The sequence below is a fragment of the Ammospiza nelsoni genome, chromosome 4 (assembly GCF_027579445.1).
Source record: "Ammospiza nelsoni isolate bAmmNel1 chromosome 4, bAmmNel1.pri, whole genome shotgun sequence".
NCBI classification, from domain to species: domain Eukaryota; kingdom Metazoa; phylum Chordata; class Aves; order Passeriformes; family Passerellidae; genus Ammospiza; species Ammospiza nelsoni.
In genome coordinates, this window is record NC_080636.1 from 25353936 (window position 1) to 25426024 (window position 72089).

Consider the following 72089-nt stretch of genomic DNA (forward strand, 5'->3'; position numbering starts at 1 on the left):
TGGTGAATCAAAGTTTAAAGAAAAAAAAAAAACTGTATAAAATATTTTGCTTCCAAACATCCTGTTTCCCAAGTACCCGATGAGTTTGGTGAATAACTGGATAGCCTTCTGTACTGTTGGTTGTTGACCTTTGAGTACATTCTCCCACTTCTAGGACCACATAGATTTTAAAAATAATTGTCTCTGCATCTTGAATGTGTGCAAGTTGAGGGTAGGCAAAGCTCACAAGGCCCAGGTTTATCAATGTCTCTGTTTTTTTATAGTGGTTACACACAAAATCTTTCAATCAGTGATAATTCCTGTGTTTGTAGATGTAATTGATCTCTGCAAATGAGTCTGCTTGGGTAAGCTATGGAGTAGTTCACCTCCAGTCAGTACAGAACGCGAGCAGCTGTTATATTCTGATCTTGCACTAAATGGCTTATCCACGTTGGTTGCACATTTCTCTCTCTTGGCTTCCCAAAGGAAAATAAAAGCCATGCACCTCTGAGAAGAAGGTTGGGTACGACATTGCCCTTGTTCCTATATTCTGTTCTTGCCCATGCCTCTTGGGATGAGAAATACTGAAAATGTTCACATGTAAACAGCAATGGGAACATCTAAAAAGCACCATGTGGTTATTGAAACAGCTAAACAGCACTTTAATGAAATTGCACTTTTTTGTGCAGCAGGAATGGTGCAGCTTTTTTCATGAGATCAAATATTTGTGGTTTTGTACTGATGAAGTCCTCTTGGTCTTCAAACACCATCTCTTCATCTTTGAAATTTTATGTCTGACATCAGAGGAATCAATCAGACTGGGGTCTGATGTTTTCTTGGCTTTGGCTTCTTATTCCACTGTTATAGTATTGTATTCGGGTAGTTTGGATGCTGCTTCTTCTGAGAGTGTGGGACCAGAAAAAGCACTTGCTCAGGCAAGATTTGCTACTGCCTTGTTTAAAGTAAACTGCCTGGACAACATTCTGTGCCGTGTGTCTAGGATGACTGTGCTTAAGCAGGAAGACTGGACCACATGACCTGCTGTGGTCCCTTCCACATGATTCTCAGGTTCTGTGAAAGAGTTTCCTTAGTGTGTTTCACTTGATGTTCTCATAATTGAAATCTAATTTGTAACCTTTTCCTGAACATCTCAACAGAATGTCAGAAAAGTAGCTAATAATATTGATAGTGTAGATACCTTGGAATTTACACAAGCTGAAAGAAAAAGATCTTCATCTTGCCTTTGCAGGAAGGCAGAAAAATTAAAAGCATACTCCTATCCATCCATGGTTCTGTTGGAATCTTGATGAGACCAAAACCTCTGGAAAGATAAGAAAAAGCTCTAGTATAGCTTAACAGGATAAAAATATTCCTCAAGACCCCAACACATGATGAAATAAGGAAGGGTGCTGGTATCCTGTATATGGTAGCTCTTCATTATATTCCACTGCTCTTTTTGTTCCTTTTTGCCAAGAATATATTAAGAGATAAATTAAGATGGTTGAGATTTGATGTGACCAAGACCTTAACAGCATGTGATTTTTGTTCTTTTTATTTCAACTAACATTATGCCAAAGAACTAAGGAGTTCTTAGGTGGTGATCTCGCTTTTATGTGACACGGGATCAATCCACCATACATGTCCTGGGGAGCTGTAGTGATGAAATATCATGGGAACTTTGCAAGTAAGGAGGTATTGATGCCTAAGTTGCAGAAGTGGAAAATGTTTTCAAATATTGGATGGGAAAGACAGGTACATAAGGGCACCTTTGTCTCTTTCATCTCAGATGGGCAGGAGAGGAAGGAAGAGGAAAGAGACAGTGGCATTGTTAATTTACCAACAAAATTATGGTTTTCATAATTTAACTATTTTTTCATATAGCAGCTTGATCTTTGGTGGGTGACACCTTTAACAAGATAAATAAATCCAATATCACTGAAAAGGTTTTCAGAGGCATAGGATCTCAAGAGATCTGAGATCAGTTCTCTGTTTCATGAAGTGCTTTATTTGACAAGAAAACATCAGGGGAAGACTTTAAGAGGAATAGCACTACATCATCTTTTACATCATTTGGAGAATGATGTCAGAAGCATACATGGTAATGGAGGGAGAGAGTGAGTCATCTACAAGGATTTGACAAAACCTATAAATGGCTTTGGATTTTTTTGGATTTATTGTTTTGCTCTCCTAATCCCACTCTTCGTCAATGCATGACTTTTTCATAGGATAACAAGGAAAAGAGATATGGGAAGGAGACAAAACATGAGGAGTATAAGGTTGACTCATTAATTTTTAATTTATAGTTTGACCTTCTTGGCAACGGGTATTTTTTTATTACAAAACAGGCAATTACTGCTAAAGCTTAGCTGGGCTTTGTGTCTGTTTATTCTCAGATCCTTTGAGAAACATATTTAACACAGAAGAACATACAGTCTTTGATTGCTTTTCTGGATGTTGCCCAGTGAATGTATTTTTCAGTAGAACAGTTCTGACCACTGCTGCTTCACAAAGTGCTCTGTTACTTCTATAGAGATTTCCCTTTTCAGGGACCAAAGGAAACCTCATATATCCAGAAGACAGCAAAATAGATGGTATTTGATTCAGTTGAAATAAATGTATTTTTTTGTCCTATGCACAGTTAGGACCAGAAAGTCTATTCTTTTACTGCATTGTTTAGTCAAACATTTTGTTTGACCTTTCTTCATTTTTATTCTTTCTCCTACTGTTTGTTTTATTTTTAGCTTCAGAAATTCCCCAAAGGACTCTGTTCTCTGTTAGCTATAACATTATGTCATCGGTGAGACTGAAAAGATTATTTCTTATACAACATGATATATTGTTGGCTTTCAAATACTTTTCTCACCACCACTTTTCAATGAACCCTTCATAAATCCAGCTGAGGGCAGGCAAGATCCATGCAGCTCTGAGAGAAGGGATAAACATAATTTACTGAAGATTCATGAGCTGTTTTCTCACACTCTCCCAGCTATTATACGCAAGTATAGTATACCTGATAGAATTACACTGAAAGTGAAATTATGTTTCTGTGGCAAATGAGTTTAAGAAAGATCACCACTAGTCTCAAAAGGAATAGAATCTCTTTCTCTTAATTTACCATAAAATATAAATTCATTTTAGCATATGAGTTTAAAATTAACTGTAATGACAATTTAATTTCTTCAAAGACAACATTGCACTTCTGCCCTGCACAATTTGTATGAGTTTACATACATTGTAAAACATTCTCTGCATACTAAAAACATGGAGTGAATGCAAAGCAGATAAGATTTGAATAAAGCTGGAACAACACATATTGTTCCACTGATTTTAGTAATTTAAATCTGCAAGTTTTTGCATTTGTATATCCATGAGTTTCTTTCTTTTTTTCCCTTTCTCGATTGAATACCTTGGCTTTTAGGCCACAGCAGAACAGCTCTGCAGGGACGGCAGCAGCAGTACTCACTTCCAGTAAGCATCCAGCTCTTGTTGTTCTCCACATCCCTGCGAGGCAAACATGCCCATGCCGTGCTCTTGTGAGTGGTAACCAGGTGCTTGAGAAAGGAGCGTGGCTGTGCCCTTCCTCATTTGCACCTATCCTGCCTGACACTCTGCATCAAGAGATGTATATAACAGACCATCCAGCCAGGAAAGCTGCACATCCCTGGAACTCAGGCAGCCTGGAGCAATTTTCTTTTTTTTTCTGTGTTACAGAGAATAAAGACAGGAGACAATTTTCCAAAGCGTGCTATTCCCATGTTTTGCCATTAAGCTGGCTGTGTTGCTCTAGTGCTGAGGACAAAGAAATTTCCCACACTTGTTTGCTTGAAAATCCATGGTAAACTATATTTAAAATGGAGAAGCAAAAATGTTTTTGTTGTAGTATATTTGTTAGTTAAACTACCAAAATCATTAAAAACCTTTCCATATGCAATTCAGAATTGCTGTATCATATATAATCTTAAAATGAATATTCTGAAAATCAAGAATGTTAATGCAGTTTATGCTCAGGGCAAGTCTTTGCCTTGTCTATCCCATGCCTCTGCAGGAAAGCTCAAACATACCATATTTTCTAAAGATGAGAAAGAATTTAACTATCAGAAGCCCATTTTCCCATCTTTATTTGCATTGGCCAAGCTACTCAGAGAGAAAAAAGCACACATATCCCATCACATCTTCTCACTGAGCCATGAATTCTTCAATGCAAGGGGCTACTCCACGCCTAAGTGATTTTTAACAGTAGAAATACTTTGTGGACAATAAATACCTTGAACATTGTATTAGAAAATTGATCTCAAAGCTACTTATAAGGTAAAAACGAATAAATCATCCTCTTCTTACCTTTGAGTGTGTCACCAAATACATGACTCTGTCCACTTTTTCTTACCATTTTGTATGGTAAGAAATGTGCATTTCAAATGAATCAGAGTTCAAGAAAGTAGAAATTGAGGAATTATATTGAAACAAATCAATCTGGATGACGAGAGGGTAAATCTTGATGAGAGCATATTTACGGATTTAAAACTATATTATTTATGTGAAGGTTGGGCCAGGAACAGTGTTCTATGAAATTGTGATCTCAGCGTAACATAAAGCAAACAAGCCTTTTCAAGTGGATTAAGAGTACTCAAGTGGTCTGAGCAGAGAGCTATAACAAATATTGACTACCAAACCAAAGAGAGGAATGTAGCGAGCTGCAGTAGACAGGTTCATCCCTGTCTATATTTATTTTATGTATCCCTGGCAATTGAAAATAATGAAAGAAATGTGGCTTTATAAATAGGGAGACAAGAATATTAGCCTTGCTAAATGGCTGCTGAAGAGCTCTGCTGTAACTTTATATCCTGGAGTGGAAAAGATTTCTTTCCTTCTCTTCTGTCCCCCGAGGAAGCCTCTGCCCTGCTTTCCTATTCCAGTGCTCAGCCCTGTGACTCAGGCTGTGCTGCAAGATAACTCCTTGACCCCACAAGGCTAGATAATACTCCTTATATATGCTGCACTGTTTCAGTCCTCCTGACATGAAATGATAGCTCCTAAGGGGATAAAAGGGTGTTGTTATCAAGTTAAGTTTCTTTAACAAGCCAATGGTCCAATCCAATATAAAAATCAATTTTTCAGAGCTTCACAATGAAGAAGCATAATGCATTTTTATTGGATCTAGCCCTGAGCTATCTTGTCAAAAGTTAGCAAAATATTGTTCAAAACCTTTTATCAAATCAGTGGGTTCTAAGCTTAGCTTGTTTCCCCAAACATAGAGAAACCTCAAGCATCATAAATTTGTAAAGGAATGAAAAAAGTGAGTTGTGGTAGGTGACAGAAATTGGTTATGCTTTATCTAAGTTGTCAGCTTTCTGGAAAGGATAACTTAATAAGTTTGAGGTTGGTTATTTTTGTTTTAAAGTTCGTTGAAAACTCAGGTTCAGTGACACAGATGGACACAAACATACTGGAAACTAATAATACAAAAATGACTCTGTGATTTTCAAAAATGAGGACAGTTTCCCCAGACAAGAGAGTTCTAGGTCACTAATTACTATAGAATGGCACTATTTCCCTTCTTTCTTTTCAGAATACTGCACAAAAGAAACATCTGAATTTTAGTAAATATTTATGCTGAAGGGAAGAGGTAAAATATTTTTTGATAATTTAGCTTGGAGATAGTTTAATCATATTTATTATAATAATACTTATCAGTCATTGTATAATTTTAACATCATCCTAATCAGGAAGGGAAAACAAGCTAAAGCCACACTACCAAACCTCTTTCATTCATTATTATTATATTGTAAATTAGTTATTTGATCATGATCTACATTTTAGACATTCATCTCTCTTTTGTTATTTAGATAAAGTAACGCTTAATTGCCATTCAAAGCATAGAATTTTTCCCAGTGTATTCTGCCAATTATTCTTATACTAATCCTTTTGCAAGAATATGCATAAATGACCACCACTGAAATGTAGATTAAGAGCAGTGCTGGACCTGTAGGACTCTTAAATGTCCTGAGTTTCCTGTGTTTGTCTTTCTAACAGTAACAATCTCATCCCCATTTTGATTTTTTCTTGTCATCAGATAATTGGTCATTGAAATGTGACATAACTTAAAATTTGGGAGTTTAATGGAGCAACACATGATGATTTTCCCTGAAGAACAAAGAGATACACTGGGCTGAATTAGATACATCCAAAGAGATTCAACCAGAGAATGGGGCAAAACCCAGGTGCAAATTTATTTCAAACAATTTTGTTTTTCCTCAAGCCAGAGAGGCTTAAATCATTACTCTGATCTTCTGTTGAACTCAAAGAGAAGGAGCTGAAATTCCTTAAGCAGTGTCTAATCCTGAGAACTACCATAAGAAATTACTGATTTGAATGCTACAGACATCCAGAAGAGACACTGAAGTGAAATCACTCACAGATTTTTCTTCCATAGTAGGATTTTTAGAATTAGCTTAGCTTAGTTCACATTAGGCTTTTACATGAACAGTTTTTGTCTTATTCAGCCGGGAAAAAAAGAATATATTATTTGGTGGATATTTTCTGCCAAGTTTGACTTAATAATTCAAAAATTACTTCTCCCTGAGGTATTTTCTATATTCCTTATTCATTAGAACATATTATCCTAAGGTTTTCTTCCATTAATAATTTTCAGCAATTAGGCATAGCTGTAGCTATGAGGCACTCCACTGTCACTGCAACCATTTCAGAAAACCTGACATGCCATCCCATATACATAACTGGGTAATCAGAGCTGGAGAACCAAATCTGCATCGTTTTAGTTGCAAATCTATTATGAATTTTACAATGGCGCTGATTTTGGCTGAATAATTGCTTTCAAAGTTTCATATAAATATATCTTGTCTTTATTTCCATTTTAGAGCAGCAAACATTACATTTTATCTCAGTCCTCATTCTTTTTTTCTCAGATGTATCTCAGGTTTCAGAAATTGCGCCTTTCTCCCTTTTTTTTCTTTAAAAAAACCCCCAGTTTTGGGGTGAGGTCGCTCAATCTGTCATTCAAACATGAAATCTGATTACCTTCAGTGAGATTCCATATGTGAGCTGAAAATCCTGGGCAAGTTTTGACCAAATGTTTGAGGTATATTTCCCCATAGAGATGTCTGTTTGTGGAGATATAGAAAACACAAATCTTTAAGTGAAGGCTTTTCAGTCCTTCCTCGTTAGCAAATGTATATCTTTGTTTTCATTGACTACAAATAACTAATTTTTTTAAAGTCATTAATTTCACCTAAATCCTTCAAGAGAATATTAGGTATTTGAAATTATAATTTTTTAAAAGATGTTTCTGCACTGGCAGAAAGGTCAGTAATCTGGATTCTTCATCTGGACTTCCTGAAAGAGTTTTAGATTTCCATATGTTTCTGCTTTTAAAAACCAAGATTACTTGCTCAGCCTGTGAGGACCATTAGCTTTTCATGGTTATGTATTCTCCCATTTATGTGCAGTGTTTTTCTCACATTCTGCAGTTTACTGATAAACGAACTTTTGTGCTGTCATAGCAAACTTATTAAAATAACTAGGAGTTCTTGTAAGCAATGCCAGAGTAAGATGCAAGTCACATACGTGCATGAAAAACATTAAAAAATAACTTCTGCTTTTTTTTTTTTTTTTTTGCTTTTTTTTTTTTTTTTGTGGGAGAGGGGCAGGTTTGTGCAATCAGATATATTTTAAATTACTAACTGGTTCAAATGAGAAAAGATGGTTTCAGGAAAAGATGACAATATCCTGCCTGGATTTTAGATACTCCTTACCTCAATGAGCTGACAGTCATAAATGCATATTAATTTGGCTCATACTGGCCCATACCCAAATGTCGTTCTTCACCAGAGAAGAGGCATGAAGAAATGTCATATTTTTTAGTTTCTCATATTGAGCATATGTTTGAATGTTTTTGGATTAACACCAGTGCCTGATTAAGCACCAAAGAGAGAAATTATGGTATGTGCATCAAACATTCTCAGTGATTTCCCAGTTTCTCCAGAGCAGAGAGCCTAGCATTTCTGATATTATTTACCTTCTCCAAAATACAGACTATCCAGGAAAACAGAAAGTTTTCTCACATGCATGATCATCCAGTAGAGGAACATAAAATCCTATTTTTAATTGGACAAACACTTGTCCCCTTAATATCACTCAGTAGTAAAAATTGAGTTTGAATTACACAAAGCAAGTTTCAATGATCTATTGCTAGGCAATGGTCAAGAGTTTGAAAATAATGATCATTGGGGACTGGAACTAGATCATGTCTACGGTCTCTTCCAACCCAAATCACTCTATGTTTTTCCGGGCATTAAGAAATCTGTAACTTTTCTCATTAGTACTGCCTCTCAACAGAATATAGGAGCTGTTACTCAACCATAAACCTCTTTCTCTACATATTATTCCAGCTTAAATATTTTATTTTCTAGAACTTGTACAGTTTGATTCATTTTGAATGCTGTTTTTATATGATGAAGCTCAGAGCAAAGAGAAGATGTGCTGTCCTTTTTCCAGACTAGGATATATAGGGTGGTTATTTCCTGAAGAGGTAAAAATTTGCAGCCCTAAAACAACATTGTGATTTTCACAGGCACACTGCTGCCTTTGGATGCAATCACTCACCATCAGAAAATTTCTGTCTAGGGTCAGCAATGCTTTATTCAGTGAAGAGTTGTTGACTGGGAAAAATATGGAAGATATCTAGGCTAAGAATGAGTTAGAGAGGAAAAAACCCTGGAGAGAAAGTATATGGAGAGAAAAAAAAATCAGTAATTTTACTTTTACCTCCTTTTAGATTTATTTGTTGACACTCTGCCAGCAGATTCCAGTAATTAAGAAATATAATTTCTTTTCACTTTGTGAAGCTAGATCTTTTAACTGTTAAAATAGGATCCAAATATTTTTAATAACCTACCACTGAGTAATTTGATGTTCAGTTTTGATTAGCTCTAGAAAGCATAATATTGTCTATTTTCATGTTCTGTAAAAGACTCAAAAAATGGCAGGATCAATTAGTTTTGATTTCCATACCAATCAGTCCAGATGGTACCCATTATTTGCTGAAGATGGATGCAAATTGAATTTTTCAAAACCATAATTCACAGTTTTTAAAAGGTACAAATAGAAGGTAAAAAATACTGAACTAATTTTTTGCACAATAATCAGAGTTGAACCCCAGTCTAAGCTCATCTTTCGCCAGACTTGGAAACAACTTGGAAAAGTACAATGTTCTATTTCAGGAAAAGGGAAAAACAGGCTATGTTGCATTCTTTTCAGGGGAGGTGGAAAAATGTTTTCTTAGATAATGCCCTAAGAGGTTTACATGGTATCTTATTCAAAGATATTAGAAACTGTGTTTACATAATTACAAACACTTTAGAAAGTGTTTGTTACTTCTCTGTGCATAAGCCATTAGTAGCACTTCAAACACATTTTTAGCTGAACACAATCTACAGTATATTTTATATCAGGGCAAAAATACTTAAAATAAACTGTTTATAGACAATCTTAATTTAGGAGGCAGTGCAAGCTTGTTGTGAAGAGCCCCCCCACAAGCAACTATACTCATATAATTTATTTGAACAGCAATTAATAATAATCCTTCACACTTTTGAATAAAAATTTAAGCAATTCTGACTCCACAAAGCTTGGAAGATCTGAGTCCTATGTATCACTTCCTTATATCATGTAATGTATCTTGGGTCCATCAATAATGCAGATTTCAGCCTGCATATGATGCATAAGATTGTAAGCATCAGTTTGATCCAGGACTACTGTTGCAATATTTATTGCACTTACTACCATTCCTCTTGAGTAATAAGACTTTCAAAGAGATTTATACATTTATGCATGTACACAAACTTTATATAGAGGCATAGTACATCTTTACATATATTACTTTTTTATAAAAATATTTTAATATAAATCTTATCTATATATATACACAGCATTTTAAAAGTACAACTTTGTCCTTTGTCTTAAAAAGCCAGTTGAAGGTAGTATCTTTAGCTTTATGAGTCAACTGGAAGTTTTGGTTTAAAATATCTGAAGGAATTGTGCAGTTCTTCCTGATTACATAGTGGAACCAATCAACTGTCTAAGAACGTGACCTGTTAAATCCAAATTAGCAAGATGATGCTTAGATGGAGACAGGTATCAATCATTATTATCTGTATCTTTTTTTATCTGTTTTAGAAACTATTGAAGCATTAAACATTACTTTTGCGTAACTCAAGAGGGAGTTTGAAAGATCCTAAGTTATCTTTTAGTAGACCAAAGAAATGGGAATTTCAAAGGCTAGAAATGCAAAGGTTAGAACTAGGCTTTGTTGTAATATTTGGCTTCTCAAAGTTTATCCTTGAAGGCCCATTAACTATCAGACATTTATTCCACTTTCACTAATGTGTGCTTTCCCAGTTCCATGATTTTTCTTTAAGATTTTTAACCTGATTGCTAGCAAAAATGAGAATTGTGTGATTCCATTGTCAGCCTCTTTCTTCCCTCTTTGATAACATTTGAATTCACTGACTAATTGCAATCCAGTTTTGACAGGTGGAAAAACTTTCAAAAATAATTAAGGTTTTCAAAACTTTTTAGAAATAAGCAGCTGAGGAGAGGAGGGAAAGGCTGTGAGTGAGTGCCTGGATGAAGGGAATGGCAACCATGAGCGTGTAGCTACTGGGGCATCGGCAAACACACAGCAGTGAGAGATACAAACGTCTCCACTGCTGGAAAACCTTCAACAGGGTCTTGTACCTTCCTGTGCACCAGAATAATTGCAAAACTACAAATAGGGAATTAAGCTTCTTGTGTTTTTAGTACTCATAAAAGGAGGCTGAGCCATTTGGCTCTTACTATTAGAAGCATTTTGGAACCTGATACAGTCCTGATTTTTACATTTTTTTCTGAAAATCAACAGCTACTTCTTATTATGATCTGAGAAGTTTTACATTTGGAGTCTCCTGCTTAGAGAAGCTGCCAAGTAAATGAGATTAAGTAGAACAATTAATTGAGTTTTTCAGAAACTGTCAGACCTGAGGCCTAATAAGCACCTTGCAATGTCAGTAGAGGTAATTGGCCCACAGCTGCTGAAGAGGCAGCTGAGTTTTAGGCAGAAGAAGAAAACTAAGAAAAATTATATTAATAAAAATAATAAATCTAAATATCTTGACTGTGAACTACTGTGTCAATGTCATGCCACTCAGTACCCATGCTTGGAGAATTCTTGATGAAAGAGCTTCTTAGCAAAATAAACATACAGGCTTATATGGAAAGGATAAGTAATATGAAAAATATGCAGATGTGTGTAGGGCAGATAGAAATTACCTTGTTTGGCAATAAATTTACTTGTCTCTAACCATTATATCTTAATCAAGGTAGCAATGAGCTCCATGCAAGTTCTAATTTAATACTATTGAATTAGGGTCATCATTAGAATAGTAACTCATTTGACGCATAATTACCCAGAAAAACACCAGAGAACTGTGAAACAATAAGCATTAAAAATTCCTGTTTCTTATGACAACTCTGCTGTAGCTGGCACCTGTAGAGCTCAGAGGTGACCAGGAGCAGAGCAGCCTGCAGCTATCAGTGGCTGTCAATTTATGCACCGCGGGGGGAGAAGTTGTTCCAGCTCCCATCTGAATCTCCCTTAATGGACTTTCATTCTCCAAGGCAACTTCTTTCCCACATTTTTGATGGATTTCTCTTTGATGCATATAATTTCAAGAACAAAGGTAAAAAGTGTCCTATCCTGTAACTTTTATAGTGTCCTTGTATTTTGTTATTTAGTTCCTAAACCTTGTTTCCTTCATGGTTTGGTGTTTTTTTTTTTTTTGTTTGTTTTGTTTTTTGCTTTTGTTCTTTTGGGGTTTTTTTGTTTTTGTTGTTTTGTTTTTTGGGGGTTTTTGGTTTTTTTTCCTTTTTGGGTTTTTTTTTTTTTTTTTGTTTTGCATTAGGAAACATAGAAAACAACATTTTACTTGAAAGCTAATGGATACTCAGGGTAATGAATGCTCTTCATATTTTTCTTATGCAAGCCACAGCCAGGAGAATGCTTACAATAAATTAAGTGCCTTTGCAGCAGACATGAACAGGATTTGCATGCCAGCGCATTTCTGGTTTAAAATCAGTCAAGCTGTGTCCTAGAGCTGCAGCGGTTTCTCAGGCTGAGCTGTGTGGACTGCAGCCTTACTCACATGACAGCAGATGTTCCTGAGTACGGGCACACTCCTACAGCAGCTGGAGCACATTCACAGCTTGTGGGCCTCTTCTTCACAAAGGGTTTTGGAGAGCCACTGCAATTATGATCCATATACCAGTGCCTCCCTACAGGAGAGGTCTCTTGGCTTTGACTTGGTTCAAATAGAGGTGAATCAATGTGTTGAGATACGTACTTATGGCACAGTGAATTACATAATACCTTCTACTTCCAGTAAATTTATATTCTGGTCATGGGCTGGTGCAGATGACACATTATCTCCCAGCTTTTATTATGAGATTCCCTCTTACAACTTCCTAGCTAGCTGTAGGAGAGAGGTTTGGCTGAGGACAACTGGAGCAGGTAGCAGTTGAAGCTTCCCCAGGGAATTATAGAAGTGTCTTTATTGCTGATGTGCCTTATTGTCACTCCTGCTTTGTTTTGGGGTGTGAGAAGCTGTCCTGTGGTTCATGCATTGAGGCATCCTCTCCCCACCACGTGTCTCTGTGTACTCTTTTTTCTATATGCTCTTTGCACATCAAGTGTACCAGCGCTCTATATTTTATTATTCAAAAGAAGTTATGGTCATATGTGTATATGCAACCAAATTTATTACAACACAGCTGAGATTTTATCTTCTCTATGATGAGCTCATGTCTTAGAATGTAAAGAGGAAATGTGATACAAACTTTAAATTGGTCCTAAAAGTACAATAAAATGCTAAATGTATAACTTACCATAAATATTTTACAACACAGCCATGTGAGTTCACAGTATTCCCATTATAGCTCTTAATTTATTCACTTTCTGTATGAGGCACTTCTGTGCATGAGCCCTCTTAATTGTGAGTTCACAGATGAGTGGAATTAATTTTATCCTCACATATTACAGTTTTAACATAAATATTTGCTCCCACTTGTACAACATGTCCTTGAATACTGCTGAAGAAGAGACCATTTGAAAGTGTGACTTTCACCTCTACTTTATCAGGATTTATAAGCAAATATTAATATGGATATTAATGCATGATCTGCAGTAAGTTCATTTTCATAACCAGCCATATTAGAAAGTTTAAGTGAATGGAACCTGTAAAAATGATAACCTATTCCACAGTTTTGTACTGTAAAAATTACCTTTAATATATTATAAAAGCTCTTCAAGATATTTTTGACCTGATCACTTTCAAAGAAATGCAGATCTTTGGCTCTGTGGAAACAATTGCATGGATCTGATTCATTAGAACAGGAAAGCAAAAAAGAAAATATTGCTGCCTTCTAAATCCTGGAGTCATAGAATAGTATGGGTTGGAACCTTTAAAGGTCATCTAGTCCAACCCTCCTGCAATAAGCAGGGACATCTGCAATTAGATGGGGTTGCTCAAAGTCCTGTCCAACCTGACCATCAATCTCTCTAGATGTCAGGAATCTACTTCATCCGTGGGAAACCTGGTCAGACTACACCCCCACTGTAAAAATTTCCTTATTATATCTAATTTAAATCTATGCATTTTTAAATTTAAAATCCTTACTCAATGACCTACCCCAAAAGGGCCTGTTAAAAATAATAATAAATGGAGCTATAATAAATGGAGCTTTATTATAAGCTCCATTACAGTATTGAAAGACCAGTAGATGATCTCAAAATAATGTGCAAATGAAACGAAGGGTACAGTCAGACTTCTGAATTATATTGCGTATTTTATAGTATTTTACAAGCTATTCCACAGCATTTTAGCATGAATAGGCGTTAAACAAATGTTTAACTGCCTCATCAAAGCAACAATAAAATTATGCTAAATTGTGACCATAATTCATTATGTACTTTTTAAAAGAAGGATCAATCAGCCCAGCAAACTGAATATGCCAACTGGTTTAACAGCTACATATCCATGTGGCCAAGGCAATAATTGCAATATAAAATGAAGGTCTAATAGAACAATATAATTAGTTTTCAGTCTGCAGCTATAACAAATTTTTTCCCCAATAAACAAAAAGAAAGAGAAGGGGTTTATATTCTGATGAACTGTTTTATAACTCTATTTTCAAATATCAGAGTTATCACAATGTATGAATGGTATTACAATGGATAGGTACTTGGTTGACTCATTAATTTTTGGTTCAAAATTGATAAATGCATGTTGTCTGGTAAGTGGGAGGAGTCAAGCACAATATGGTCTGCTTAGGAGATAGGTGAAACCCTTTCCATTCCCTACAGGCTGCAAATAAAACTGACATAAACTGAGGTACTTGAACAGCTCGCAGCTTCAAAGGTCAGAAAATTGGGAGCATTCTCTGCAAACTTCAGAATTTGTGTTCTCCACTGTCAGATTGAGCCTGACCTTTAAAGGACTGAAAGAGCCCTGTCTCTCAAAAATAGCAAGACCCCTAATGCCCAAACACATTCAATCATTACTAGAGTTAATGGAGCAAATATTTGCTCATGGATGTAATCTACCACTGATTTAGGATTGCTTCTGCTATATACTCTCAGATGAAGGTTAATCATATTGTAGCAGACACATGTGGGTAGAATGAGAGTGAACAGGTTTTAAAGGGTGCATGTCAGTGTGGGAAATTCAGAGAAGTAGATGCAAACTTTCTGCAAAGATATTTGATATGCACCTTCACTGGATGTACCTCCTAAGTGGTTTTCCCCATGACAAGTGAAATTGATATTTTGACCAGAATCTTCTCAAAGACTTTATTTGCTTTGTTTGTAATCCATATATTCATATTACAAAAGGCAATCTCTTTAGCTGTCTGTATAAATTCTATGGAGAATTTAACTCTGCATTGTATACAACCCAATAAAATGTGGTTTTGGCCACCCAAAGTATTTTAGGTATCAACTCAACAGGAGGTTAGTACACTGCCACTCTGACTTCCTTGCTATCAGGGCTAATGCATTTCAACCCTGTCAGAGACAATGCCCATCAGAAACACTTCTCTCTGGGATTTTCAGGTGCCCAGTCTCTTTAAATAGGGTCAATGCTCAGTGTAGGTTGGGAAAGGGTGGTTTGCTGCCTTATGGCTGACTCCCATCACAATTTAGGATGAAGTTCATTATATAGGTATAGGAAAAAACCCAAGCTCCATTTATTGCTGTTTATCCTCCTTGTAGAACTTCTATGTAGTAATTCTATAAGAAGGGCAAAGTTCACTTACAGCTAAAATATGAGGACTTTTGTATATAATAAAGTGTACCAAAAAAATTAATTTGATCAAAACAAACACCAGGAAAGAAAATCATCTTTGCTCATTTCACTGTTCAGTGGGAAAGCGTAAGATAACACAAAGATAATGTTATCACTATCTGGTCTCATTTAAAGAACCACCTTGCATGTTGGAATTCTTATCAGATAAAGGCCAGTTTATTTGCTGAGGAATGTTGCTTTTGAAGTAAGGAACAATATTGCATTATTTGCATTCAAACAGCAGAGCAATTTTTTTCACATTAGCATAACCTTTTTTAAAACAGAAAACTATAATAGTTCATTATTATACTACAGCAGCTTGAAGAATTATGGCTCCCATTGTGTTTCATACAGTAAGCTGTTAGGGATGGCTAGTTTTTTTGGAAGTAAATTTAGCTTCTTGATTTTTTTATTGATGCTTTGAAGTTAGAATATAACTTTCTTCAAAATAGTATTTCATTTTTGTTTGTGATCCTCTGAGCAGTGATAGCATAACCTTTATATTTTCTAGACAAAATCATAACTATCCAATTTAATTTTTCCCTGTTCTGTGAAAGACTGAGAATTTGCAAAATGCATTTTTCTCACTGAAAACAATTACTTTGTAAAAACGGTCTCCAGTGGGGATTCAGGTAGCTGATAAAACAAAATGGATTAGTAAATCAAAAGAAAATATGACTTGAAGTGAAAAGGATTCAATTTTCTTCCCATTTAACATAGGAGTCACTGAAAAGGGGCACTTGCATCTTCATGCAACATTTTGAATATAAGACCAGTACTGTGATAGTTTCTTTAGGGTAAAAATGAAATAATTGAAGACCTGAAGTGTGCAAGCCTTAGTCTGGGGAAGGACAAAGGGGCTGAAAAGAGAAATCCACATTGTATGATTACATCCTGTCACAGCAACCATTCTGACTGGAAAGCAATATAGTCTAACAAATTAGGTCTGAGGCATAGAGTAAGAAAACCTGTTTTCTATTCTTGGCACTGCTGATGAGTAATGGAGTGACCCTAAAGAGTAATTTCAAGTCACTTTTCAGGACTGGATTTAAAGGTTCTGGGGAGGAATTGCCTTTTTCTGTAGGGCCTGTATAGTGACAAAAATCTGGGTCTTCTAAAACTGTGATAGCATGAATATTCTTAGAGAAATGCTTTGCTTAAACTTGAGGTGACCTGAACCAGATCTCTTCCTTTGCTTCACTGTGTGTTCTTATAAGATGTTATTCTTGACTTCATGTAGAGGAACAGAAATTCAGTCTTTAAAATACCTCTGTAAAGGCTGCCTTCCAGTATTTCCCTGCAATTTTGCACTCCAGAGTGTTTCAATCATCCAGACTTTTAAGTCTTTAATTACACATTGTCATTGAAGTAAACTTTTGAACCTAAGAGAGATGTTTTAAAGAAATGGAAGTAACTTTAATGTGCAATATTCCTGTGCTGAATTCTCAGCATTTTTATGATTTTTCAGATTATTAAACACTGACTTCAAAAACTATTTCTTCAAAGACTTGTCTATCTTCAGAAATAATGAGAGGCATTTTTCACTTTAGAAACTTTCCCTCTCTAACTACAAGTGCACACAAAATTTAACTTAAAACAGTGTAAGGGTTTGGCTGCCTAAAGTTTGCAAGAGATTTAAGCATGACAGGAAAAAAGTGATCCTTATCTCATTCGATAGCATTGTTATTGCTCTGTAAGTAGCTGGCACGGTCTCTTGTAGTTGAATCCCCAAACAGAGAACAGGGAGGAAAAAAAAAGCCTTTAATCATCTTGAAGTTAAGGTTAGTCATACATAGCAGTGAATTCAGGGTAAGAGGGCTACCATTACTAAAATCAGTTGTTTTTGAAGGTAAACAAATTAAATTTCTTTGAAACCTATATATTTGCATCTTGTCAATTGTGGAGGGAAAATCCCAAAAGTTGCTACATTTCTGTTTTTCTAGATTTTAACAGTTACACAAGGCTATAAAATCTCACAAGTAGTTTGTTAGAGCTCATCTCAATCCTTGCAAAATTCAGGATTACTAAGATTCTCCCTGGAACCTTATGTTACTGCTCAGGGATCTGATAGCCACAATCCTTACACAAGCTTTGCAAAGCTCTTTGGGATCTTCTTAAGCATCCACCCCCTCCTGGTATCCGTTAGAGGAGATAGCTCATGATGTCACACCCCTGCTGGGTCAGGAGCTCTGTCAGTGCATCTTTTCTTCACCCTTAACAGTCTTCCTAATTTTACTATATTCCATCTCTATCTGAGGTGATTTATTGGGTATTGTTGTTCAGGTACTCAGTGATTAAAATCACTTTTTAAAGCAGTCAAAGAGTACCTCCTCTTTGTACATCTCAAAATGGCCATTTGAGAAACTAAAATAAAAGGACTCTACTATCTACAATCTATCAATTTTAAGACCGTGGTGATAATTATGCCAGACCTATCTAAATATATGAAAATGTGACAATATTTTCGCAGACATTTTTTCATATGTCTTCTCAACTGTTTTCTTCATTTGTAATCAATGGTAACATATGCAATCCATGGGATATATGCAGGAGAATCAATGAAATTTAAAGTGTGATTCATTCTATCAGATATTTAATTTTACTCATGGAAGGATGAACTGTTATTCTAGACTCCCCAGCTTGCTTCAATTTTAGTTGGAATCCAAGAGATCCAATGGAGTCCTGGATTCATTGATTTTAAATGGAATTCATACTTCTTGTATTATTCCCATCTTAGCCCCTGCTGTCCTAGGAGCCTACTGGGAGGTGTTCAATTTTGGGGCTACCCACTGTTCCCTCAGGAGCAGCCTGGGATGTTCTGGGACTCACAGAACTTTCAGGGTGATCCACATAAAGCAAGAACTTCCTAAATAAAATATTTCCAGACAAACTGATTGTGCTGCTTTAGTCTGGGATAAATTTCTTCACAGTGTCTGGTATTGGGCTGGATTCTGAATTTGTACTGAACACAGGGTTGATAATACTGGGAAGTTTTTACTATTGCAGTGCTTGCACAGGGCTGAGACCTTCTGTGCTTTTCATAGTGCCGCACTGGTGAGGGCACTGGGGGTGTGTGGGAGGCTGGGAGGGGACACAGCCAGGACAGGTGACCCAAACTGACCAAGGGGATATCCCAGACCGTGTGACATCATGCTCAGTACATAAAGTGGGGGCTAAAAGGAGAAAGCAGAGTGTTCAGAGTGATGGTGTTGGTCTTCCCAAGCCACTATCATGTGTGTTGGAGCCCTGCTCTCCTGGAGATGGCTGAACACCTCCCTGCCCACAGGGAACACTGAATTAATTCCTTGTTTTGCCTTGCTTGCCTGTGCAGCTTTTGCTTCCCCTAATAAACTGTCTTTATTTCAACTCATGGGTTTTCCAGCTTTTACCTTTCCATTTCTTTCCCTGATCCTGCTGGTGGGGGAATGAATTAGTGGCTACATGGGGCTTGGTTGCTAGATGGGGTTAAACCACAGCATAATATATATCTATTATCCAGTAGAGTGAATTCAATTTGCATTTTCCACTGGTAGACTTAAGAACCATCTTATACTTTGAATTCACCCCTGAGAAAAGGTCTTTGTGTCTTAATGATATTTCAAATATCAAGACTGTAGTGCAAACATTTTTGATTCATAGTAATTTAAGGGTATTATCAAAAGTATTAATTTAACAATTTTATTCAAATATTTAAACTTTACCACATGCATTGATGCTTGAACCTACAAATGCTTTAGAATAAAAATAAAACTTTTTCATCTACAGTAAACATCTCTAAATTTGGACTGCCATGATCTTAGAATTCCTTTTAAACTGCAGTCAAACCAAGTACAAATCGTGCTTTTATTTGTTTCTTACAACAAAAAAGCACAAAGATATTCATTCTTTTCTTTCTCCCTCTCACATAACCAGCCATATATAAGACTAAATTCTGTGCTCTTTAATTCATTTCTGCCAGTACTTAACAGCCTCCCCTTTTGGAGAAGAACAGCTGTAGAGAGTAAGCAAATTTAATAGTTTGGTCCTTCAAATGAAAGAAAGCTAATTTCTTCATGCAGAGGTACAGAATAGATGACATTACATGTTTTCCCATCTAGTGACTTATAAAGAAAATTATTTTTGTTTTATAAGCAAGAATTGATTAACATATTGATCTTGATTTCCAAATGCATGCAGGTTAGAGAGATCTGAAACAAAAGCAAAGTAAACTAATTGGCATTTGATGTTTCCTAAAATATTTCTGAATATCTTGTTTATTTGCAATGTTTGCCCAGGTTTTTATTCTCTGATTTTGTGACTGCATTTCAGTTTCATGAACTTTCAGATACAGCTTTGACAGATGTACCAGTACACTAGAAATACAGTTGTGTGGCATATAATTTTTCAAAATAATTTTTTTCTTACTGAATAGCCTTTTATTCCCTTCAAAAAAATCTTTCCTGTGTAAATAAATGGTCTTTTATTAGAAAGAAAATGTTATGCTTTGATTTGGATTTTTGTTTTTTGTTTAGTGTTTGTCATACTGTGCCCAAGATGCTCTTTTTTGCCTGCGTTCTACTTACATTTTCACAAGAAGTCTTTTGACAGAACCATTTATAATTGTAGGGGAAGAACTAAACAAAACAGATATACCTCTGCAGATCTGTTAACAACTCTTATTTATCTCTAGTTCATCCACCATCATAGAGAGATTGAAATAGAGGGCAAGTTCTTTCTGAGACAATGTGTAATTTTGCAAGTGAGACTTTCACCGTGAGCTCTGTATCATCAGCACTTTAGAGCTACATGGCATAGGGAAATATAGAATTTTTGTCCAAATGTAATTTAATATCTCTAGCCATGCATTTCAAAAACTCTGCAGGTAAGTAGACTCATAAAGAACTCTTGGAGCTGAAAAGTATCAACTTCCTAGAGTCCTTGTGTCCTTGCAGAGTGCCAATCTATGGAGAGGCTGAGAGAAACAGCAACTATCTATTTAGAGGCAGGTAATTTAGTGCACCTAATTCCAGAAAAAGCCTGTGTCTCTGTCATTTTCTGAGTGTATACCTACCTGTTAGGTTCACTCTGACTCAGCAGAGATGGTTTCTATGTTTTCTCTTGATACTTCTGACATCTGCACTGTAGATTTTTATTTCTGAATTGCACCCTTACTATCCTACAGATTTATCAAAAACTTTTCCTTTTATACTTTTTTTTTTTCTTGCTGAAAATTGGTTTAATTTCTTAAACATAGTACGGGAACTTCACAATAGAAAATTATTTTAACTCTGATTCTTTTTTTTCCTAATTTTGACTCTTTCCTGGCTACCTCATGTAATTCACTAATTTTTGATTAGATATTACTCTTTCTAAAGGACCTGTCAAGCATGGCCCTTTCCTAGTACTAGTCCTTCAAAAGTTTCTTACAATTCAAGCAGAACTATGAGTTCTTTGAATTAGCATGACATATGCAGCTTTTAGTCACTGAAATTACATTGGAGGTGGGCTGGCCATGAGCACAGGTAACTTACATGCAGTCGTGCCCCAAAACCTAAAAACATCTCACAAAATCCTGGAATCCATGCTCCTCTTTTACTTGTATATCAAATCTAAGAAACAAACAGGAAAAACTGTCATCAAAAGCTCCATACTTCTGTCACTGATACAGAAAGGAGAATTTATTTTTAAAATTAAAAAAGTTTCACACTGTATAAGCTTTCTCTAATCTCTCATGGATCAACAAACTTATTTTTCCCCTCACATATCCTCTGTCTGATACAGTAATTAAATTTGTGTAAAAGAATGTGTTTTCTGCATTTTTGAAGTTATAAATAAATAACTTGAAGCTACTTTATGCAGCCTGATACTCACCATTGAGAACTTGCTCCCAGTAGGTTACCCACGCTATGAGTATGACCTATTATCTATATATATCTACATTATCTATATATATCTATTATCTATATATCTATTATCTATGTATCTGTCACAATTACCTATATGTTCTATTATCTATATATAGCTATATAATTTCATTTTGAAATATTTTTAAAAGTTGAGATTCATTTTGCCTTCTTTTCTGTCTTGCTTCTGAGGGATTGTTGTGTTGTCCCAGATGGAGTACAGGAATTAGTGGAGGCAGTTAAACTTGGCCAAAGTTTCTTTTCTGGGACCAACTCATCTGGGACAGGTTATCACCCCTTGAGCTTGTTTTTCCTGAGAAGTCTCCCCACCATGGCAGAACTCCAGCTCTGCTCTTCCATCTGGAGCCAAGGGACTCAGTGAAGATCAGAGGGCTCTCTGCTGTGATGGGTACTAAATTAACTCTGCCCCCAAATGCTTTGGAGAACTTTTGAGGGTTACTGGCTACAGACTCAGCTATAGTATTATTTTTATTGCTTTAAGTGGGTCCAACTGTATCTGATATGTTTGACTTTGTGGTTATTTGCCAGAGGGTTCAGCAGCAGCTCTGTGGTCCTTGTGATTGCTGGTGGAGTGGGAAGAAGTCTGAGTGTTTGAGTTCTTCTGCCCTGCTCAGCTCTGCCCCACAAGGAGCACGGGAAGCACAGGAATGCTCCATCTCACCCAGACCTGCAGTCAGGGCAAGGTGCTGTGACATACAGAGCTTTGATGTACAAAGCAATGATCTGGGAGATTAACTGTAAATAGAAGCTCTAAGAAATATATCAGGGATTTTGCTAAATCAATTTGTCCTCAAGTTTCTTTTCAGAAATTGCTTGTGAGAGGTTTTTATTTACAAGCAATACATTCTTGTGTGTTTGAACCTGATATGTGAGACCATATACCAGTTTACTCCTTGCTAAATTAATAATTCTGGTTGTGGCTTTTTTATTAACAAAAACAGTGTGTTCAGATCCAAGATATTGTCCCTGAGATACAGCTAGAAACTTCTGCTAAGATGAGTAGGATAATATTCTGTGAGCTCAATAAAACTTTATATTCCATCCAACTAGAACATTTATCAAATTGATAATTCTATTTTGCTAGTTTGCAGTGAGAAAAAATTAACAAGCAGCCTGGGAAATCAATAAAGTTAGTTTCTCATTCAGGAACTGCAAAATTAAATCCAGTGATGCATCCTCTTTTCTCTACCTTAACCCCAAAGATGGAGAAAGACTTAGCAGTATTTTCTCCATGGCAATGTAAAACCACCTTTTTCTGGCCATTTCTTTTTTATCCGATTCATTCCATTATTTGTTTCAAGTTACACAGCTGAGCATTTTAGACTGATGGATGTGCTGATCTTGGTCTACATCAAACCCTCTCTGGGTTTTATTTGCCTCCCTCTTGCTTGGCTAGATTGAACTAAACTTAGGTGTGTTGGTTTCAGTACATAAAGGCGTTTCTCACAGAGTACAGAATAAAGTAATGTGTTGGGTAACATGGTTTATTCATAGATACTTTAAAAATACCTGAACAGGGAAAGACATGGATTATTCATGGATATTTTTAAAAGACCTGAAGAAGGGAAGGAGTCAAACGTTGAAGAAAAAATGCTGAGATGAAGTTACTTAAATACTTGACATTATTGAGAAAAATTCTCGCACACTAGAGTAGGAGTACAAAAAAGGATATTACAATGTAATATTAAGTTTAGTTTATAATTAGGAAAATAAAACCATTTCTTCATAATATGCACCATGTTTAACTTAGTTTTAGGCTTATATTGCAATATATAATTCTATTTCCCTGTGAATCTAGACAGAATTAAAATTTAGGCACAGTGTCAGTGTTTTTCATAGGATCATTTCTGTTCTGAAGAAAACAAGGCATGTGAGTGACATATGCCCTACTAAGTTAGACATGACAAGGAATCAGAAGCATACGCAGAAAAGACTGGAGGATTTGCTTTGTCTTTCAAGCTGAAAAATCTATTGCAGGTCATTTTTTTTATAAGCAATGATTGATCTGGGACCTGATCCACAATCTTCTAAATCAGCTGGGTACATTAGGAAGGATTTCAAGCCCCTTTCAATGTGTTACGAATACTGAGTTAATCTCACACAAGTGGTGATGCACTGAAACGGACTATTTAATAAAGAAGGGATAATAAAGAAGTGTTAGTAGATGTATTTATATTACAATTCAACTAATGCTCTTGTCTGGAACTAGAAATAAAATTTGGCACAATATTTAAATGAAGACACTACCAAAAACCTTGCAAATATGCAGGAAACCCTCAAGATTTCAATGTCCTTACTCCCCTGGAAATTGGTACTAGTAGCTGATAGCCCAAGAGATTATATGGAAATACTTTATCTCTCAACCTTTTTGGATTATTCATTATTTAGTCTCTCTCTCAGTATTTGTAGGCTTATATCATGTCTGCATACTACAGAAACTAGCTTGGACTTAAGTTCTGTGAAAACAGGGTTTGGACAATATATTGGGAAATGTAGTGCACCTTCTCAGTGGTATAACCTGAAACTCCTTTGGGTTTTTTGCTTCTAAAATCTCCTCCTTAGCCTACATATGAATTTAGAAAAATTTCCTTTAGGTCTTTCAAAGATGGATCTCCTTTGGTTCCTTGCCAAGAGCTGTAGTATGGCCTATTTTACTCTGGTTTTTCCCTTTCTTTTGTTAAATCTTAAAAAGGTACGCTGGTGGGTGGCCCTCCATGTCATGTAGTGTATATATGGGATCTAGTATCTGAGGTAATTTTGGGGTTTCATTTAAGCATTGAAATTTGCACAGAGATTTCAAATTTGTAACACTGCTCCTGAAGTTTTACCTTTCTGCAATGGTAATGCTTCCCTTGACACTGAGATCTCCCATTACATGGAGATTTCCATTTTTTGGTCTTATACAAACCCAGGGTAAGCCCTGTTCTTTTCTTGCATCCTGTTCTTCTCCTTGATTCATTGACATGTCTGTTTACCCCCAGCAAAAATCAGAGTTCTGCACTACAGAGAGTGTATTGTGTTTTCTTTCTGTTCTGCTTTCTGCACTCCATTGACCAAGGCACAAATTACTTTCTTTTTCTCTCTACCGCTTCTTTCTTTCCTTCCTCCATAATTACTTCCCTTTCCTCTCCTTCCCTTCTTTCCCTTCATTCACTTATCTTTACAAATACTTGAAAATAACTGTTAACCTTAATGTGGGACTTTTCACTCTCCCTTTGTGTATGTGTTTATCTAGGTAGAAAAAAAATAGAGAGAATGTTCACAAGAGGCTGTATAACTCTGTTTGGTATAATTGCATTGGAAGTTATTTTTTTCTCTTGCTTTGAGGGAATTAATCAAGTGTTCAACTGAGATCCACTTGTAGTTTGACACTTAGAGACGAAGGGTTACCTAAAGCTTGGCAAATGTCTGTTCACAGTAGCATTTATAAGAATTTGCTTGCTTTCTGTTGTGACAAACAATTTTCTTGCTTGCAGCATGTATCTGGGGCAGCAATGACTCTAGAAGAACGCAAGCAGAAAGATCTTTTAAAAATTACTTTGTAGATCATGTAGAATAGTGTAACTGTGGCTATACAAAAGTGTTAGAAATTTAGCAGCTTGATTAGGACAGTATTTGGACAGGGGAATGGAGATTTTATAACATTTTGAAAGAATAAAAGGTACTCAAAGGTGATGCTCCCAAACACACTTATCTCAGTATTCTCTGGTGTTTTTATCTTATTGTGAAGCAAAGCCAGGGGAAGCCTGGTCATCCTACAATGAAAACTCCCTTTTCACAGTTTTGTTGTGACTTCTGTTGGTGACTTTTTCACAAGGCACCACAATTTGACTTGATAGGGAGGATGAGAAAATATTTCAGTGGCAGGCTTTCAGAGAGACAAGAAAAGCTGCCACACATATTTGTCACTGGTATTCTCAGTTGTCTTTTCTTCTTCTAAAAAACACATTTATGTGCACGAATTGCACATATATACAGATATAACATTTTTCTATATAAAGAGCAAAGAATAATTTGAAGAGCACACCAGATTTAACAGCTATCAAACTTTAACTTATTTTGCTATCATGTAAAGCTAATCACAATTAGCTGTATATCCATCAGGTTTACAAGTGTTGTATTTTTATACTTGCCTATCTTGCAGCATTGCACAAGTTCCTCACTTCCTCACCATTCCTGCAGCATCCTGCAGTGCTCTGGGACCAGGGGAGGGTCTACAGCAATAGAATGCAGGTCTGATTCCCTGAGCCTTCCCTGGACATCCCCTGGGCCCCAGCAGCTTACTTGTAGAGAACCTGGAACCTCTAAACGCTGAAGCAGGGTCACTGTGAGTACCATGCAGTAAAATGGAATGAGCCCAAAGGATGCACACTGCATGTGTTTCATTTGACATTTTTTGGTCACTTAACTTTTTATGATATTTTCAGGATTTTTTTTTTGACCACAAAAGTAACTTATTTTTGGAAAATTTTAAATTTTTTCTCTGTTCTCTATTTTTTTTATAATATGTGAAAAGCCAGTATATGCTAAAGAACACACAAGGAAGAATTGATGCTTTAAAGATCTAGAAATAAAACAACACACTTTCAAGATAATATTACTATAGGAAGTAATATAAAAGCTAGTCTTTAATTAGAGACCTCCAGGGACAAGTATGGAAAAATGCCCACCCCACACAGCACAAATACAGTTTTATAAGTTTAGGCAAATGAGTATAATTGACAAGAATCTCCAATTAGACACACAGGTGATGAGGTAATTTCCTTGGTTCAACCCTCTTCCTGGGCCACCTTCTGCTAGCTGTTTATGAGAAACTCTCTCGGGAGAGTCGCTCTTCCTTGGTTGCCAGAAAAGCAATATTAGGATTGTGACCTTTGGAATGTGGGTTGCCTTTCTGCCTATCAGGGTAGGAAAAATACTGGCTTAGCTAGAAACTATGTAACTATACAACAATACAGAGCTACAAATATGTGAAGAATATATGAAAGCAAAAATCACTTTGGCATCACCATCACAGGAATAAATACCCTCCCTCAAGCCTTTGTAGTGAGAGTCTGTGAGTCTAAAGCTGATCAGTGAAAGTACAACGGTGTTCAGCCTATAGGGGGGTTAATGCAGGTACATAACCTTTGTTTATAGCAATGCTCTCTTACTCTTTTAACACAAATCTTATAAATAAACTTACGAAGTTTGTGTTAAAAGAGACTAGTAATTTGTTGTGCTTTTCATTTTCTAGCCTCTGGTCCATGATTAAAGGCATTTGTCCCCCTCAAGATGCAATTAAGTGGGTTTCAAAAATTGCAAAAAAAAAAAAAAAACCACAAAAAGAAGAAATGCTAATGATTGTAAACATCTTCAAAATATGAGCTAGTAAAACATGAAATATTCTTCAATACTTCCTTTTCACAGTTGTTATCAGCTGTAATACTGACTTGTGCAGCCTACCATGTCAGGAGTGACTTAAAGGCCTTTGCAATTATGAATCATCTTCTCTTAAATGGGCCAGGCCATCTCCTGTTCAAAGCAGCATCTGACTGACATCTCTGTTGGTCATCTGAAAGACAGCTGCCAGGCAGCATCATCATCCCATGGGAGCATCTCTTCTCTGCTCCAGGGAGTGATGGCAACACTGACAGGACAGAGAGCACAACCTGTACCTCTTTCTGTGGTTTTTAGTATCTTAATGACTTAAAATTGATCAGTACACATGATAATTTTTATTTCACTTGTTATGTGTTCATACACATTTTGTTCAGCAATGAAATATTTAAATTGCATTGTCTAATTGTAATCTTGAATTAAGATCTGTGCTTCATTCTGTTGCACTGATCTAGCCTGAGTAATTTCCAGTTATGCTGATTTAATGGTACCTTCACAAATGAGTGACAGTATAGGGATGTAAGTCAGGTGTTTCACAGGAAAGAAGCACAATGCTCCCTCCCTAATAGTTTATGTAAGTGCTTGTGAACCCCTGAAAATCAATTAAAAGTCAGAAAAACATTTTTTGATATGGTAAATTGCTTGCAAAATAGCTGTGGGTCTCAGTACACCTCATTGGTGTCTTAATTTTCTAATAAATCTTGAATATATTCATATGAGTAGCTTTATGAAGAATTTCAACTAAGGTTGTCACTGGCAAAATTACTGCACCTCCAGCTTGATCCAAAAGAAAAGAGCTGAGAAACAGAGATTTATCTGAGATAGATTTAGTAACTGTACCTTCAGGACATTTCTTGGTCACAATACAGAAGGTAGCTAAAATTAATTATTCAGTGCAGTTGAACTCAGTTGACAGATAAGCTGGCAAAAGTTAAAGTTAATTGTTTATAAAATGGATCTATGTAATACAATTTTTGCACACAAAATATGCAAGTGGAAAAAAGAATATTTCAGAATTGTAGAAGTTTTCAACACTGACTCTAATACAACTCAAAGTAGTTTAAAAAGCTCTATTATGCAAAGATGCTATGATGTTCTATGTCATATCTTAGAGCTCAGTTCACTTGCTGTGGAAAAATGTCTGTTTTGGACCAAAAGAGAAAGGGGAATTAAGAAGGAAGAGGAAAGATAAAGGGAATAGGAATAAAAACAAGCAAGAAGGAAACAGAGAAAAAATAATACCATTATCATGAGGGGACAGACAGTGTACAGCAATGCATGTGTATATATAGATATGTATATATAAATCTCTTTTTTTTAAACAGGTATTATTATTTTCTTAAGAGCTAAGCATACACATTTGAAATAGGAAAGTACAATTTTTTTTGGGCAGATTTCAACAAAGAAAATTTTAGTCTCTGATGGTACTACTGCTTCTCACAACGGGCTGCTCTTGAAGCCAAACCATTTGCTGCCCCTATTGGCTAAGGTCTTTCTGGCCACCTTGTTTCTAGATGGCTTCTGAGAAACATCTCAGAGCCAATGAAGCCCAGCAGTGCAAATCTAAATGAAAAATAGTTGAGTAAACTAATTCAGCCAAAGGCACTGCCAATATATCTGCTGGTTTTAAAGTTTATGCAAACTTAACCCTCCATATGCTGAATGTGAGCTGTGTGCCCTAGAATGAGTGAAAGCCTTCTGCCCCCTTGACTGCTCGAACAGGCTGAGCTCAAGAGGCAATAGTTGAGGGCAGTGATGATTAGATCACAGCAAGGTACTGCACCCAATTCTGGGCTCCATAAACTGGAGCAAACCCAACAGAGGCTCACAGGAACTTGAGCCTTGCTAGGATAAGTTGAGGGACAGTAGATTATTCAGCCTGGAGAGATGGCTTTAAGGACAAGCAACAGCATCCTCCCATAACTGTGGTGATGTGACCAAGATGACAGAGCCACACTTCTTGTAGTGGTGCATAGCAGGAGAATGAAACAAGGGTCCAGGATGAATGAAAAGAAAATGGAAATGAAAATGGATGTAAAGAAAAACTTTTACTCCATGAGGAGAGTCCAGCAGAGAAGCATGATGTCTAGGGAAGTTAAACAGTCTCCATCCTTGGAGATCAATAAGACCCAACTAGAGGCTCAAGCCCTGAGCCTCTTGAGCTGACATCAAAGATCTTCCCATCTTGAGCAGAAAGCTGTACTGGACAACCCCCTATGGAACCTCTAATGGATTGTTTTCAAACTTACCTATTTATCTTAAATGGAAGTCCAAGGACATCTTGGGAGGTTTAAAGGCCACTAGATCCTGTGTTCATTAATGGTGGTGTTTACTGGAAGCTCTCTGAGATCTCCCATGTAAAGTGATAACTTAAGACTTTCTAGCAGCTTGGCAGGTGCATGGTGTTTTTTATTTCTGACTGCTGAAGGCACACAAAGTTGAAAATTATTTGTACCCCTAAAGAGATATGAAGTTAACTTGGAAGTAAATACATCATACACAGCAGTTTAATACTACTTTGGTCTGACAGGTGAGCTTGAAGAAAATATATGAATTTCTGAAGTGGATACTGTTGGAATTTGTAGGATTTTATAGAGGGCATGGTTCCTGGCAGATAGTCTGTCTGAATGATCTCCTAGCTCTTCAATCTGAAAGCATGAAGCTGATCCCAGAGCATGAAAAACAGCTACCTTCTTCTAAGATTCTCTGTATATCTAAGAGGAGCAATAAAAAGGGCTTTCAAGTTGTTTTTGTTTTGACATGCATCAGTCCCCAAGGTGGATCCACACTTTAAACCATGGCTCTTTGAAAACTGTTGAAATTGAGTACTTAATTATACTTCTGAAACTTTTTCTTGCAGAGATGAAATGTTGTATGTTATTTGCTCTCCAGTGATTTTTTTATAACTGTCCATATAAACCTGCTGAATCTTGATTTAGAAATCATCAGCACAAATATGTTTCTAGGCTAATTCAATTGCCTGCAATTGTCATTATTTCCCATGTGCTGAATCCATAGACAGTGTTCAGCCTAAATAATGAAAAAGCAATTACTAGAGAAAATGTTAGCACGGAAATTAATTTCTTTAAGAAAACTAAGATTTAGAGGAACTGGAGTCAAACTTGCTGTTTATTATCTTTGTGTTTCAATTATCTGGCTGTAAATTGAAGGTCATAGCAATAGCTGCTTTCCTGTATATTCAGTCTTTGGTCTGACAAGTTTGTCATCTAAATAACAAAGATGACAAGCCCTTAAACATATGCATGTACAAGATAAGTGACAAAGTGCTATTGCTGGATTGGTAGATTATATTGTGATCATCAATGCAAGTAATCAAATAACATCTGAGTTGAACATTAGCATCTAATTCTGCAGCTGGGCTTATTTCTCATAATTGTTTAATATCACATAGACATGCAGCCCGCTGGGAGTATGTTTGGAGGTTCAGTCTTTAAAACTGCTGCAGTCATGAAAAATTACACATTGAGCAATTTTCTCACTTGCTAGATGAATGAAACTACTTTTGCATAGTTGCAGTAATTAAAGAGAAAGATATTTCTATGGAGGAGTTTGAATAATAAGGTTATCTCCTAATTGATATATTTAAATTGATGAAGATTTTAAAATTCAACCACCTATGTGCATATGAAGAGCATATAAATTCAGTAGATGAACGTTTCATCATCATTTTCTTGAAGTAGGAATTTATAAGTTGTTTATTACAATTTCTTAGAGAAAGGATTTTGAATACTCCAGTAATTTTTTTGTGTTAGTTACTTGTCACCAGCAGGCCAGGATTAGACATGCAGATTGAATTTTCAATTAAAATTATTCTGTCTTTCAGAAACATCCCTGTCTGCAGTCAAAAACTATGAATACAAAGGTTTCTCAAGAGTCAATGATTTTCAACTTCAAATCCATCTTTTCATATAGCTGAAATAAACAGAATTATACCCATGTTTATAAAAAAAGGCAGTGAAATTTAAAATACTTTCATTTGATTCTGAGCTCAGGATAAAAGAATAGTGGTATTAATAGAGGTTATTTCCTTTACAGCTATCGATTTACTCTTATTTATGAGCAGAGAGAAAGTGCCTGTATTTTAAAAGGAATTTGATGTTCACACAAAGCTTTTAATAACAGTTTTGGGGGCTGAACTCTTACATAGACATAGAGAATGAGCAACAGTTGCATAAAACTTTCAATACTCACGTCCCAGGATACTGTTGGCATTCATTTGACAAAAGGGAAAACAGTTTTCAAAGCCCATGATCAGAGGGTATTTGGTATAAGATACAGGTTTCTGAAAGGGAGCCTGGTTCTGTTCCATTTTAGACATAAGACACTTCTGACAGCCTTTGAGGTTGTGAACAGTCCCAGGGAAGGAGGAGGAGACAAATAAATATCTTTGTGCTCCACCTTTGTTCAAGGGCTGGTCAGGTCTTAAGGACAAGCACATGTAAAACAATCTCTGGTTATGTTGCATCTCAATATCTTAAAATTCATAAACAAATATTGTATAAATGCTGCTCTCTGAAGAGCCTCTCACATATTGTGCTCATTTAAAGATTTGAAAACAAAGGCAAAGATTGATACAGAGACTAGATTGCTCTAAAAATTAAAAAAAAAATTATGATGTTATTTCCTTGTAAAATAAGATGATAAGTGAAAATGTTCAAAAAGTATTAACTCTGGGATGACTCTAGGTGTGAGGGATTTCTGTTCAGAGGCTGTGACTGACTTAGAATAGATGTACCTCCTCAATGTCTGAGCCATTATTCTGGGACTGATTGTGTGTGTTTCTATATCTACACATAAAAAACCTATGCAACATAAATTTACCAAAAGACATTTTAAACATCTTCCCCACCCTTTGTATAATAATGTAGCTTATGTCTAAAAATACTTCATGTCACATTTTATTTTCAGACAGGATCAAAATGTCAAATCTAGGAACAATTTTAGTACACATACTATTGTGTCTCTTAAAATAATGCAAAGGTCTCTGAATAAATTAGCACAGTTGCCATGGAAACATAGTGGGCAAGAAATATTTATAGTTGCTGCAAGCAATAATTTTGCAGCTTAATACTTTAAAATGTCAAGCAACACATAATCTCTAAAACAAATTTTTTGGTGATTGTGTATATTCACAATTTTCTATTAATATATATTTTCAGTTCTTACCTCCAGAAAAAATTTAAAAATAATAAAACCTTATAAAAATCAAACTCTAATATATACTGTGAATGGCAAAAAATATTTTTCAGCTGTAAAGATAAATAATACCTTGTCAGACTTAGGTGTGCTATTTTGTGTAAGGGATCATTAGAGTCAACAACTGGAGATTTTTCAAAGCTAATTAAGTTTAGAATCTTTTTTAAGTCTCTAAGCTCTAGCAGTAATTGCAACTACCAAAATTGAATATGTCTTATTCATTAATGCAAGATAGCAAGTATCTGATATTCTTATAAAAACAAGGGTTATTCCCAATTTGTTAATTGAAATAGTACTTTATAAGAACATACAGAGAAGCACTGGTAAATGATCTAGGTATATTGGTTAGTTGAGGTCTGACAGATTTCCTTATATATCCTGTATCCATTCTCAGCTAAACATGGTAATCTTCCCAGGAAAAGAGCACACTTAGCTTCGTTATATTGGTACATTGGTATAAACACTGAGCTTCATAAAAAGGATGGATGAGGACTTCTGCCATTGGGACTACCCATCCCAACATTTAAAAATGCCTTGTTACAGTTCTGCATTCTCTTAACAGCTATGTAAAAGGACATACAAACACATAGGAGGAAAGGAAAATGAGCTTAGAGGAGGGAAAAGGCAGCACAGTGCTATGCTCAAGCATCCTTAAAAGGCGTTCTTAGAAGATGCTGCGAACAGAACCAGTCTTGAGATCTAAGCATAAATAGCAATGCTTCTGGCATTCATCCCCCAGACCTGTCTCACAAATGCTTTGTGACATGCTGTACCCGTCTCCAGGGGAATTCTCCCTCTTCTCATTATACCTAGCTTCATTTGATTATAGGTATTTTGTAATACTGGAAGAAAACATCAGCATCCTTGACTATCCAGCCTTCAGAAAGTGTGTGCTGCTCTAAGTCTCAGGAACAGAGATGGGCCCTGTGATAGCTGGTATTAGAGACTTAATGGACCTGACAGTCTGAATAAAGCTGCAAAGAACTTGAAGGCTCTCTCCTCCCCCTCTAACTACTGGGATTAAGGGAAAAATATTCTCACATACTTTGAAGTAACATGGATGGATGCAAAATGTAAAATATTTCTTTAAATTAAAAATTCAGATCCCAACTTATATACCACATCAGCACAGTCTATTAGGTGGGAATGTTTTAAACTCAGACTTATTCAAGCATTTGGGGAACAGTTTTACAAGTTCTGCACATCTCTGAAAATTATCATCTTTGCACAAATACAGTTATCTCTAAGGAAATCAGGGGGTCAAAAAGATAGAGAAGAAAACCTACAAAATAAAATTAAATAGTTTTGACTGAATTCCTTGAGTGAGAAAGATTCCCTTTTAAAGCTAGAGGGATTCTTCCAGTATAGTTCTTCTATCTGAATAATGTGCAATAGCAGAATTAGTCTCACTTGTCATAAATTTTGTGAAAGAACAGAAATAATCCAGGCATTCACATCTAAAGAACACCTAATCATTTTCAGAATTTTGCACTCCAGGAACTGCAAAATGCTGTCAATGGTAACAGCAAGTGAGTTCTTAGCAAGGCAAAGAGTTATATTTATATACATTATTACTGAATAGATTCATATGCATTTAAGTAAGGCCACATCTTCTACAACTTCATCTCCTCCTATTCTGCACTCACTGCAGGTCCTGAAGACTTAAGAACATAATTCAGAAACAGAGGCAGAACTCATGGAACAGCAGGAAGAAGGGCTCAGATTTTCTCCTCTCAGGAAAACCTCAGAGGGCTGAGGCCTATGACTTTGCAGTCACACCCAACAGCAACTTCTGTCTGTTCTGTTTACCAAATTGGAAATTATAATTTTATGGTTTATATAACATTCAAAAAATAAAGATGATATTTCTGCTTGCATACTGAAAGGGAAATTTCTAGGTGCTAAACTTGTAAATAACAGGAAGGCCTCATGACAAAAAAAAATTGATTTCTTGGTGATTAACTATGTGGAGAAGTTTTTTCCTTATTTTGTCATATTCCTCATCCCAATAATTATTGGTTTGTTCTTTTGTTTCCTTATTAGGGAATCAGTTGTCTCCCTATATATTTGAATATGTGTCTGTAGGACAGCTTGTTTTGCTTTTTCAGTTGAAATAACATAATTAAGATTTTTGGATTAAACAGACCTTGTCAGCATTTTGCTAGATTGTTAAGTTCTGTTGTTTTATCATAATGAAGCACATTGGAGTTTTAATTTTCACTGCTATACACCATATTCTTAAAGAATTATTTTGGGAGTTTTTTCATTTTAATGGATAAAATTATTTTTATTGTGTGTGTAATAGATACCTTAATGTGCTACATGTTAGCACCATATTTAAGGTATACAGCATCACTGTTTTTTCAGTGAAATGGGATATTTTTTATCGCAGCAGTACAGTGAGAAATAATAATGTATATTCAAGGAACATCAAAGATATTATTAAAAATTAAATTGTACATTAAGTAATGTACTATGAAGAGAAGGATAGAAGAGAAAGTGTGTAGCACTGCTTCTGATCTTCCAAAGAATCTGGATTAGGAAACAGTGTCTCATATTTACATGTCAGCCTCCAGCAGGATGCAGCTTGACCTGAGGTTGACTCCAGAGTCACAAGCTAAAAGGAACGGTTATGCAACAGAGAGTGGCTAAAATTAACCATGAGAAACCCCAGAAGACTGGGGTGAGGGTACCCAGGAACCATGCAGCTGTAAGGAATAATGTTCACTTCTCTCACTGAAAGGAAAGACTTGCATTATTTCAGTGTCCGTCTTTATTGAGCTTAGAGACTATTGTGTTTCAATTTCTAGGCATAATTTTCTATTTGCCAGCTCATTTATTGCAAAATACAATACTCTTCCTGTTAGATAGAAGTTGTTTAGTGAATGCCCCAGAGCCATGCATCAGTATTAAAGAGAGAGAGAGAGACAGAGAGAGAGAGAGAGGGAGGAATAAAAATACTTTAAAAAATATTGCTTGACTTTTTCTTTGAAAGCTTCAACTTTTTTATCTCTGTTCTGCTCTAGTATTGCTTCAGTGAGAGAAGTAAAATTCCTTTGTAAGAGAGAATACTCAGAAACTGTTGGCTGGACACAGATGGGGAGATGATCAAACCCTCGCTTTCATATTTCTGCCCTTTCTGTGGACCACTGCAGAATTACCTGCTGATCAAATAGGGCAGAGTTATTGCACCACTTTAGAAGAAGAAGTTACTCCCCATAAAAATCCCCTTTGTCCAGAATAAAGACTCTGAAAATTTCCAGTAGCTGGTTTGAAGACTCGTGGCAGCCACTGAGAGCCCCTGTAAGTCCTTCCAGGATGACAGAAGGACAGACATCATCCAAAGTGGTTCCTTTGAAACCTGTGCTGCCATGTCAACCAGCAATTTAGGAATAATAGCAGTCATTATTGATTGCCCACCAAACAGCTGAATAACCTGAGATTCATGACATGTTTATGAAGGTGCTACACTCCCACAAGACGTAGCTGAGGCTTCTGGGCTGAAACCTATATTTCTAGTTTTGCCCTCAGAACCTGAGGCATTCAGCCTAGCGTGTTACATATCAATATTATGGCTAATAAAAAAAATCTGAAAGGCAGAAAAAATAAAATACTTTAAAAAAAAAGAAAAAAAGTCACTTTGTGTTGTGCAAGGACTATGTTATTAAAATAAAAAATACTATGACTACAGAAAACAGTAGTTCAGACATATGTTATAAAATAAGCCAAACTAGTAATAAATCTAGGGGAAGGGAAGACCACTCAGTCCACAGTTCCTTTTAGATGCCATTGCAGGAAGGAAAAGCAACAGGATTTAGCAGAGTTTATTATGGTTACAGACGCCATGCCTTACTTTTGGATCCAGATTCTGTATCCCAGCTTTGAGACTGGTTCAGAGAGTTCTGTGTCTTTGTTGGGAAAGTAAAAAGGCTTATGAAAATGCCAGGTGAGAAAGATTGACAGAATCTTCTGCTTCCTTGTTGTCTTGGATAGCTCCTGGAACATGAATCTTGTGTTATTTCAGTCACATCTCCCTTACTTCTTTCCTTTCATGACAAATCGGTATCCTTCCTTCCTTCCTTCCTTCCTTCCTTCCTTCCTTCCTTCCTTCCTTCCTTCCTTCCTTCCTTCCTTCCTTCCTTCCTTCCTTCCTTCCTTCCTTCCTTCCTTCCTTCCTTCCTTCCTTCCTTCCTTCCTTCCTTCCTTCCTTCCTTCCTTCCTTCCTTCCTTCCTTCCTTCCTTCCTTCCTTCCTTCCTTCCTTCCTTCCTTCCTTCCTTCCTTCCTTCCTTCCTTCCTTCCTTCCTTCCTTCCTTCCTTCCTTCCTTCCTTCCTTCCTTCCTTCCTTCCTTCCTTCCTTCCTTCCTTCCTTCCGACACTTCCTTCCTTCCTTCCGACACTTCCTTCCTTCCGACACTTCCTTCCTTCCGACACTTCCTTCCTTCCGACACTTCCTTCCTTCCGACACTTCCTTCCTTCCGACACTTCCTTCCTTCCGACACTTCCTTCCTTCCTTCCGACACTTCCTTCCGACACTTCCTTCCGACACTTCCTTCCGACACTTCCTTCCTTCCTTCCTTCCGACACTTCCTTCCGACACTTCCTTCCGACACTTCCTTCCGACACTTCCTTCCGACACTTCCTTCCGACACTTCCTTCCGACACTTCCTTCCGACACTTCCTTCCGACACTTCCTTCCTTGTCATTATCTTTTGCACACTTCTCTGCAACAATGACCACAGAGACCGACAAAAATCAGAGTTTAAAATAGTTCACAGCTAGTAGAGGTCTCAGCTGACAAAGCCTGTTATGATGTAGAAAGATGAGGCCTTGAAGTAAGGCAGATGCAGAACTCTACAACACAGTACAGCAGAGCCCCTTAATGGAGCACAGGAGGCAGAAACTGCAACTACAAATAGTCTATCCCCCACTCCCTCATCTGTGGAAACCTTACTGCAGAAAAATTCATACTGATACTTCACTGCGGCACACAGCTACTTTTGTTGGGTTTGCTTTACTCCAGAACTCAGGTTGCAAGAGACTCAGCTTTAGAAAAATAAACTATTTTCTTTGTCTTTGCAATACTTTTGTTTGCATTGAATGTTATGGGTAGTTGTTGACTCTGAAAGAGCACAGATATTTCACATGATTTTAGCTTTTTGGTTTTCTTTCCCAACCACAGAGTTGCTATTTTCAGGGTCACAAGCAACTCTTTTGAACAGTACTAAAAACTATGGAGAGAAGGAAGCAATCCTAAAATGGAAAAATTAATTACTCACAACTCAAAAGTTTAACTGTATTTTTGGTTTGTGTTTCTTTTGTTTTGTTTTGGTTTTTTTTTTTTGTTTGTTTGTTTTTGTGAGTTTTTAAAATTCTGCTTCTTTCTAAGAAGTATAAAATATTTGTAATGGTCATACAGACACTTTTTACACAGAGTTTCAAATCTCCAATACTATAGATTAGAGGCATCAAATAGACTGTTGTGTGAAATAAAAACAGTTCTTGGAAAATGAATATGATCCAGGGATATTGGTACGCTGAAATTCATAAAAGTCCTGTCAGCAAGACATTTGGAGCTTGAGACATTAATTTACAGAAGTACTGACAGCATATTAATATTTTGTATGTAATACAGAGCAGATCTAATACTCAAGGAAGATTTATAAATTATAAAGGCAGATGAGAAAGTTTTCAGTGATATATTCTAAAATGCAATTAGAAAATAGGCTTTAACAGTAGTATATAAAGAATTTGAGCATATTCTTTTACTTTTCCATGAATGATGACTCTTGCTAAAGCTTCCCAGGCTCTCAATTTTAAGCTCCCAAGCTATACCTCAGAAAAAACCAGAAGACTAGTTCAAATGAAATCATGACCAGTTTTTATGCTGCAAGATAACAGATGGTATGAACTTTTTGTTCTAGGTCAATAGCAGACTTATTATGCAGCTGTCTGTCTGGAAGTGCTAACTAAAATATTGTAGATGAGAAGGAAAACTATTGAGGCCACAATAGCACAGTGGCATGCCCAGAAGTACTACCTGTAAAGAGAAAACACCAGGAGCTTGTTTTCATTGACTGAGATTCCTATGTCAGTTCTAGAGATTGGACTCCACAGCATTTTGCAGGGAGGAAAACACTGACTTGAAGAGCATTTAGAGATGGATTTTGTGGGAAACTCTAAAATTCAGGCACCTTTTTTCTTCCTTTTATTGTCCATGCTTGGAACACCAAAATGAATACACATTGGCATTTATGACAGGTATTGGGTAACAACAATGGCATAATGTGGCATGATGTCTATTGTAATGAGAGCCTGAACACAGGGAGGTAGAAGTCCCTTGCAACTAAGTGTCTGTATAGATATGCATGCACTCAATCCAGGGTTTTTTCCTTATCTAGCAAAAGGCTGACTTTTATGTTCAATTCAAAGGATGAAATCTAAGAGGTGGAAAATGAAGAAGCATGTTTTTAATGTTTTTTTTTCTTACCTACTGCATATTTATGTAAAAAGAAATGTCTGAGAGTAACACAGAAAATCCTACACACATTCCTGTTTAGTAAAAGAAAGTCTCAGTCAAGCATGTCATTAAAGATTAATATTAAATAGAAATTATTAGTAAACATTTTAATTTCTTGATCCCTTTAGGAAAACAGTCGCAGACTTCTTCAAAGATAAATTTTCAAGCTTCTTATTTCTTTATGATGTATTTTCTAGTTTTTGTGAATATAAAATACTGGTAAAGGTTTACTAGAATATTTTTTTCTTTTATCTAAGTATAATACTGTAGTGCTGAAATATGCAGACAGTTTCTGAAAAATATTGCTTTACAAAGAAAAATAAAAATTCTTCTTTGAGCTCAGAATGAAAATAGAATATAGCTGTAAGTGTATTACTGCACAACAATATAAGTAAAGATTGTTAGGGAATTTTATAAACCTGCATGCTTAATAGAAAATATTTGACAAAGTGCACTTTCATACTCTATTAAAAACATGTTTTTTGACTGGAAATCTGCTCTCTTTATTTTTTATGCCTTCTTCCGTCACAGTCACAGCTTTGCAAGGCAGTGAAGCTCAGAGTTTGCAGTCTTAACAATCACAAGTTTTAAACGGTTTGGGAAAAAATGCAGCACAGGATCCAAACAATTTCTTTTTGCTGTATGGCTGATGATATGTCTGTGTATATATACACGTCTGTGTACGTGGGTGGTGGGTGTGACTGTAGCATTTGAGCTTACAACTTCCCCTATAAAGATGTCTGGCATTCTTTTAAATTGCATATGACTTGGCCAAAACTGAAATGTTTGGGCTGAAATTTTCCACAGTAGGTTTATGCATCAGACAGAATTTTATTCAAAACATTCAGACAAAATAGTTCATCTATTGCAGAGAATGAGATTAGGCAAAGTATGTTGTTTTACCAGTTTTAAAGAACATTAGAGAACAGTGTCTCATAAAAGCTGGAACAGAACCCAGAAGCTGTTAGTTGTGCCATCTCTTTGGCAGCAAGTACCAGAAAAACCAGCTGCTGAGTGAATGTCTTTGCCTTCTGATCAGCATAGAGGAGAGCAGGAAAATTTTGCTACCACACCAGAACTGATGGGACTGCAAGTTAGTTTTATGAATTGCTGCAGTTGTGCCCCACAGTTATGACATTTGAATTTAAATACAAGTTATTGTATTCCTTCTAACACCAAACTTTCTATAATTCTGTGGTAGTCTCCATGCAGTCTGAATAACTAGGCCCAGGATTTTATTTCTGTTACATATCAGACAATTGTCCAGAATGGATTCCTGTATTATGAAATTAATGAATTTCTCAAGTAGAGAAATATTAGTTTAAATACATTATAGGCATGTTCTTCATCTTAGTATTACTCATAGATTTATAAAATCATAGAATGGTTTGGGTTGGAAGTGATCTTAAATCTTATCTTGTTCCAACCCCTCCACTATGGGCAGGGACACCTTCCACTAGACGATGTTGATGAAAAGCCCATCCAACCTTCCAGGGATTCGGCATCCACAGCTTCTCTGGGCAACAGTTCCTGTGTTTCACCACCCTCACAGGAACAGAATTTCTTCCTAAAATCTAATCTAAACCTACCTTCTTTCAGTTTAAAGCCACACTCTCTTCTCCTATTGCTTTGCCCTTATAAAAATTCTGTCACCACCTTTTTGTTCTGTTTTGCAACATTCTTGGGCTGAGCCCATTCCCTAATGCATCTCAAAAGTCACTAAGTCCAGTCAAACCCCACAAGTGAATGCTTGTAGGAGAGAGGCTGCTCATCTTTCAGAGGTAACACATGATTATTCCCTTCCAGAGGTGTTTGCATCAGTCATCACCAGTAAAACTGGAGCTAGCTTCTGGTTGGCAAATTCACACCTAACTCCCAACACAGGCACTGAAACTCGATAGAAACCATATGCAGTGCTGCCTCTCTTTGCAAAATGGTGTGCCCTAATCAAACACAAGACCTGTGAAGGGTTTTGTTGGGCAATCTGTCGATTACCAAAAAGTAGGTGTAGCTCTGTTTCAGAACATATTCCTTCTTTAAATAGCTCTGCCTCCAGCCAGGGGAGTTACATCCAGTAAAACCACACATTTATTTTAGAATCCCAGAATGATAAAATAGTTTGGGTTGGAAGGGACCTTTACAGGTCATCTAGTCCAACACCCATTGCAATGGGCAGTGACACCTTCAACTAGATCTCAATGCTCAGAGCCCCATCCAGCCTGACCTTGAATGTTTCCAGGGACAGAACATTTGCCACCCCTCTGGACAATCTGTTCCAGTGTTTCACCACCCTTGTAAAATTTTTCTTCCTTATATCCAGTCTAAATCTTACCCTCTTTTTGTTTAAAACTGTTACCCCTTTTCCCATTGTGACATGCTCTGTTATAAATTTTGTCACCATATTTCTTGTACGTAGCATTTAATAACCAAATGGCTAAAATTAGGTCTCCCTGGAGCATTCTCTTCTCCAGACTGAAGAACCCCAACTCAGCCATTATCAAAGGAGAAGTGTTCCACCCTCTTACCATCTTGGAGAAATTCCTTTGGACTCGCTCCAGCAGGTTGATGTCCTTCCTGTGCTGGGGACACCAGAGCTGCACACAGAACTCTGGCTGAGGTCTCATAAAAGCAGGGGGAGATGCAGAACCACCCCTCCCACCCTGCTGCCCATGCTGCTTTTGAAGCAGCCCAGGAAAACAGAGTATCTTGGCACATTAGGAGGCAGGTGTGCTTTCGCTGAGAAGCATTTGCATACCAAGATAATGGGCACTATAAAAGGTTATCAGCCAAAGTCTCATAATTGGTACATGCAGGTGCCATAGTAAGTCTTCTAGTGTTTACATTTTTATCCTGTATTAAAGGCTGCTTCCTTTGAACTAAAATTATAATTAGTGGTTAATAAAAGAGCATATTAGATTATTCACAGTGTAAATTCCTATGGTATGAGTTAGCTAAGATGTGTCAGCTGAGGTTCAGGCTTGATTTTAATGTGATAGTGAGGGAATTTGCAGATGACATCAAAAGAAGTTCTGATAGTATCAAAATAACTGAAAATTCATAAGCAAATCTTGTAAATTATTTTTCTCTATATAAATTTATTTTGAAATTCAGATGAAAAGATAATTAAGATAATGTATCTAAATATAGATGATATCTATGACTAGAAGCAGAACCAGTGGTTTATTTTTATATGTCACTCAGATTGCTTAATTGAATTAAAACTCTTTTATATTATATTTATTAGATTTGATGTTTTCCATATGTATCACAAGCCTTTTCCCATGTAATTTTCTATTAATTGACATTATAAATAGCTTTGTATTTCTCAATAAGATTTCTCTTAAAATATAGCTTTGGATTTGTGCAGAATTATCTGTGACATCTTTATTCAATCAGGTCATGTGTTTGTACCAGAAACACAGTGGAGTCACCATTCCTGGATGTGTTCAAGAAACTGCTGGACATGGCACTCAGTGCTGTGGTTTAGTTGACACAATGGTGCTCAGTTGAAGGCTGGACTTAATGATCTTAGAGGTTTTTTCCAACCTAATTGTTTCTGTGATTCTATGAAAGAAAAATACTGTTGGAATTATACAAGAGCAGACTGCCTATTTACAATAGAGAAGACATTGATCCTCACTAACCACCACCTTTCTCACCTCACAGTTGGAAATTAATAGAACTTAATAGGTGCATGGTACTTGAGAATCCAACCTGTCAAGTGTGAGGGCTCTGCAGGATCTCAGGGTTATAACATATGTTGTCCTGATCTTTAATCAGCTAGCAGGATTCTGGAAAACCTGAAAACTGAGTATTTTTATTGTTGACTGGAAGGCAGCAAATTGTGCCACATAGAAATTACTGGCAACATCAGAATAGAGAGAAGACAAGCCATGAAGAAGGGCATTCTGTAGAAACCTGTCCCAGGAAAAGAAATTGTGGACTGTGCTTGAGTGAGGAAAAGGAGAGATTTGGTTTTCTGTGCTGGCAGTCATCCGCATGTACCTATGTCTGCCTCTGGGTACAATTAATTGGAAGATCAGAATTTTATTTGGCTTCTTTTGAGACATAGAACTAGCATTAACAAAATTGTACACGATAAATACAATAAAATTAATTTCTGTCATGTGTAAAATACTATTTTCTACTCCATTCCAGTGAACACTTCTGAAAGGACCTAAAGGTGATAATACTAATGTCAAAAACACCTAAGAGAGACAATTCTAACATGAGTTCATCTTAGGAAATTGTTCAAAAATGTCTCACTTAACAGTGACTCAGGACTGGGCTAATTTAGCATGAAAGCCAAAAACTCAGAGAAAATTGGGGAATGCATTAAGGTATCTCTAAACCAGTCTACAACCTAACGCAGTCTCAAGCATTTTTCCCTAATTAGGTCAGCATCCCACAGAATGAGAAGTGCAGCTCTTACCCTGACTCATTGTACTTCAGTGACCTGTTTCAAATCAACAGAGTGTGCTCATGCCTTTTATCAGCTAAACAACTTGGACTGCATTTTCAAATAGTTCATCTTCCTGCATTTCCTTTTTAGAATTTAAAAATCTTAGATTGCTGTCTTCTCCTGTTTGTCAGTTAATTTCAACCAGAAGTGAGAAGCTGAAGGGGTGATTGTGTTATAACTAAGTCACTACTGAACTTTTGGCATCTTTTACACCAGATCTTCAGGTACTCCAAATGTTCTGCCCCAGGTAGCTTGACAGCCTGTCCTGATTTAGGTAAGGGGCTGGCAAGAAATGGGATCCACTTGACCGAGTAACAACTTGTTTGCCAACAGACTTTCCATCTGGTTGATGGACCCTTTCACTGTGGCATGCAGGAACCTGGTGCCAGCATCCTGTAAATGGGCAAGTGGACAGACATTGGAGGAAGTAAAGATATGAGGCAGGATTATACAGGAAGATACAAATCCCTCAGGATGAACAAAATGGGTCAAAAATGGGACTGAACCCAATGGATAAGGTAACAAAGAGTATGGGTTACCATTTATATGAAAGAGCACCTGAAAGATGTGGAGCTGTATGATGAGGACAGCGTTATCCACACCTCTTCTGTTGCTTGCTGGTTATCTTATGTGTTATACTGTAAGAACTTTACCCTTTATACAGTAGAGATGAAGATCTCAGGCTTTTGAAGCTGTATCAAGGCAGTGTTCACCTATAGCCCAGAGTGAAAAGTTATACAGGGTAAGATATAAAATAAATGATCACAGAGGTGCTTCTGATGGTGATGTCATTATCCCAGCATCAAAACTTTATGTTGTAAACCTGTGATGTTTGGAATTTTGTTCTGACATAGTATAAAAATATCAGATTGCAGGAATGTGCCTTAAAATATACAGCCCTTCTATTTTCTTTGTATTTCTGGTGCACAAGTCACTTTGTGATCTTGGTGTGAGCAGAATTGGATCTGTTTACTCTTTATTTCTTACTGCCATTTTTATCCTAGATTTTCCCCCATCAGAGAGGTTTAATTAACAACTTAATCCATCAGGTTTTAGTCTGTGGGATAGACCTCTGAGGGTTGGTAAACAAATAAACTGTTGATATAAAAAGTGAGATTATTGCCATAAACTTAAATTTGCTGCATAATTATTCTTTTTCTTCAATGAAGCAAGTACAAAATTTTATAAACTGAAATATGTTTTAATTTGGTATCTTAATTAGTACTTTTCTTAATAGCCTTTTTGATCTTAATGTAAGACAATGTAAGATTAGTAATAAAAGGAATAGCAATTACAACAGTAGTAATTGCTACTACTACTGTTATTACTGCTGCAATTAACAATATTATATTGTATGTCATTCTTTCCTGAATTCAGAAATCAGGATTTGAATTGGAAGCCTTCATTGATTTCAGAACTACTTGTGATTTCTGTTAGCTGGGGAACTGACCCTAAACTTCACAATCAGCTCCCAGTGCTTCACTCATTGCTCATTAGTGAAATACTTAGCACCAAAGTCAGCAGGAGCACTCAGAGGATATAAAAGCTGTGGAGTTTGTCTTTCATCATGTTGTCATTGATCACAACAGGAAAAACAATTTTCTGTTGTGCCTTTACCTTTAGACAAGTGCCTGTGACTTGACGCCAAGTCATAAAGTATGTCTGCTCTTTGTTTTTGAAGTCAGGCATAATGTCTACTTCTTGTGTTTTATTAAAAATAGTATACACACTAAATTAGCCAAATATTTCATATTGAAACAATCGTGTTATCATAATGCTGCATTACAATGCCTTTGATTCTCCTCTCACTCACACAATTGCAGACAGCTAATAAATTAAATAGAATGACACTACCTTATCATAAGTTTACCTAAAATAAAGTCATGCTACATGAACATAAAGTGTCAAGTGTTCCCATAAATTTTAGTAATGATGGCATCTTTTTGTTGTGTTAAAATGGAAAGACACAGAATGTTTTTATATTGATCTTACAAAATGCAAGCAAATTACACTTAGACAAGTACAAGATAAGTGTAAAAGAAAGCAAGATGGGAAAAAAAGAGTTTTTTCTAAAACTGTTAAATAATGTTTTATCTCTCCCACAAATGAGCTGAAGCAAAATTTCTCACTATGCTTAAACTTAGACCAATGTGAGACCAGGTTCATAATAGGGAATAAAAACATATGGTTTTTAAAAGTTTAAAGATTTTTGACACAACGTCCCTTGCATGCAAATAAATTGAATGTTAATGCAAAGATAGCAATTTTGTGTTACAGATGAACAGTATGTAGCATTCTGCATATCATTCTGAAGTGTTTTCCTCAAGACTTAACTGATGTGAAACTCTGTGTGGAACTCACCTACTTTCTACTGAATTAATTGAAACAGTGGAAAAAACAGCACGACACTGTGAAAAAAAGCCAGAAAAAGTTCCTTTCTCAGGATGTGAGAACTCTGACTCATGACCAATAGTTGTATAATCAAAGTGTCTGGGTTAGAAAACACATACATGTCAATAATCTCATTGTGAGCTATCTCAGAAGACTGTGTGTGCTTAAAGCTATAGAGGTTCATGCACAGTATGCAAGCAGAAATAAATACTACTGGTTCATTACTCTTACTACTTATGACAAAATTTAAGCCAATTCAATCAATTTTTTGATAGAATGTGCTATCCTTAAAGCTGTGAGTTTAGGTTAGTCTTGGATCCTTTTTTCACTTGCAAGTTGACTGTAACACAAAAAGCGTGCCGGCCAAGGGATGCGAGTCTTGCTGCAGAACTTCAATGACACTGGCTCTTTCCCTTCTCCCAAAAACCAGTTTACTCCTCAGCAGAAAGTAATTGTGCTGAAGTACAAGAATCTTTATTTCTTTGTGCATATTCTTGCTTGTCACTGGCCTTGATAAGCTCTTAGTTTACACAGTACTTTCTAGCAGAGCTTCACTGCTAATTGTTTAGGAAATGTTTCCACTTCTGAGTATTGATTTTCATACCGTTCCATTTCACAGAAGGTTCTTTATTTTCCTATTATGGAAAAAGATGAACTCAAGTTCCTTAGCTGCCTTCTCCATCATGGCTCATTCTGTCTTTCTTTTTTTCTGAATGAAACACTGTTTTACAGGAACTTTCCCATGTCTCTGTTCTTCCCATGATTATGTGACAGAAAGCAAGCCAGTGGTCTGAATGTGTCCCTTGGGGTGACCAGCCCAAGGGATCAGCATTCACTAAAGAGAAGAAATAATGAACTAAGACAGAGGGCTATACATATAAAATGAGTTTTATATTTCCATCTCTTTTCTATTTTTTGATCCCAGATTTTAAATACAATTGTACTATAATACAACTAAGAAAATCTAATGTGTTTTTAAACTGATAAAGACCCTGCCTAAGGCAACATTGAAGTGATTGAATTGAATAAGTGCTTTGGGCTATAGAGATATTTATTAATGCATTTAACTCGACAAGACATTTTCTAGCACTTTACAGCAGAAACAAAATGAGGCACTCTATTGTGATTACTTCATATGTGGCTTTAAACCTGAACATGGTAAGGGTTAAGACTGGGTATTTTTATTAATTGACTAAAAATTCAATATTTAAAAACAGTAATCAAAAATCCTTCAATTTTAAGCATAAAATAAAACATCAAACTTTAAAATACCTTGTGGGTATACTGGATAAACATGAAAAATATCCCAAATTTCTCTTTGTGACTAGAATATATTCATTCTTGTCTTGGTGTAACTCCAGTCTGTAACTAAACTCCACACAGGTGATCACTCACTTCTGCTTTGTCAGGCAGGGGGATAGAGAATTGGAAAGATTAACAGTGAGAAAACGTGGGTTGAGATAAGTAGAGTTCAATAGGTAAAGCAAAAGCCCCACATGCAAGCAAAGCAAAACGAGGAATTGGTTCCCTGCTTCCCATGGTCAGGCAGCCATCTGCAGGAATGGGCTCCAGCACACGTGGTGGTGACTTGGGATGACAAATATCATCATTATGACTATTAACTTTTTTCCCCCTCCTTCCCCAGCTGTAAATGCCAGATGGAATCAAACCACGAAAAAAGTTAAACTTCACCTGCAAGGCCTAGAGTTATTCCTTAAGAGTTCTAATTCCTTCCATATTGGAAAGACATGCTCAGTCTGCAACGATTCCTTCCTCTGTTTAAAATCTCACAGTTTAAAACATGGACAATTTATCTCCTTTTGTCTCTCACTTTCTCATAATTTAATGAGCATGTGGTTAAAATGGATAATTTTGATATTTGTCAATTTATCCCAGTGAGTTTGTCTAGACAACTCAAGAACAATATTTATATAATCCCATCTTCTTTATAAAGAAGTAGTTCAGCTCTTTCAGAGCTCTTTTTTACTGATTTTCAAAGCTTGGAGTGTCAGAGAATTCTGTATCATGGAATTCTATCTGTTTCTTTTAACATAAAATATTTTAAGCCTGCTGAGGTGATCAATCAGCAGCCATTGCCTGAAATCCTTATTGTATTTGAATAAAATACTCTCCAATATGCATAAAAATGAACTGAGAGTGCCTAGCTTGACACAGATGAATTGTCAAAATATGTTGTTAGAGATGTCACAAGCCAAACATTTCTATCTTGGAAGCACTTCCCATGCTTTTTAGAGATGCACACTGGTTCTTGAACTAGCTGGGTTTTTCTTGCAGTTGCATCCATCTCTATTTTTCTTGTATCTCATGACCTGTTTACAGAGAATTTTAACACTGTCAGACCAGCCAGCTCTCCAAGGTGGTTTTGGGTCCTGATCCCTCTGTGTTAGTGTGACAGCTCATTAACTCTGAAGCTTTCTCTCAGAGTGAGTCAGCTATATTCCAAAACAAACCTGCCAGACTGAGGCTGTGGAGATTATGAATCTCCAACAAAAACTGGGTGGGTTTATGTATGCATGTATGGTGTAGAGGAGCAGATGAACCTGCACTGGGTTTGGCTCCCCTGACCCTGCTCTGGCTTTGTGCAGTTTAACATTTGCACACTTGCTGCACTCTAATGATGCAACATTTCAGCACCCCCACCAAGTCTCTGTGCTTCAAGCTGCCACGCTGAAGCATCTGAACAGAAGGGAACATTGGATGCTGGCATGTCTGTCCCAGAAAGAAAGGTCCCAGGTGGGTCTCAAGGCAAGGGTGATACAGCGCTGCTGCAACTGTCCGGCTCTAGACAGACCTTCAGTGGGACAGGCATGGATGTCCTGTACAGCCTGAGAGCCTCTGGCAGGGCATGCAGGTCTGCAATGTCGGTACGGCATCAGAGGTCACTTTTCATTCCCATTCTCTCTTTTGTTGCCAATTTTGTTAGCTTTTTATGCAAATTTTGCATTAGGATATTACCAGTACTGAAGGTGTTGATTCTCTATTTTGGTTAATCGTTGTTCCTCCTTTTTTTCTATTTTACACTCAGCACAAAACTTCCATGGTGCTTCCTAGTTACTAGATAATAATAGATTAATTTAATTGAAAAAAACCTCTTTTGGCTTGCTGCCAGTTTTTTTGCATGTTCCAAAGATCTCTTTCCAGCTTTCATTATTATAATTGAATATCAAAGCCCTCTGTTGTCACCTGAGCAAGTGTCCATATTAGAATCTACTTTATTAAATTTTTAATGATTTTCATAATTCAGGAAGACTCTTCTGGAGGCTTTCAGAAGTGATGATTCAAGCCCTTTCCTTAAATCCATAGGGCAAATTGCAATAGTAAGTGGAGGCAAACCTCTCATATACTTTTTTGAAGGGGTTGCAAAATATTATTGTGCATTTTGTGCCACCTATTTTCTATAGGAATCTTAATTTTAGAACAGTTTTGTGAAAGTGCTATAATATGGCTTGCTGATCACTCATGACCTATGGTCAGTCTTAATGACCAAAATTCACAGCAATTAATTCATGCTCAAAATTTACCTATTTTGAAGCACTAATAAATTCAGCTGCAGATTCCTTTTAGAATAATTTTGTGCTATTTATAATTAGTTATCCTTAATGAGTTGTGATACAGAAGCTTCTTTTGAAGCTGAACCTCAATACCTACAAAAGACATGTTTTGAAAGAAATGTCTTCTTTTATTACAGTGAGAAATATAATTTTAGGTCTCATTTTTCAAAGGTGAGATTGATCTGGATTCTAATTGCATGCAAAAATCATTATTTAGAAAAAAATCTGAAATACTTTAAAATTCAGAAACCATGAATGCTATGATAGAATTGGTTGTTTCTTAAATCAGTGTGGTTTTGGGTGTTATCTAGTTGCAATGACACTAAAGACCAAGTAATACAGTTTTATTTTGATAACTTGTGGGTTCTCTATACTGGTTATTGACATAAGACAGACTGGCTCTTGCAGGTGCAAATTTAACAATAAGAACTGTGGGTATGATTTTGTCAGCCTGATTTTTCAATAAGGAACATTAAGTTCCTGCACTTATATGGGATCTATTCATGTCCTTGCTTGAAGATTGCAGCTAAATGAACAAAATCACCCTCCTATTATTTTCCTTTAAATAGGTACCTGTCCTGGGGTGACTTTATGATGTTTGTATCCACATGCGTGTGCTTAGCCCACAAATAAGTTTTGTTATCTTAGAAATGTTTGGTTTTAGAGAACAAGAATTAATATTTGAACATTGATACTTTAAAGACAAATGTCCCAATAAGGTCCTGTCTATGTTGCAGACCACACAGAGAAAGCTTACCAGATCAAATACCAGGGAAGTGGTCTCTTAAACATTCAGGGGAAACTGAGCATTCTCAAAAACCTAGCAGATTCAAAGGAGAAAAAGGAAAGGAAAGGAATGTATGTCAATGCTTGTTTCACTCAACCTACAATATGTATAAGACTCTTCTGAAGGAAGCTGCATATTTGAGCTGAAATCCCCAATGATTTAATCTATTGTTTGTGATAGGCTGAGTGCAGAGGCTGCACTGACAGACCACTAAAGTGATAATTCCAAGCAATTGAAATAAAAGCAGTGCTCAAACTCCATCAGTGGAAACAGCAGCGAGGAGAGAGTACTGTGGAAGCAGCCCCTCCTGACAGGAATGGAATGATAGCCCCCTTTCTCCCAAGGTTTTGGATATCTTTTCTTGTTTTCATTTGATAAAATTATATCATGAAATTGCTGCACTGTCTGGGAATAGTGATGCTTCACTGGATTTTTCCTAACTGCTCCTCAGATTTCCTGTGTAACAAAAGTAGCACTGTTGCATTCATCTCCATGGTCAATAGTAAAATATCTGCATGGTGAAAATTACAATATATTTTCAATTGGGTGATGAAAACATATTGAAATTACATCAGTAGTACTCATATTGCAAGCTAAACCATTTCTTAACACATTTTTAAAATATGTTATGAAATGCTTTAAGAAGGAAAAGGGAACCAAAGGGCTGAGTGGAGGGGACAGATTGAACAGGACCAACACATTAGGGGCTAGGCAGATACTGTGGATGTGCACACAGTTCTACCAAGGAGAGACACCCATAGGTGCCCAGAGATAGCACTAAGTGTGTCTGTCACCTAAAGAAAAGTTGTGTTACTCAAGGTCCCCAAGGACTGGAAAAAAGCAAATGTTGCCTCCATCCAATGAACAGCCAGAAGGAAATAGGGTGAAGTGTAGACTTCACCTCAGTCCCTGATCCTGAAACATGTCCTCTTGGAATTAATTTCCAAGACAGAAAGGAATGAAATGGGTACTACCGGTTTTACCAGGGTAAAACGTACTTGGCAACATTGCTTGCTTTTTATCTGAAGGAAAACCCAAATATATGTCTGAGAGGAGAGTGGGTTAATGTTCCTTGAGTCTGAGCAATGCTTTTGACTCTGGCTTCCAGACATTTCTTTGCTGGAAACAGAGGAACAGTGGGCTGTAAAAATGGGCTGTTACACTGTTTGAAAATCAGCTGTACTGCCAACCTGCCAAGCTCATTGTGCAGTAATCAATAGCTTGATGTTCATTTGGCAGAGGTACAGAGCCACCCTAGGGTCAATACTGGAGCTGGTATTGTTCAATATCTTCATCAGCATGCTGGATGGTGTGACATAATACACTCTCAGAAAATTTATGGATGATGGCATATCAAGGAGAAAATTGATTGAAATGCCAAATAGCAGAATTTTTATCCAGAAGGACCATAGGAAAATACAAAAAAACGGATCAGCTGTAGCTTCATGATGTTCAATATGAAAAGTATAAACATCTTAGCCCTAAGAAAAATAACTATTTAAATCTTCATAGGCTGGGAACTGACTGACTGAGTAGCAAACCTGTCAAAGACAACCTGAGCAGTCAGAGTGGATGGCAGTCTGAATATCAGCCAATATTTTGCTCTCATTTCAGATAAGACAAACCTCCCAAACCAGTTTAGATGAAACTCAGAGAAACATTAAGAAGAACATTGCCAGTGGATCAAAGAAAAATTTTGTGGTTATTTCCCTTGCTGTCACTGGTGAGTTCACACCTGAAATTCATCTGCTTTTGAGCCATTTCAAGAAGGACTTTGAGAAAACCAGTGTCCAGTGGATTACTGTCAAGATGGTCAAGAAAAATTATTCATGAACTGTCACAATTGTTAATGAATGTGTACTTTGACATAATGTTGATACAGCATGCACATGGTTTCATTATCTCATGCTTACAATGTATGTTTGAAGATTTTTTTTTTTTATTACTGACCTGGTTTTCAGGGATGACTATTCTCATAGCCAGAGATTATTACACAGAAATCGAAAAGATATGACCTCTCATGCCTTTCCCAGATGATCCCAGGTGGGGAGCAGCAGGTTTCAAAGATAATATTAATAGAGTTCTTCACTCCTGAAAAAAATTTAAGATGTCAAGAGACTCATATAGAGAATTATTGAAGCGTTTTGTATCTTCATTTTACATTGCACATAGATAAGATGTCTTTTTTAAGTAATCATCGATTTTTGTGCAGTGAAAAATGACACTAGCAACTGGGACCTTTAGTGCCTGTCTTAATTTAGTCATCTTCTGTATCTGCAGGTATGATTTTTCATCCATAATGATGTGCTACAAGGATATGCAGATCACTGCTTCCAGAAAATCATGTAATAAAGTATCTGACATTACAGCTAGTGCCTTCAGTTCAGTGCAATTCCTAAGCATGAAGCTGCATCAACAAAACAGTGACCTGGTTTAGCTTAAAAAGCAAGTCTATCTGTACAGTGCTCTTTGCAAAATCTGGGTCTTATTTTTACCATATGGATAGTAGATATAAAAGAAAATACCATAGTCATGCTGAGAGTGGCCTAGTTTGCAGTGTGCCTGGATACTGGAATGGCTCAGCAGGGCCACTTAGATACTGCAATTCTCTTCTCAGCAAAGTGAATGATCTTGGCATGCGGTGTGTAGATGATAACTACAGGCTCTGTATTCATGGCTGCAGCATTTGGACCACTAATTGTGTTACTGCCAGAGCAGGCACTGAATTTAGCTCTAAGCGGTCTGCAAGCCAAGGTAGGACTTGCTGCACATCTTGCATGTAGCTCTATATATTTATTCTTCCCTTACTGTTGGTCATTATGTATTCAGTTGCTATTATGAACATAGTGCTCTTCACTTCTTGTCTGAACATCTTGTTCTTTCTATAAGGTCCCAGACCTGTTGGGAAATCAGCCAGAGATGCTGAAGCTCTCCCCTTTGGAATTTAATGTGCTGTGTTATGCAGCACGTTGTGTGCATCTATGCAGGCTGCAGGCAGCCCCATTAGGGACTTTGGTTCTTTATAGGCTTATAAAAATAGGGTGGCTGGTTTTCTTTCACAAGTCAGGACAACAAAGTGGCAGAATAATCTCAGGGAGGTGATTTCTCACTCCTACAGAAGCCTGATGTAATACCTGACATTGGCCTTTGGCACAGAGCACCCACTTTCCATCTTTTCTACTACATTGAGGAGTCTGCTAATAGTTTAGTATGTAACCTGGTGCCAGGGAGTTAAAAATGTGCTGTGCCTCTTCACCTGGAGGCGTGTTTGGTGCTGTTCTGCTTGATTACTTGGACACACTCCTGCCATGGCTGTCTGTGAGATACTGGTGTCTAAAAGTGTGCTGATAATTCTGCAGGAATTTTTTTCTGATTAATGTTCAGATAAATTTAGTTTAAGAACTGAGGAAAAGAAGTTGCATCAATGATTCTGGAAAAGAAGGTACATCTAAAATCAGAAAGGCAAATAATCATTAAAAAGGTCCAAACCCAGATCTTCCAAACAATTACAAATACATATATTCCTTGATTTTGATATTGTCCTCCATGTACTCTAAAAATATAGAAGAAATGGCATGAAGTATATATGAAAGGAAGGAGCATAGATTGGTATTTAAACTAAAATGTAATGATTTTAAGGAGAACGAAAAGATTTTCAAACAGTGGGGACTGGCTGATTGAATTTCCCTGTGTTGCATTGAAAATGTAGTTAAAATTTGGCAAGCACCTAGGAGCATAATTCTGAGAAATGAAGAGACATTTAAGCTATTTAAGCTCTTTCTTTTTTTCAAGCTCTTAAATAATAAATAAAGCACAAAATTTATTTTTAAAAATGTACTATTCCTGAAGCCCAATACAATAATGAAATCTGCCTGCTGATTTTGTTTTCCACTACACAAAATCTTAATCAAATAAAGAAGAAACAGGGAGGTCTTTTACCTAAGGAGATTAGACATTTAATTAGTCCATAATGTATAATTTCCTCTGTTAGAAGCCAATCCTGGCACTATCAGGACATTGGCCATTCAATTTCAAAGTGGACAAGAACTGACTTGGAACATGGTCATAAAGCAATTAGCATTTTAACATACACTATGAATGCATATGTAATTGTCTAGGATTACACAGGTTTTGTGACAGGAACCTCTGGTAGGGATGTCACAGTACATAAAACTAGGTTTTATGTGTCTCACAATTTAGAACTGCTAAGTATTTTCCACGCTGACAGGGTACAACTCCCCAGTTCTGGCAGACAGTTCCTGTCTCACCACCAGTCCCATGGAATGCAGAGGCTGTGTCCCACACTATGGGGACACCTATTTCATGACAGGTCATTCATGTCAGGTCATCTTATCCATATCTCCTATAAAAGGGAGAAAAGAGGGACAAAATAAGTTATTCTTCCCTAGCATTCTTTCAGATTGGAATTCAAGTGTTCATGAGCTATAGTTCACTGATTTCAGAAGAAAAGGAATGTCTTCAGTTTAGGAAAAAGCTCCAAAAGTCAATTTGGTTGACTTTTCCCATGTATTTTCTGTGAGATACATAAAATATGGCTTCATTTCCAAGTCCTGGTCTGCTGCCCATCTGCCTTGTATGTATGCTCATATATATGTTTGCTCCTTTGTTCTCTTCTAGGGTGAGTTAAAGGAACTTTGTGAGGTAAAATCCACCTGCAGTTCTGGGGATAATTTGCTCCTGTGATTTCAAGTAGGACTGCAGCTTGCTGTCCCAGTAGGTTTTTTGTCCTGTCTCTCCACACACCCTCCAGCCACACCATGGGACCTGCTGGCCATGGCACTGAAGAGAGAAGATATTGTGGGGGCCTGATGCTGTGCTCTGTGTGGGTATGATTCAAGGCAGGGTATGTGGACAGATGAAGAACTTCCAAAGACAGGCATATTAGAAAATCTGAAATGTTAGATACAAACGTCAAACTATTCATGGACAGTGCAACCCTGAAAGAGAAATGAAACATTCAGTCAGAAGAGTTTTTTTTCCCATCCACGGAAATTTTTTCACTAGAATCATAGTTACAAAAAATGAGCTCAATATGGCTACTGAAATCTTGAAGGATTAAGTGAAATGGTATGTTTCTATAAGCAGTAATTACAATTATTGTAGCTCAAACATCAGGGGTTATGATCTTGTCATGTACACAGAATCACTTTATCTGTCTACTGAGAGTTGGAGCCTCAAGTAAAAAATCAATACAGCTTTAATTCTGTAATTGTAGCTGAACTTCTTTCCTCAACATCACTACTGAGAATTGATTGTTAGTGAGGATTTAAGCACTGATGGAGTTTTCTTAATCATATGGTTACCATTTATAGCTAGACAATTTGTGAAAAAGGGAACTGGATTCTTCGAAACCAGGTTCACTAGTATAGAATAATTTAAAAGAATTGGTAATTTGTATAGTCGTGTTGCTGGAATAGCAGCTTCATAATATCAATCCTGAAAAATTCAAAAGGGACGAGTGATTTAACCTGCTGAACCAGGTGGGAAAAAAAAAAAAAGAGACAAAAGGTTCAAATGTTTTGCAAGGAATAAAGGAGGTAACGTGGCATGTGGCAGAGCGTAGTGATTGGAGCTGGGCATGGAGGTGAAAGCCATGACCATTCTGGAAAAGATATTGTGCAGAATTTCAGAAGCAAGGCCACAGAGTCAGAACCTGATGCAGATCAAAGCATGGAACTAGAAAAAAAAATTAAAAAAGTTTGTTCTACAGAAATATTGCAGAATTAAGGCTTAAATATATGTAGGTCAATACACAAAACAAAATGCTGGGAAAGAAGGAAGGGCCAACTTGGAAAATGAAAAGAAAAGGGAAGCAAGAACTGGATTTGTAAGAGATGTGTAAATTTGTGAGGATAGAAGTGAAAGCATGAATGTGAGGGGAAATGAACAATGAGGATTAATATTTACTTTGCAGTCTAGTCTCAATGATTGATTAAAGGAAGGAAAAAGTACTGGAAAATTTATAGAGGTATGTCTTCTGAAGTTCAATTTTAGAGTTTCTATTTTAATGATTTGAAAAAGTTAGAAAGGTAATCTGAGGCGAGACAATAATATGAATCCTGATGAAAGGCAAAGCGATGACAGAAGTTGAAAAAAGACAGTGGCTGAATACAAAACTCATAATTTTCTGAGTTCCCCCTTCCTCTGCTTTGCATATCCAAAATACAAAACTCTTGTTAACTGCAAGCCCACAAACCCAGGCAGTTTGAGGAGTTTGGTTTATCACTGCTATGTATCTAGAGTATCAGACCAGAAATCAGCAAGATTATACATACATATATATATATATATATATATATATATATATATATATATATATAAATAGTCTGTTTATTTATTTCTAACTAATCAAGAAATTACATCATTGCAGAAGGAGACTTTGGCAACTAGTCAGATTTAGATTATGTTAATGCAACATCTGAAAGAGATTTTTATAAACAGGGATACAGCATCATAAAAGACAGCAAGAAATAAAGAAAGAAAAAGCCAAATTCTTGCTGCTGCTGCTCCAGGTGCTGAAGGGAGACAAGGCAGATCTGCAATGGATGTCCTCCCAAGCCATTCTGAGATTTGTTATTGCCCTAATTTATTTCAGGTATAAGTTTAAATGGACATGGACTGTGAACAGAGTGCCTTGGAAAACTTTAAAATTGGAAACATACAAATAAAAATAATTATATTTTTTTGACATTGAAATAAAAATTATAAGGCTTTGTTCCACCATCTGGGAATGTCTTCTGGCAAATTATTCATGACCACCAATAGCAGATAGTCAGAAATTCTATTCCTTGCTTCTGTTTTCTCTACTATTTGGCCCCTGCCAGTACCTTTTTCTGGTTCATAAATTCTTCAAAGGGCAAAATGAAGACACTTAAAAATCCTAATACTTCTCTGCCGCAGCCATTCAGCTAAGACTGCTGAGAGACATATCAGAACGAATGCTTGCTTTTTCAGGGGGAGGTCTGCCCTGTAGATGAGTGCTTTATATCTATATTTTTACATCAATACTTTGGTAGTGATGAGAAAAAACTACTGATTTGCCTTGGGCATATGGCATAAACCAAAATTATTTTGGAAGGCTACTTTCACAGCACAAGCTCCTCAGACCACAGAGCACTTGAAAGGATGTGTTTTCATTGACATTCCATTAGTGCCAACAGAAAGCTGTACTTGTAATTCCCTGTGTAATTCCAAAAACTTCAGTAAAAACTGTAAAGAACCTATCAGCTTCCTGGATTTTCAGAAATCTTTTATGCAACTCAGATTTTACTTCATAATTTCAGCCTGATTATTTTTCTTTTTTGGCTAAAAATCTATGGGGTTATTTTACTGTAAACAAAATTGAAAAGGCCAATTTTCTTCTGACTAAGCTTGATTAACTTTTTGTCTCTAACCTAGTAAAATTGATTTCCTGTTCAGAAAGATTTAACAAATTATATTAATTTAAATACACTCAAAGCCATGATGTTTATTAACGATACAGCAAATGTGCCTCTCAGCTTGCAAGATGTAACTACTTAATCTTGCAGTTCTCTGCTGGACTGCATGCCAAAAGCAAATACATGCTTCATGAATTCTATAAAATGTGTAATAGCTACTTCCCATTACTCATTATGACTGCAGCTAATGTCAAAACAGAAGTTTAGAGGCATTTATAGGAAGATGCAGAAATCCTGGTGAGAAGTCGATATGAGCTACAGCCTGTGCCTGGAAGGTAACAGCACAGCTGACAGGAGTGAAGGGATAATCATGGGCTGGGAGAGGTTTCAGCCTCTTCCTTCACAGAATTTCTCTCTTCTTTCCAAATCTCTGTGAGAAAATTGGTCCAGACTTTTCTTACCCTTTGCAAATATTTGAAATAGTAACATCTGCTGAAAGGGGGGAGGGATTTGCCTGGGTGAAACAAGGAGGGATGAACCTTTTCCTTGTGCCAGAGCAACAACCTGCATGACTTGGAGAAGATATTGGGGTCTGAGCTGAAGAGCTGAAAGATGGGAAAGATGCTTTTATTGTAGGATGAGGCTGCACTCTTTCCATTCGTGGCCACAAAAAAAAAAAAAAAATCAAATTAACATTTATGCCTAAGTACTATTAGACACTTGACATTGCTTTCTTGAAGAGAATATTTAGGAATAATGGTCAATTTTTGTTTATTCAATGCCTTGAACAACTGCACTGTATGGTTTTTGGGGGGGGTGGAAGGGGCCTTTTTCTTTTTCAAAGGATGGCTAGGGCTTGCAAAGGGAAACCTGAACTGCATGAGTATTAAGTGGCTACAGGTTCTTGTGCAGAGGAATGTCTGCCTGACTAGGATAAAAAAAAAAAAAAGAACTATATATAATGGAAATTTCTATTAAGACTCTGCCAAAGTAGAACCATTGACTATAACTTGACCCAATGATGCTTCCATTTGTGTTTTGATTTTAGTAGGATTCAGTCTAATGGGATTTCAATACTGCCTACTTGTAAGGTCAAAACCATAAACTTCCCTTTATCTGTGAAAACTGGCATTTTTCATTTTCTTTTTGAAATAGTGGTTTGAAGCTATATTGTATGTAATAAAGGACTTCTGTACTGTTTTTCAGAGGTAGCAAGAGCCCACTACCCTAGGGAGTGACCTCTGTGTTTACTTCTGAAAGTATTTTGTTATCCTGAAACACAACATTGTGTGTAGGAATGTCAGTTTCTGTTACAATTGAGTCAGAATCCTGATAGTTTCACACTTCTACTGCTTCTGCTTGCTATTGCTGCTAAAAAAATATTAAAAAGTAAGTGAAATGTCATAAGTTTCACACTCAGAGAAGGATGGACAAAGTCGTGTCTCTGGATTTGTAAATGCTCACACAGAACCAACAACGTATCTTGAATTCGCCCATTGCAGAGGCTTTGCCTCTGGTCTGACAGAGTCAGCAACTGTTGTTTCTCTTGTACATGAACATTTTTCACCCTGGGACTGGCATTTTATCGATTTAGGAAGCTTAGCTCACTGCAGAAACTGTTGTTTAGGGCAGAGCTGTGCATTACACACGTGGAGGCAGGTACTGCTTACAGATTAACCATGCTTAGGTGAGAGATGAGGAGTGAAAGGATTCTCTGCTGAGTAAATGGCCTTTCAGGAAACATCTAGATGAGAGCAACAAGATCATGTGGAACCTCTAAAATCCACTTGGTTCTAGAAGGAATTGAGAAGCAATCCTGAGTACAGCTGTAATATTTTTTTTGTAATGCTGAAATTTAGATCAACTCAAACCCTTCAGTATTTTGTGGGTGGCCAGAGACCCTGGTTGCAGATCACAGCTGCAGTGAGATAAAATGATAGAAGCCAGGGATAATTTTACATGGATGTAACATAGGGTATCCAAGTGAACAGGCTGATAAACAACTTTCTTTCTTTCCTAGAGCCTGAAATGCACTGCTCTGGTCTTCAGACCCTGATGCTGAGACAGCTCTACTACTGCTTACAGGGGAGATGTCAAGCTGGAAGTGACAATCCTCTATTTCATGAAAGTAAAAGGCAGGATCTGTCTAGGTAGAGTATTGGTGAAGGAAGAGTAAAAAGCACATATTTGTCTGCATGCAACATGAAAACTTGGCGATATCAGAATTCACTGAATTCTCACTTGCCATCCCAAGCCACTCTGTCCTCACTTGTTGTCACAAAAAGTTCTCTTTCTTTCCAACACAAAGACTGCTTAAGCCTTATATTATGCCAATATGCACAAAACAGAATATACCTATTCCATGATACAGCTGCCGATTCTGACCTCAGGAACTCAGGACATGATACTGAATTAATCTAATCATACCACACAATGCTTTTTATTAAATGATACTTTTAGCTTTTTCCTTATCTGTGAAGTCCTTAGGTTTTACTTACATGATTATTTTATTTTTCCTCTTTATGAGAAAAAATATAGAATGAAGAACATTATTCTTTGAAGAAAAGGAACCTTATGATTACAGTCATTTATTCGATTTATTATATATGAATAGCTGTCATTAAAACAATACTCATGGAAAAAACCAAAAGTTAATTTGAATTCACAGCCCACAGTTTCTATTCAGTAGGTTTTCATTTCATCTATATAGATACACTCATATAGTAACAATATATATATTCTACACTATAAGGACACAGAATTTAGCCACATGGACCAAGAGCTAAAATGAAAACAAATGAAAGCTAGGAAAAGAAAAAGAATAAAAGGAAGTTAAGAGGAACTTCATGTGTGATATTTCAATGACTTTCCCAAATTTATTTGTGCAAGTTTTGCTTCCAAATTGCAGATTAAGTAGGCATTCAATGAGAGAAGAGAGTGATAGTTTTTATATGAAGAAAAAGAGTACAGATTAAAAAATTCATCTGTCTGTGAAACCAGTTTGTATGCTTCTATGGATATTCTGTAGAAAAGGGGATTTTGATGAATCTATGCATGAAAATGTTCCCATTTGGCAAATCTAGAGAAAGGTTTAAACTTCAGACTAAACTTTCCTTGATGAGAACAGTCTGATACTCAAAACTGATACTTATCTCTAAATGTACACTCTAATTTCCTCAATAAAATGAAGATTCTGCCATTTCTGATCATAGTAAGGGTTTACTCTGCAGCACTACTATTTGTGTCAACTATCAAGAGTACTGCAGTTGTTTATCTCAATATTAATTACCTGCATAATTATTACCACTGTAGTTTGTGAGAAAAAAACCCAAAACAATGTTTTGATTCCAGTGTTCCATCAAAACATAGGTTTTTGACTTTACAGCTGAGGCAGTTCAGGAAATTTTGTGATCATAATAGGTTATTAACCCCATTTCAGTTTTAAAAATTGGAATTCCTTCATCCTTCTGTCTCTGGAAGTAGCAGCTGGACAGACTCAGAAGGTCCACAGAAATAGAAAAAGGTCAGGCAGAGGCATATTTTCATAATATATGAGTATTTAGTTTTGGGAACAGTGTAGGGAGAAGGCATTCTGATTCCACAAAGAAGCTGTGTTCCTGTGGTGAAGATGTATGCACAGATGTAGGATGGCCATATGTTCCTTTGTGAGCAGGGATCACAAACCTCAGAGCCTGTGTGTCCTGTTGGTTTTTGCAATGGGAAATGCTGGAAGTGTAGCTGTTCTGGCCCTGTGCATATACAGGGAGGCACTATGCATTCCTGGGCAGTGTTCATGTATAACTTTGCAGCAGCTGCTAAGACAAAGTCTGTGTGGTGTCCTTTGTGAATACAGACCCTGGGAAAATGTCATCTAGTTTTGAAAAGTGCATCAAGAAATGACATTTGCAAAAATGCACACAGGTGACATTTTAGGTCCTTGTTTTTGATGTTTGTTAGTTTGTTTTTAATATGAAAGGGCTATTTTCAGAGTCTTTTAAAATACTTTATACTACACTTTCAAGAGGTGAACTGTAAAACCGAAGCACTTCCAAGATTTCAGCTCTAGAAGATAATATTCAAACAAAGAATTTGTGAAAGGGTTGAGTGAGCTGACTCTGTTGGTTAGACCTCTCCTTAGCAGATTGTTAACCAAGTTATATGCAGTCAAAATTGCACAGGGATGGAGAATAAACTTCCATATGAGATACTCCATTTTATATTCATGTGCACAACTGGTATTCGCACAGTACTCTGTTCATTTAAATTTTAATACCATATTGTAAATTCGATCATTAATATTAAACCTGGTGTTAATATTAATGAGCTGCTGCTTTCAAAAGGTACTGCATCAAAAAACACTCTAAGAGTAGCCCCTTAACACTTCCATCACTTTAAAAGAGGCAATGATGTGAGGGTTTCAAATACAAAATGACTCTCACTTTAAACCTGAATTATGAGTTTCTGTATGCAGAGAAAGTGCAGCGTCAATGATGGACAAATTACAAGTCAAAAATTGTTAGGCTTTGAAGATTTTCAATAAGAATCACAAATACTAATTACCTAATAGAAATTCCAAATATTGATAATTATTTTATAAAAGGACTAACCATTTTATTTCAGGGTACTGTAACAGTTCTTTGCTGAATCTGGATCTTAAAACTTATGTAATGTTTTATATTCTTCATGACAAAATCACTAAATTTGGCAATGTAATGCTCCATTAAAATTTCCTGTTATACATTAACCTAAATTAATTAGTCTGTATATTGTTGGCATGCCTAGGATATGCCTACATGGAGAACTTCACCTCTTCTGAACTCCAAAGAGGCTATCCCAGTGCCTTGCATACACACACACACACACACACACACACAAACCTCTAGTTTGGTTTAGCACTTTTAGTGCTTCCTCTCATTTTCATTACTAAATTTGTCCTTGGAGACCTGGACAGTCAGAGAGTAAATTGTTTTTAAGCACATACTGATAAAAGTTTTCCTGCTGTGAGCCCTACCTACCAGTCCTCTGGTCAGTGGAAGTTCTATAAGAAGATTTAATGGGGAGATGCTTCATATATTCTGTACTTTCGAGTCCACTTTCATTGGCATGGGATTTTGCTAAAGGTAACGCTTGAAAATCCCTGTGAAAAATGACAAATAAAATTGCTTTCAGGCTTACTTTGCAGATTTAAGTCAGAGACCTCTAAAGTTATGATACATCATCTCCTTTTTAGGACAAGGAGAAAATTTTCTTGATATTATACTACATTATAAGCATTGTTAAGACTGATTTAGTTGAAAATAAATATCTGTAAGACATTCAAGAATACAAGTAAAAAGTGACAGAAAGAAACATGACCTTGGCTGTAAGAAATAATACCAACATGGATATATATGAAATACACTAGGATAGATCTTTCATGGTCATATGGAAGACATATGACACTCTTACAAGACATTAAAAACCAGGTAATGGATAATTAATTGTTTATTAATGAGATGGAAACACTGCATTTTGCATCAGTTTTTCTTTTCAGCTAGAACACAGACTTAAAAATTATTGAAAGCAAGTAGTTAGCAGTCAGCTGTGCAGGGCCAGGAGCTGGACTGGATGATTCTGATGGATCCCATCCAACTCAGCATATTCTATGATTCTATAGCTAAAATAAGAGGAACAACAGCTAATTAGAAATTAATAATCTAATTTTCTAAATTTTTTTAAGGTCTTTGATTCTTTTAAAATATGGGAATAGAATGGAAGATTTTGAATTATTTCATGGAATATGAGAGTCAGCTCACTCTTCTATAACTCAATTTTTTTTCTAACCTAGAAGATGCTTACCTGCTTATTTGAGATATGAAATCCCCAAAAGAGCTCTTCAGGGGAATCAGCTGCTTTTCAAATTTGGAGGGATAACTTTAATTTGGTCTACATGAATCAGAAACTAAAATGTTTGCTATTAATGAACTGTGTAAAATTTCTGTCCTTCAAATAATCTTCACAAAATTACTGCTCCTCAAGAAAACCTGAGTTCAAACTGAATACTCTTTTGAAGATATAGTCTTACACATTTGTCACATATTGATGTATATTTCACAGAATCCTATATTTCTCCTCTAATTTAATAGACTAGCTTCCTTTAAATAATGTTTTAACTTTACCTTGAAAAGCTCTACTCAAGATCATAAAAGAGGGACCATTATTGTACCAAACATCTTTAAACTATAACTCAACTATTTAGTCTGGGAGCAAAAATGACAAGGAGTTTTCCAATGTAATATATTATGCACTTATTTACATAAAATATCAATATTTATATTCACTGATGGAACAACAGGATGACTTGGTTTTCTAAATAAAGATGGTACATATCAGTTTGACAGACACAGCTGAGACAGCTGAGTTTATGTTTCTAAAAAAGTATTCATTTTGTACTTTTTTTATAGAATACTGACAAGGGAATTGCTAATGAAGATAAAAATGATAAGAGTGGGATGTGTAGCAGACATGTGGTTCTGTAGAAATTAGAAAGAGATATGAAGCACTGTCTTACTTTCCAGTATTATGCTGAACATTTTCAGTGTTACTATTTTAAAAGAAATGAGATGTTCAATGTGCTGTGAGAAAAAAAAAAATGGGAGGGGAGTTTTATTATTTCTACAAATTGCAAACAGTATCACAGATTTTTTTAATTTGTGTGTTGTAATTAGAATACACATCTGATCTTGTAAGTGGCTTCAAGAAAGATTTTGCAAAAACCTTATGATATACCAGTGAAAGAAATATTTTAATTTCCTTTATCACATCATTATTGTAAATCACTATATTTTCATGATCTTGTTTTTGTGAAGTCTTTTTCTTTAAAAGCAAAGCAACAAATATTTTAAAATTTTTGCCTTTTGTTGATACAACTTAAACTGTTAAAAATATTTCAGAAATATAGTGGAGAATTACATGGTGGTTTCTTCACTTACACGGATTTAAAGTTTTTTAAGCATGAAACAAACAGTAGGAATTTTCTCTGTCAAGGATCAGTTACCTCATTTGTGCAAGTCTAAATCCAGGCACCTTAATTCTTTCATTTGCTTATTCCTAATAAACAGCAATGAAGTTGCAATATTTTATGTTTTCACCAGAGAGAACTTCAACACACAATTTTGTTTGGATTCATCAAGTAATGTGTAGAGAGAAACAGTGACCTTCTGACACTGCATGAGGTTTCATGTCATGTTGTATTACCTCACCCAGGCTGCTTAAGCCTGCATGGGTCAGTCATGATTCAAGCAACTTGACATTCTTTGATAGAACTTGACACCGTCACCACACTAATGAGTCACATAAGTAATTAGAAAACAGACTTGCACAGTTCCAGAAGACTGTAATTATTTATTTCATGTGTGTATGTTTGTTTTGTGTCAAAGGATACATAAATAAGTTGAAAACTGTAACAAATACACCAATTCATCTTATTTGAGTTGATTCTATATATTAAATTATGCACACATAATCATAACATCACAGCTTTTAGTCAGTGGCAGGGAGAAAAGATTCCATATTATGTCCTAATTGGCTATTAAATTATAATTTCAAATGCTCCTGTATGACTTCCATGCCAAAGTTAATAAAAATTTAGACCACTCATCTCTAAAATCCTCCTGAAAATTTATCCATGGTCTTCAAACAACAACAATTTTTTTTAATGGGATTCTTTTTCTCTCCTATTTATTTCAAAGGGCAAAAAATCAATCACTGAACAATTTAAAATAAGATTTCTTTTAAATGGTCTGCTCCAGATGAATTACAGCTCAGGAGTTGCAGGATGACAGACTATCACTTCTTGTGCTTTACATCAGAAGAGATAATCTTAATAACAATTCTAGTCCTAATGTCTGTGAAAGGAACCTTGTCTCAAATCAAAGTGGTGGAAGTGCTGCCACTGAGGCAAGTGAAGGTTTCAACCTGTCAGTCTGTGCACTCTGCCAAGACTGCATTTCTTTAGATTGAATATTAGGAAAATTTATTCACTGAAAGGGTGGTTAGGCATTGGAACAGGCTACCCAGGGAAGAGGTGGAGTCAGCATTTGGGGAGATATTTCAAAGATGTGTAGATGTGGGGAATGGGATACCTGGTTTAGTGGTAGACTTGGCAGTGCTGGGTTATTGGTTGGACTCAATAACCTTAAAGGTCTTTTCCAGGTGTAAACGAGTCTATGATTCTATAATTCTCTTATGGTAACAAAAAAAGCACTGTTTCATTTACAATTAATACTTATATTTTTTAACACATCAGGTATTTATTATGGGTACTTATCCATTTCTATACATTTTTAATAAAAACCAGCATTTAGTGTATTCTCTAAGAAAATGGATTAAATCAATTCAAATATTATCTTAATTGAATGGGGAAAAGAAGTTCCTAGCTCTGATGTTGTCTTCATATATTTATCAAGAATTATAATTTTTATAGAACGTGTAGTTACAGCAATTCCATTTTTCCAAGCCATGTACTGGTGATTAAGATTTCATTGCCTACCTTGGGTACTAACACTCTGCTGTGCGTGTGTTAGATCTATATTCCTTCCATTCTTTTACAAGTGAACATATTTGGAACCATACTATTTTCCATGTTCACAAGCTGAAGTACAAGCAGTGTCCTTTTTCTTCTCTGAATCTTGATACTGATGTATTAGAGGTCTTGTTTGGTTTTTTTACCGTGGTGCACCACTTCTGCACCACACATCCCATTAGTTTAAAGCCAAGGTGCATTTTGGACCAATGCTCTTATAGGAAGTATTGATCTCAGACACTGTTTATGCCTATATATCTCCATAGCCCACATATATTTGACACTAGTCAAATAATTTAAGGTACAACACTCATAGATTAGAGACAAAAACTGGCACTTATTAACACATGGCCTGATGGTCTAAGAAGCATTAGAGGTTTTGAGAGGGAAGCAGGAAGAGAGGCTGTGATACATATTCATCTGCTGCCAAATGCTGCAGTCTGGTCCTGGTTTCCATAGCAGATCCCTAAAACCTGGAGTTATATGTGCATCTACCTCAGTGTCCATGACATAGAAAAAAAATGAAGAAAAGAGTGAAAGAGTCTCCATTTACAGATACTTTTTCTTTCCTTCCTGAAAAAACCAAGTAAATAAGGGCTGATGAAGAAGTTCTCTTTGAATACATGTTTTTAACGTGAACACTCTTGTTTTGTTGGTAATTAGCTGAGAAAGGACAGGAAATGTGGTGTCAGAATATAGACTGGCATTTTTTAGGCAGTGGGCAGTCCTTGAAAGATAGGAGATATGCTGCCACAAAGATAGACTCATAAGGCAGGGAAAACTTTGGGAAGCTCATCATCTGTCTGGATCTCCTACATTAGCCACACAGAAAGGAAATAGATTTTTATAAACCTCATCTTTGTCCAGAGAAAAGGAAATAAATTGGGGGTTATGTCTCAGCATCCTTTCTTTATGATTTATCACTATTTCAGACACTGATGAAAGGCCTGTGTGTAAGTATATATACTTCAAACTAGCATTTTGTTCCTCACCTGTATTTCTGTAGTTGTCTTCTGCAGAGTGAGATTTCTGAGATGTTTTAGAAATATTTTGGAGATGTTTTAGAAATACTTTATGCAGAGGTATACCTTTTCAGCAAAGTTTTTAAGAGAAAGCTTTCAATATTCCTTTGAAACGCTTGCAGCCCTACATGAGTTTTTGGTGATCTGTGCTGTAGTTTCTTCTTCATCTTACTATGTCTTTACCTTTATTTTTGATTGTATTGTGAAGTTTTCACTCAAAATACAAAATCTGCACTGTCATTCTATTTACTCTTTTTTTTTCTTTTGTTGTTGTTGTTATTGGTTTGGGGTTTTTTTGCCTCTGTTACACAAAAACTTGAACACAGTAATTCCAGAAACATTCCTCCAACAAGCTTGTATCGATTTCCTGTTTTCTAATAAGAAATTGTGAGTGATAAAGCATAATCTTCATTGACTTTTATTTTTTCTGATGAGTTTTAATTCTCATGTGGAATAGGCATTTTTCAGCTAGTCTAATTTTCATATAAAGATTCTGGTTTCTTAAGGAAATATTTTCATATGAATAAACATTTTTTAAAAATTTTAAATTTAATTACATCTTTTAAAGACCCTTGACTGTTCTCTTGATAATTTGGGGCTTAAAATCCCCATAAGATATACTGTTGAAAGTGCAGCATGAATTTTTAAATGTGAAGTGGTTAACAGTGGCAAGAGGAGGTATAACTAGAGCTGACATATACTGAGGATTTCCAGTTAACTTCATTCCCTTTCTCCAAATGCCTGTGATCTTAATTGCACTTTAAAAAGATTTCCAAAAATTTGATATATTTTTGAACCTTGGGATTGGAAAAACAATTGGAAAAATCCACAGGCAGCACGTTACTTACTCTTACTAATAGCTGCACTGGTGAGCATTTTTATTGAGCATTAGACTGAACGAGGAGTCTGGGGATCCCTGACTCCAGGTATTTGCTATTTCAGATTAGTCAGGACTGCACTGTGTGGCACAGAAAGGTAAATCCAAGAAACAGAAATGACAGCTTCCCTGGAGTTGCCAGCACACTTGCTCACAGGTTCTTTACTTTTTATTTCTTTTTTATTGTTTCTTAGTTTAGTGCTGTGTTTCCCTGGGGCACATTACTCCTGTCTCAGATGAAACGTGCCAAGCAGTTTGCTCAGTTTCAGCTCAGGGCCCTTCCACTGCTACACAGAGAATAGACACCCTTGTTCTTTTTCCCATCCCTTTCAAAAATGGGATTAACAATCTCAATTCAAGACACATATCATCTGAGAAAATGTAGAGAGAAGAAAGAAAAGAGGTGAAGATGATACAGATTAATCTTATGAGCTGTGGATCTTCTAAATGCATCTCTGGGCCATTGGTGTTCACTGGTACTAATGACTGCAGGAAAAGTCATGCTCTTCCCAATGTCCTGGCTACTAAAGAGCTAATAAATTCTTTGTGAGAATTCAGTCAAAAGCTTTCCTAAACAAGGTAGCAAAGGGGAATGGTTTGCAGAGGCCTCACTGCTGACTTCCCCAAAGGGACATGGTCACTTTCTCTTCCTTGGAGCATGAGACTGAAGTTTGCAGTGGTGCACAGCTACAGGTGGGAACACTCACCAGGCAATCAAACCCAGGCCTCCAGTTCTGTATCAAATGTAATCACACTCTGCTACCGTGCCGCAGTAATAAATGTTTAGAAACAGCTTATTTCTGTAGCAATTTTATCTCAGCCTTGCCTAATGCTTGTTATATTGCAGCACTAAACAAATACTTGTTCTGAGACCTTCCTGAATTTCTCATCCTCTTCCTTCCCTTTTTGCAATATTATGTAATTCCAGCTTTGGTTAAGTCCCTCACTGGCTGCATGCTACTTACAGCTTCAACTTTTTCTTTGGCAGCACTTCCATAAGTATTTAAACACAAGAAAGTGTTCTATCACCAGAATGTTCTTAAAGCACATTTATTTTTCTTGATTTCCTTGAGACAGGACTACCTACACTAGTGTAGAACAGTAGTAGAGTGTGTCTATTTTACAGCTTTATTTTAATCTGGAATGAAGCATGTTCTACCTGCACAATCAGAACTTTGCCCTGATGGTCTGAGAGACCTGGGGCCTTTAAGAGGAGCAGGTGTGGATCCAGCCATGCCTTAACAGGTGCTCTTGGAGCTTTTAATTATAGGGGTGGGAATATTATCAGCTGGTTTTAGACCATCTAAATAGAGTTAATGGTAGAAGTGAGGCTGTAGTATGCATGAATAATTAACAACCAAGCTGGACAAAGTTGTAAAGAAGCAGAGGAGAAAGTTTCATGTATTGTGTGGAGTAAGGCTTTAAAAGGAATGCTGATGCGTAACTGAGAAAGTATTATACAACAATATAGGGCTGGACGAATCTTCCCAAAGGAGTTACCCTGAAAGATATGGATCTGTTTGTTGAGTTCACAAATCCCCTCCAAAATATTGATTGAAGACAAGCAAGGAGATTTCTTCATTTAAGTGTACATGATAATTTTTTTGCCTATGTTTTTCTTTTGAATTAATGTCTTGGACTGTATCCATCTAGGCCTTTTCTAAGGGTGACCCTGAGCCAAAGAGACTGAGATTGGGTAGTCACATAGTCTACATAAATAAAATGTGGATAATATTACACATTTTATTTGAACTTAAATGTTGTGCGGGTAATGGTGCTAGTGAAAAATGACAGTGTAAGCTGGAGCTCCTGATATAGCAATTTTCTTTCCTTCCAAATCTGCACAGTTTATATGAAGCAAGTAGAGGGCTGGTTCAGCCCTAATTTCACAGATGGAGAGACAGATACAGGCAAGCCCTTTTAATTTAGACAAGTGGGAATTCCATATATTTCTAAGTGGCTTAAATGTCATGGTTGTGGTAAATTTAGCAATAACTTTAAACATTTAGGTGCTAGATAGTTTCTTGTTTGGAATGATCTTACCATGGTGTTATAAGGTTAAATTTCTTAATCAAGGACACAACAGATTTAAGATAGCAAATTGAAAGTAAAACTCGTCTCCTACAATAATTAGTAATTTATGTTGTTTACAAACTGCCAGTATTCTATATTGAATTCTTCCCAAAAAGCAGAAGAATATTGTCTATTGGAAGAGCATTCTGCTACAAGGGTGTATGTTCCATAGCAAAATATTCAGGGTCAGTTTTAATTCTCCAACTTAGAGAAGCTTCAGTCTAGTGCCTGAGTACCCAAACCAAGTTTTCCTCCTTCATGTTTGTTCTCTGCTTACCCTAGAGGATAGGACTGAATTAGTGACAGAATTACACTGTTTCCTTGTGCCCTCTGGGGACTGAACTATCAACAACTCGCTGCTTTGAGAGATCTTCACAGCTGCGAGTCAGGGATGACATTTTCTGAGACAGACTGGAGTCTTCAGCAGGGATGTGAAATTGCCTTTGAACTGTGAGCTAAATTTTTTCATACTGATATTTTGTGACACTTATCATTAGCATGTGGCTCTGCTTGCGAGAGAGGTTTTCATGCAACTTTCAAACATCCTGTAGCAAACCTCCTATGAAGGTGAATAATTTCCTGTCTCTACTAAGCCAAAATCTAAACTTGATGTGTTTGAGCAGGAGGAAGGAAATTCACCACGTGTGTACCTGATGTAGGAAAAATAGAGATCTGCTTTTATTGCTTGGCATGGCATACAGTTTTAGTCATATGCAAAGGTTCTTGGACAGGCAATGCTCTTCAAGTGTGTACTCTGGCTACTCTGGCTACATTAAATCTTGAAATTTCCTAATTAGGAGCTACCTCCCCACTACTCCCAACAAACCAAACCACACAAGTCTTTTTGTAGTTTTTCTCTACATGAGGTTGCCATTCAATGTGTGTAAATAAATAATAGAGCTTCAACTCTTCAACTGTAGTACAGTTTCTTATCTGTCAAAACTCTATTTCGGCCTAATCCTCAAAAATGTTCTTTTTCTTTGGATTTCAATCTTACCATAAAGTCTTTTCTTGCATATTTAGGCAGTCAGTGAGTCATTAAACAAAACTACTCTTCTGCTGGAATTTACTGGTGTTGAAAATTAATGCTTTATTCCCTTAATTGGTCTGCCCCAGTTACTCTCTTAAAGAATTTCAATGCAACAGCTTGAAGACAATTGAGAAATTAATTCCCTGAAGTACTTGGTGTAGTAATCAAAAGTGGAATCTATGCATTTATATTGGCACGTTACATGGTAATACTGTATCTTGGTGGTCAGAAGTACTGGAAAGAATTTAATAAGCTCATACTAGGCACTCAACTATAAAAGCCAGTTTTGTAAGGATTTTGTTAAAATCAGTAGAAGAAGGAGTTAAGGATTAATTATGTATTTAAGCATTAAAGACATGCTTCCAATTTTCTTTGTCTAGAATCCTATGTTGATGACTTTATATCTGGATATGGAAAAGAATATGGCCATTGGAAACACTGAGTTTCACATTTGCAGAAGTTTTTATGAAAGAAAATATAGCCTCTAGCAACAGCAGTTTTAAAAGCCATAATATTCACCTTTTTACTATATCTGCCCTTTTCTGTCTGAAGCTGTCATTAATGATTATCAAAGGTAGAGGAGACCAAGAGTAAATTCTACTTATTACAAAATGTTCTGTCCTCATAGGAAATTAATTCCTTTTAGAACTGGTGCTGTAGAATCTGAGAAGGGCTTCGTAAAGATCCTTCTATATTGTAATAACTAGTTTTCACATTTGATTTCAGAGAGTAAGATAAGAAATCCAAGTTGTATATGATTTTCAGAGTTTGCTAGAACACAAAGAAAATGTGAGCAAAATTTATAGTGTCAGCAACTTGTAAATTAATGTTAAGAAAAAGATGAGCAAGAAAGATCTCTTATATCCAAATGTGGAATAACATTAATAAAATTTTATACTATATTAACTATATTTTACTTATATTAACATAAAGTTGATTATTCTGTAAATATTATATATATTCTAGGCTTTGGTTTATTGTAGCATTCACATAAAATTTGCTGGTAAGACAGACATTCTAGTCAAAGGAATACAAGATGCACAGTGTTAAACCAAAAAGGTGTGAAACCTTCTTGCTGGAGATTTTCTGTTTCTGCTTGGTGGATAATTCTTTCATTTTCCACAGAAGCTGGTCATTCAAACTGACATAGTAATTTTCTGACTGGCTAACTGGGAATACCTCATTTCCGAGGATAGCGTGACATTTTGATACTCATTAGTTTAAAATGTCATCTGGAAAGAAATTGCCTAATGTTTGGCACTTAAAATATTTGAGGGTTATTGCAAGTGAATACTTCTCGATTCATTTTCATATCATTTTTACTCTTGTTTAATTAATATGAAATTATGGCATTATAAGGAGCTTCTCTATAAGTATATACAACAAGTAATAAATGAGGATCACCTTGGTTTTCCCATGGTTTTCTTAAAAAAAGGTTTGGATCAGGATAAAACAGAACACCTCACTTAGGAATTGTTCTCATCATCCTTGGGACTTCTCAGAAGTACCTCCTTGGGACTTCTCTTT